The sequence below is a fragment of the Mesoplodon bidens genome (genome assembly GCF_964165515.1).
Source record: "Mesoplodon bidens genome assembly, chromosome: X".
Taxonomy (NCBI): Eukaryota; Metazoa; Chordata; class Mammalia; order Artiodactyla; family Ziphiidae; genus Mesoplodon; species Mesoplodon bidens.
In genome coordinates this window covers 1,314,924-1,385,914 of record NC_138163.1, presented here as the reverse complement: position 1 = coordinate 1,385,914, position 70,991 = coordinate 1,314,924, and the positions used below count along the sequence as shown (strand labels likewise).

Genomic DNA, 70,991 nt, shown 5'->3' with positions numbered 1-70,991 from the left:
CCGTAAAGGGCCAGAGGGAAAATATTTTTAGTTTTGCTGGCTCAATGCTGCTGGGAATGAATGGGTGAGGCTGTGTGCCAATACAACTTTACTTATGGACACTGACATTTGAATTTCACAAAATTTTCACGTGTCATGAGATATTATTCTTCCTTTGATTTTTTTCAACCACTTGAAAATGTTAAACTATTCTTTACCCTCCAGTCATAGAAAAACAGGCAATGGGTCAGGTTTGGCTGAGCCCTGGCTGAAGGTGCTAAAATAGTTCCGGAAGGCTAGAATATAATGTGGCAGTGCTGAGCATGAGGCTGCAGTGAGAAAGTGACTTTGTTTAAATGCCACTCACTCTGTTTATGCCCAGTCCTCAAGGTCAGCAGTCTACAAACCAGGTGGCAGGCCCCAGGTGGGAGGGGGCAAGAGTACATCTTCTATTTTTCTTACATAATTTAAAGTGTCTAGTTTGTGGATATTTCATAGTGTAGTAATACTATATTACAGTAGTAACACATATGTGATTTATAAATAGCTAGGTATGCACATATTTGGGAGGGGGCATCTTGAGTCCTCTGGGGACACCAACAGGGCCTTTGGAGTGCAGTCTCTGCCAGCCATGACTGGACAAAAAGTTGGTTCCTTGATTCACGTGCACAATGCTCTGGGTATACGTGTACAAATCTGCCCTGGTGCAGCCCTCCGGACCGCCCGCACTATGCCTATTCCCCTTCATGCACCTTCATTGCCCTGAGAACCTCTCCATTTCATGACTGTAACTGTAAATCACACTGTGTGGTTATTTGAAGAATGTCTCTTAACCCTCATTAGCCTGCAGGCTGCGTGAGGCAAGGGACTGAAGTGTCCTCAGAGCCTGAGACTGCCTGGCACACAGCAGGAGCTCCATAAAAAAAACAAAACAAAACAAAAAAAAACCCTGCCAATAAATAAAAGAGCAGGCAACATCATCCACTCGTTTTAGACCTCCCACAGTACTGAGCACCAGAATATGCACCCAGGAAGCAGATACTCGTGAAGTTGAACTTGTTAAATCATATATATTCTAAAATGACTCCAGTGCAAATAACCTCAAGAATTAATGTCTACAAAAGAAAATTATGGCGATGCAGCACATGTAAGGAGGAAGAGGACACGCGTTAAATTCCCATCCCTGCCAGAGACCAGTTTTGTCCTTGGCAAGTCACCCAACCTGTTTCCGTTTCTTTATCTGAAAAATGGTCATACTGGGTTCTTGTGAGGTGTCGATGAAATAACCTACAGAGTATTCGACACATTGCCTAGAGCATCACGATCACTTGATGCTTGTGTCTATTATTGTAATTACTGCACAGTTTGGTCCTGGAGTTCAGCCTCCTCCTGGCCCATGTCATCTGCATGTGCCCTTATCCCTTAGTAGCAATGAGTCCATCATCCAATGACTCTTTCACCTGCGTTTCTCCTTAGCACACACGAATATTTCTTTACTTATTCATTCTCAGCCCAGGTCATTCAATTCCAGTGCTAAACCACACACATCCACACCTGGGGTCCTGCATACCTGCTTACCAAGAATGGCTTCTGGTTACCTCGCTACTGAACACATCACTTACAGATTTCTAATTCCAAAGAATTTGAATATGATGAAACACTAAAATTATGCTCTAAAATTATACCCAGAAGCTTGTTGTCTTGGTCAATTCCAAAGCTGCCTGGAGCTTTCAAAAGCCATCTTTCAAGGCCTTAACCTTGCGCGTGCCACTCCATGACCTTGGAATGGCAGCTTCGCTGGAGAACACTGCCCGTGCCGACCCACCAGAGTTTCAAACGTGTTTCGCAGCATCGCCCTGCCCATGAGACTCAAATGCAGATTCCAGGGCCCCACCCCTGCGAGTCTGACTTGGGGAGGTGAGCTGAAACACTGGCTTCTGCATTTTCACATGTTGCTTGAGGATCTGGATGCACGCCGTGCCCGCCGCCCTGCTCCATGGGAGTCCAGGCCGGCGGTCAGTCAGCGTCTAGATGCCAGGAAGGTGCATGGAGCTCACCGAGCCTGCATCCAGGGTCGCACTGCGCAAAGCCTCCAGACTCGCCTTTCTGCCCAAGTGGCCACTGGCAGCCCGGCCCACTCCGCCGGCCACGCCCCCTCCCAGCCACGCCCCCATGCTCCCAGGAACCAGAGGAGCTGCTGGAAGAGCTGCAGAGCCCAGGCACCCGGAGGCAGAGGCGGGACCCAGGCGGAGTGGGAGCAGGGCAGGGCTCTCAGTAGCCCCTCTGACAAAACCGTAGGGCTTCTTCCCACAATAACGCTGCAGGAGCGCCCCCTCTGGGTGGTGATGCTGGGCACACGCAGAAGGACAATCACAGCAGCCAGGAAAAGGACCGAGAGAAGGGTGAGCACCAGTGTGGGGGAGAGACCGGCTCCGGTAATCTCACTTCCTCGCTCCAGCCCAAGAGTGCATCTCATGACCTCCATTCTACAAATGAGGAAACTGAGAAGGGAAGGGAATGGTGTTTCTTGGGGTGAAATGGGTAATCACCAAAACAAGTCAACTGAGCAAGTGAGCCCAGTTCCGTATCAAGGGCAGTCACATGGAGAAGGGTAGGCAAGAGGGCGCCCCATTCTGTCAGCTGAGTGCTGTGTCTGAGACACCTCCTGAGTGCTATATATACACTGTCCCATCCAAGACTCCATGCACGCCTACCAGGGAGATATCCTTATTATGGCTACTTCAGAGTTGTGGAAAATGGGGTTCAAAAGGTGAAGAGTATTGCTGGGGGTCACAAGGCTGATAAGTGGTGGGACTGGGCTTAGAATACAGTCACCCCGAGCCCTGTACTCTTAACCCAATGCCGGGCTACAGTGCTTCTAGAAGTTTCTTCCCTGTCAGAACCACTTGGAGAGCTTTGTTAAAGCTCAGGGCGCTGGGCTCCACTCCCAAAGTATCTGGAGTAGGGTAGGGCCTGAGAATTTGCATTTCTGAAAGTTTCCAGGGGATGCTGATGCTCTAGTTTCCAGGCCTCTACCTCCTCTCAGAGCCCACCGCCAGCACTGGCCCAGCAGTGCCCTCAGTACTGGAGATCCAGTCCTGTCTGCATGCTTTGGGGCACTCCCTTCTGGAATGTCCCCTTCCCGGGTCACCCTAGGAAAATTCTCCAGGTCCACCGATAGGAGGTGGCTTTCTCCAACCCGTTCTCTGCCTGCAACAATCTGCACCCACATTCTGTTGCTATTCCTTGTAACAATGACCTCATAGTTTTGTGCATTACTTACGTCTGTCTTTATCTGTCCCCCATGCTGAGTTCTTAATTTTCCAAGTGAATGGCCTTGTCTTATTTATCTTTTTATGCCCAGCTGCAAGTACAGGCTTGCAGAAACGCTTGTTCACAGTGGCATGTCTTCACAATGCTAGCTTTCAGGTCCCTCCATAGCCCTGGCCTAACCACTGTTTCATTCTGACCTTTTGCCATTCCTTTGACTCTCCGTGCTGTCCAGACTGCTTTCCACAGAGTAACAGCATCACACAGGACAGGTGCAGTGACAGCATCCACAAACATAAAATGTATGATTAATGGTAACAATGACCATAGTCAATGTAATTAATAAATACATTTCCAGGACCCAAGAAGTATGGAGTAACACTGCGGTTCTCAAAGCAGAGTCCAGGGAACGCTGGAGTCCTTGAGACCCTTTCAGCTGGAGTCTACAAGATCAAATCTCTTTTCTTTTCTTTTCTTTTTTTTTTTTTTTTGCGGTACGCGGGCCTCTCACTGTTGTGGCCTCTCCCGTTGCGGAGCACAGGCTCCGGACACGCAGGCTCAGTGGCCATCGCCCACGGGCCCAGCCGCTCCGCAGCATGTGGGATCTTCCCGGACTGGTGCACGAACCCGTGTCCCCTGCATCGGCAGGCGGACTCTCAACCACTGCGCCACCAGGGAGGCCCCAAATCTCTTTTCATAATGATGCTAAGATGCCTTTTGCACTTTTTCCCGAGGGTAAGGTAGAGTTTTCCAGAGTCAACCTAAGTGTGATATTGTGGCTGACTGAAGTCAGAAACAGACATGATTACCCAGCTGTCTCCTATGAAGCCAGACATCAAAGTGTCGCAGAAGTGTAAAACAATGCCACTCTTTCCACTGAATTTCATTTGTTTTATAGATTTTTTTCCATAAAATATGTTATTCATGTTAACATGTAATGGTTTTATTACTGTCATCTTTAAATGAATGAACAATTTTTTTAATTTCTCATTTTCAGTTTTAATACAGTAAATATTGATATGTGTATAACCCACATAAACAAGAGCTCTTTGAGGTCCTCAGTAAATTTTAAGAGTTCAAAGGGGTCCTGAGACCAAAATGTTTAAAGACTTGCTTAATTTGATGCTCCACAATGGAATGAAGAAAAACATTTCTCATGGTATCTTAGGTTATTGGGGTGGGGGTGGTCTTTACTCTTTTAACAATGACTTTATGTGTTTTTCCTCTTGATGATGGGGCAGGTACCACAGAATGCAAATTTAGGAGGGCAAACATGGAAGATTTTTGTAATCCATGCAAAACATCAGATGTTTGTACTAACAGTTTTTGTGCCTTAAAATTCTCTTTATTTGTTTCTATATGGGAAGGGTCTATAAATGGAATGCAGATCAGGAATCATGGATTCAGCTTGAACACTGCCTGCAATAAAGAAATGGGTTGTATTTGTTTGCTAGGGGTGCTGTAACAAAGTACCACAAACTGAGTGGCTTAAACAACAGACACTTAGTATCTCAGTCTGAAGGCCAGAATTCTGAGATCAAGGTATCGGCAGGGCCATGCTACCTCTGAAGGCGCTAGGGAAGGATCTGCGCATCCTAATAACTTCATTATAACTCAGTTATCTCTGTGAAGATCCTGTCTCCAAAATAAGGTCACATTCTGAAGCACTGGGGGTTAAGATTCCAGCATATCCTTTTAGGGGGAACTCAGTTCAACCCGTCACAATGGCCAATGGCACAAGTTAGAGAAATTATACAGAAAAGAGATATGAGTTAAAATCATGGAGCTCAAATCAAAGAAGCCAATTCCATATTTCAGTCCATGATAACAAAAAGCTGAGGTTGTCAGGCCCAAGTCCCTTATTGCATTGTTGCTTTTTGTCACCATGTGCTTCAAGACTTTACTTAGGGACCTGGGTCTTCTGATGTTAAGTTTCTTGCTGGACCTCACAGAGACCTGGAGTGTCTGCTGGGCTGGGGGAGCCAGTTCACGTTAAGTCAGCACTGCTCAGATGATGCAGATGGGAAGAGTGATCTGGACCTGCAAATTTTAGAACCAATTCCAATACCCTTGCACCAAAAGCCTGGGAGAGGAGGCGGGATACGGAGGAAGAGAAAGAAGAAAAATGTGGAGTCTTCCAAAATTCAAAATCTTCTAAACCTTGGGACCTCGAGGCCATTTAAAGATGCAGCTTGCAGTGATGAGAAACGTCGCTAGGAATGAAATGAGTTTGGTCAGGGAATTTAGGGAAGGAGATCTTGTAAAGAAAGACAAACGAGGGCAAAAACACTGCCGAATTGTGGTAGTGAGTTGAGCCAGGAAAATAGCTGGAAGCTGACCAAAGGAAGCCCAGAGGCTGAGGAGTGCTGAGCCCCGCATCCACCACTCCGTGTGGCCTTGGTGACCAGAAAGCCACACCCATGGGAAGGAGCTGCACTTACCTAATCCAGCCTCGTGTACCCTATAGCTACAAATTTCGAAGCTTAAAATAGTGCCCATTTATTATGCACAGTTGCCCTGGGTCGGGAGTCCAGGCACAGCCTAGCTTCCAAGGCTGCACAGAGAGCTTCGGCTGGCTGGGGTCTTCCAAATTGCTTTCTAGCCAATCCTGGCTTGTAATTGCAGGCTTTTCCTTTGCAAGAACTGGAGCTAGCCGCCTCCCTCCTGATGCAGACCACTGTTACGCATTTTTGCACAGAATGCGCCTCCATAGGGGATATCAAGAGAGCTCTCTGCTGATTTTGGAAAACTTCATTACCAGTCCTTGTTTGCCTCTCCAGTCTCTCTCGGTGTGCCAGGCCCTCCAGGCACACGTGCATCCTGGTGCACATGGATCTCCCCTCTGACAGAACTGGTGACAGTTTCTCCGCTAGTCTTCCACCCTTTAGCCCTGGCTGGGCCTTTAAGACCAAGCTCAGAACACGTCTCCTCCATGGAGGCCTTGTGGATCCCCCTCAGACTGAGTTCCATGTCATCGAAGTTGATCTCTCTCTGGCCCACACACACACCCCATGCCAAGCACACTCAGCCCCAGGTGCTCTGTGCTGCCCGAACATAGGACACCACTGCCTACAAAGTCCTAAGGAGGTGCCCAGCACTTAGCGAGTACTCAGTGAGGGCAGCTGCATTCCTGCCACCACTACCTTTATCAGGGTGCCTGGTGGCACAGGTGCTGGCCCTGCCAAACAGAGCAGCAACCCCAAGGTGTGAGTAAACAGGCCAGCAACAAACCCCACTAAATGCCTCCATCTCTTGGAGAGGAATGCACCAAGCATGGGGCCCTTTGTTGATAAACAGTGAAAGAAACAGACCCCCAGGATCTTGACCTCTCCTCTGAACAAGTGTGTCCTATGCAAGTGTGTCTAGCATCACTAGATCTGCCGGGGCTCTGAGTCACCATGGGGACCACCTGCAGGGCAGGCAGGATGATGCCTCCCTCTCTCCCTCTAGGCCATTCTGGCCTTGGCAGCTCCTTTGGCCCCCCAGGCACTCCCCCCTCTTTGGGGGACGCCTAGATACCAGCATCAGCAGGAACTTGCCCACAGTCAGAGCCCAGGGCCCTGAGGTCTGCAGGGCCCGCCCTCCATCCCCAAGTACCAGGCGTCTTTGTCTCTACCCAGGTGTGTCTCGGTTCTTCCCCCACCTGCTCTCAGGCATGCCCCTTCCAGGGCCTCCAAGGGGCCACTTGGGCCACTCTACCTGTTGGCCATCAATCACCCTATGCTCCCGCTAAATCACGGGATTCGCCTGGCATGGTTGGCAGAGAGCTGCCCGAGGGAGGGGGAGGGAGAGACACGCACACCTCCTGCCCCTCTCAGGGACCCTTTCCCACGTAGCCAGCGTGCTTTATCGTTTGTTCCCAGAGCAGCTCCCCTCTGGGAGGAGTCAGGACCCGACCCTGGAACCGGAGCCCCCATCCTGTGCCCGCTCCTTGTCAATCAGACCCCGGGGGTGCAGAGACACAAGTAGATACACACGTGCCCCATCCAGGCAGGAGTCTGCAGGGGGCATGGAGTGGCAGGCCGGACATGCCCCTCCTCCAGTGCCACCTCAACTCCAGGGCAGCCCTTCATCTGCAGCACCTCTCAGTGATTCCAGATCACTGGCAACATGCCTGCAGAATTGCCCAGAACATTTGCACATTGGTTCTCAGAGAGGGGTGGTGAAGGGCTGAACTGATCCAGGCAACAGGGGACTTCTGGGAGTTTGCTCCAGTTGCTTTTTTCATATGTAAACATGCAATGATTACATGGGAAAGCGATCCCAAGTGACCTCACTGTGGTCTTATCATCCTCAGTGACGGGGACAGGGGGAGCTGGATGTGGCCTTTCCCCTGTGCCGTGTAGTACTGGCCATGGGTGGTACTCCCGAGCGCTGCACAGATGTGATGTGAGGATGCACACATGGCGCGTGTGTAGGGAAAAGCGGTGACGGCACTGCAGTTCCACACCCACTTCTGTGTGCACTGCTGTGGGCTGACTCAGGAGCTGTGGTGGTCTCCAGTATAAAGAAATCACCTGCTTTTAAATCGAGATGGAATTCCCTTTCCATACAATTCAGTCTTTTGAAGTGGACAACTTCACAGCGTTGTGTAGCCTCACCTCTATGCAGCCACAGAACACTTTCATCCGTCCAGACAAGACCCCGTCCCCATTAAGTAGTTACCCCACAATTCCCCCTCCGCCAGGCCCTGCCAACCACTACTCTTTCATTCCCTATAGATTTACCTGTTGTGAACATTTCATATGAATGGAATCAAATATGTTGCATTTTCCATCTGGCATCTTTCACTTAGATAATGTTTTCAATGCTCGTCCATACTGTAGCATGTATTGGTCCGTTATTTTTCTTTCTGGCTGAATAATACTGCACTGTATGGATAAAGTACATTTTATTTATCCATTCATCAGTTAGTGAACATTTGGATTGTTTTCACTTTTCAGCTATTATGAATAATGTTGCTGTGAACATTTCTGTGCAAGTCTTTGTGTCAACATATCTTTTCATTTCTCTTGGGTAGGTACCTAGGAGTGGATGCTGGATCCTATGATAACTCTATGCTTCATCTTTTGAAGAACTACCAGACCATTTTCCAAAGTGGCTGCACCATTTTATGTTCCCACATATGTATGAGCAGTGTGTGAGGGTTCCAATTTCCTCACATCCTCGCCAACACATGTTATTGTTCATCTTTTTGATACCAGACATCCTGGTTGGTGTGAAGAGCTACCTCATTGTGGTTTTTTTAAAATATGATATTGCTTATATGCAGAATCCAAAAAAATGGTACAAATGAACTTATCTACAAAACAGAAGCAGACTCACAGATGTAGAAAACAAACATATACTTACCAAAGGGGAAAGGTGGGGAGGGATAAATTGGGAGATTGGGATTGACATATACACACTACTATATATAAAATAGATAACCAACAATGACCTACTGTATAGCACAGGGAGCTCTACTCACACTCTGTAATGACCTATATGGGAAAAGAATCTAAAAAAGAACGGACACATGCACATGTATAACTGACTCACCCTGCCGTACCCCTGAAACTAACACAACATTGTAAGTGAACTATACTCTAATACAAATTTTTTAAAAATCAACTAAAATATTTTTCTATTAGGATTCACTAAAATATTTGACATCTTATAGGGGAAAACTATTTTCTAAGAATTCCATTTTACTAGTCGTGATCATTCATTCATTCATTTCCCAATGGTTCCACACCCACCCTTGGGCAAAACAATGTCACATTAAACAGTAAAACCAAATTTTACCAGCTAACGACTGCCATCTTTTTAGCAGGAACCCCATTGCCTTGCAAATCTCAACCATATATTTTCTAGGACACACTGGGAGCTGTGTTCCACAAGTCCAGGATCCCTGGGAATCATTTCCAGCCCCCACGGCTATTCCAGGCATAGAGGAAGCCTGAGATTCTCCAGCATTGCTACCCTTATCTCTACAAAGCTGGGAATCCTTTTCCACAAGTGCCTTTATCTCCCCTGAGCCAGAGTCTGAGGAGACAAGATTCAGCAGCTGCCACTGAGAACAAGGTGACACAGGGACCATCATCTCTCTCAGGCTCCATCTTTGCCATCCCTGGTATCCTTATGCCTCCTGAGGTTGTGACTAAAGGCTGCTCTAAGACGAGGTGACATGCTCTGCTGGTCTTGGAGAGTCTCCTGGAGTGGCAGGGGGTGGCTACAGCTCACCCTGGAAACATGGACACTGGTGTCAGACATATTGGGGAACATTCAACCTCATAAACACTCCAGGCAGCTGTCATCTTGGCTATTAGCGCCAATACCTGGCCTCACTGTGGTTTTAATTCGTATTTCCCTGAAAACAAACGAAGTTGGGCATCTTTAATCCTTAATCTATTTATATTTAATGTAATTCCTGATAACACAGGATTATGTCTGTCGTTCTTTGCTATATGTCTTATGTCATTTTTGTCCCACTATTCCTCCATTATGGCCTGTTTTGTGTTAAATAGATCATTTCTAGTGTACCATGTTAATGTGTTCTCATTTCTTTTACTATATTTTTGAGTTATTTTCTTAGTGGTTGTGCTGGTGAATACAATTCTGCCTTCCCTCTGGAGCGTCTCCCTCCCCGGCCCCACTGCAACCCCGAGTCACGAGAGGGAGTCACTGGGCTGAGGGCTACAGCAAAGGCAGACAGTGTGGGGAAAAGGGAGAGGGCTGGGTCCAGCTTGTAGAACAAGGGTCCTGGAGGAAGGGGTGAGCACAACACGGCTGGAGAGAAAGAAGAGAAGGAAGAGAAACCTGGGTCCGCATGGGGAAGGAGGGAGGACCCTTCCTAGGAGTGGCAGGGGCTGCCTGGAGGAGGCCCCTGGGCCCAGCTCTCTTCTCTGTGGCCTTAGAGAGAGGCCCCGCCCCCTGCACAGCTCGGAGCTGCACCCCTGGAGCCCCACAGAGGGAGGAGTTGTCCCGGAGCAGCCACGGATGCAGATGAGAGGCTGGGGGGAGCTGCCCTGGGGGCTGTGCCCGACAAGATTGAGGGCCTCCAAGGACAGGGTATGTGCTTGGCTCTGGGTCAAGGAGGCACAGTCCTGGGAACATCAAGTACAGCCGAGGGGGACAGGAGGTCCTTGTTTCAAACCTCACAGGTGCTGCAGGATGAGGGCTGCGGCCCACAGCCTGGCAGGGGCACAGGGTCTGGAGTACACATGTGGGCAGTGGCTCGGCCCTGCTCACCCTGAGGCCCTCCTGCCGATCTGGAGCCTTCCCCAGGCCTCCCCCAGGGACCAGTCCCACCCCGGGAAGGACCCCGCAGGCCCTGAGATGAGGTGGTCAAAGACGTCCCCTCATTCAAGCTCAGCCCTGCAGGGCAACCCCCGCCCTCCTGCACAGCCTCATCTTGCCCTTCCCCACTTGTCCCGGGCTCCCTCCAACTCCAAGACTGTGCCAGGCCCCTTTTCGGCCCCTTCCTTGGCCTCTACCATGGAGCCTGACTCCCGAGACGGGTTGGGTGCCGGTGGGGGTCTGAGTCCTCCCTGCCTGGCGTGCACCCCACACCCGCACCACTGATCCGGCCCCCCCTCTGCTGCCCCACCTCATCTGGGCTCCCCACAGAGCCCAGGCGCTGGTCTCCGCATCTTGTGGCCTGCGGGCAGCTGCAGCATGAGACAGCACGTGGGGGAGGGCACAGGGCCCCCCAAGGTCAGGATCTGGGGTTGGAGCCCACATCCGCAGGCCCCCAGCTGGCGTCTGGCGAGCTGTCCAGAGCAGGGGCTCAGGGAGGTGAGCTGAATGGCCTGTCTCGGTTTCACCTCGGCCCTCTGCCGCTCTCTTCCTTCTCATTTTCCATTTTTGCCAGGACCTGGCCACCCTCACTTGTCCTCTCACTTGGGTGGGGAGCCTTGTGTGAAACAAGCTTGTGTTGCCTGAGAACCAGCCGGGCTGTGCACAGACCGCGGTGCACAAGGAGATACCCAGCGAGGCCCTGAGGATGTGAGGGGTGACATCCCAGGGGATGCCAGAGAGACACCCCAACACCTGCCCCGGAAGAGGCAGAGCGCTGGCAGCAGGGCCGTGCCTGGGGTCAGGGAGGAGCGGAAGGCCACGGGCCCTCACTCCCTTGTCACCGCTGACAATGTGCCTCGAAGCCCTCAGGTACGTATCCAGGACTGGCACTGCTAGCCACGTGTCTCCAGCCAGGGCTGTGACTGCTCTTCCAGGGCCTGGGCTGTGTGGTGTGCCGGCTTAGCCTGGAATCCCTGCGCCTTTGCTGAGGAGCTGGGGCATTGCAGGCAAGTCTCTGAACCCTCCTGTGCCCAGTGTTTGCAACAGGAGCAGAGGGGTCGTAACAGTGCTCACCTGCCCCCCAGAGCTCCTCTAAGGATTTGAGCAGCGAGTGCGGCCCCAGGGGCTCCGCCCAGCGCCTGGTACATAGTGAGTACTCAGAGATGCAAGCTTTGGGGTGTAAGGCCGACTCTTCTCCCAGGCTCCAAACCCTTCAGCACCTTTGTAGTGGTGCGGGGCCATTAGTGCCAGGTTTCTGCTGTCCCTTGTTTCATCAGGTGGGATCATGGCTCGCAGACTGCCTTGTGGGACTGGAGGCAAGGTGCGGTAGTGCCATGGAAAGCATTGCCATGAGCAGCACACACAAGCACAGTGTGGACGGCATGCAGCGTGGGATCACCCTGTGCAGGGCCCAGGTGGCCATGTGCTAGGACACAAGCATCTGGCCTGAGGGAGAAGGTCAGGGCCCAGTCTTCAGCAGCACAGCGTGCCCTGGAACAAGGCCACAGGCCACAGGGGTATTCACTGGTAGTCTGGGCTTGCTGGCAGCCCTGGTGGAGAGAAATCTGCCTCAGCCATACTCTGGCATAGGAGAGCAATCTGTTAAAGGGGCTGATCTTCCATCTTTGTGATGGGGACCATGGCTTGCAACAAGGTGCTGGGGAGATAGAGAGCTAAAGCTTTCTACTGTGAGATAGACAGCCATGAGTTTGAGCCCAGGCGGGTAGCTGGGGAAAAAGCAGGGCAGGCCGAGGTGCTGACAGCCAGCATGCTCACGGGAACCACCCCCGAGTACAGGGACAGCAAGCTCAGGCTCTGGAGGCAGGCCATGCTCCAGGCTCCAGGAGGAGGACGTGGGGTCTGGAGCAGGATGGCGGCCTTGAGAAGGGCTGAACCCCAAATGATGGGGGCTTCAAGTGGGGAAAATCTCAGAGGTCAGAGCCAGCTCCCGGGCACGGGGCCCACCTGGATATGGAAGAATTTGGGGTGCACAGCTCTGGGGGCCTCCAGCAGCCAGGGGATGTGGGTCCATCTCCCAGGCCTGGGGAAGTGGCTTGAGATCACCTGGTCTTTGAACCTTGCCTACTGGCCCTAGGCGAAGGAGCCAGCAAGTGGGGGTGGGGTCAGGGAGAGGGGTGGTCCCACTGAACAGGCAAAGGAAAAAGGGAGCCGATGGAAAAGTGCACATTCCTCTTTCCAAATCCTCTCCCTGCCAGGGAAAGGCTGGGAGGCAGGGGCCTCCGGGGGCTGGGGGCGGGGTCCTCTCTCTTCTGTGCCAGGCCCAGGAGGAGGAGGGCTGATTCCTGGGGTCCCTCTTGGGTCAGCCTGCCTGGGGGGTCCGGCCCTCCTTGGGAAGCCCCTGCCGTGGGAGGGGCGGGAAAGTGGCTGCCCCTCGCCACCCTAGGAGGACTCAAAACCAACAGCCACTCAACACGCACACACACTCTCACACACATTCAGGGACACACACCACTCCCACAAGCACACACTCAGATGCACCTGTGAGGTCTGACACACTCTCTTGCACACTCCCACTCACTCACACACACTCGCACCTGCCCAGGGAACACGTAAACACAGGTACACTCTGAATAAGGGAGAGACAAGGGACCAGCCCCCTCCCATCCCCTCTCTTCTTGTCCTGCCCCCCAGATGCTCAGGGGCTGCTGGAAAGGGGCTGGTTGCCATTGCCCTGCTGACGGGCACGGGCCCCACCTGGGGCCTCTCCTGGATCCTGCAATGCAGCATGATGGGACACATGCAAGTGTCCCCACAACAAGGGACCAACCAAGCCCATTGGGCCGAGGAGGCTGCAGGCATGGCCCTCGGGACCTCCTTCCCAACAGCCCCCTGCAGGGAGGGGCCCAATCCCTCCCTCCCTCCCCTAAAGACTCTGAATTGGTTCAAAGGCAAATGGAAGGAAGCCCCCAATTTGCAGCGGGCTCAGCCATCCCCTGGGGTGAGAAGGCAGGACCCAGGCGGGGGGTGGGAGATGTCGAGGAAGATGGTTCCTGGCTCCTAACCTGATGACAGCCGCCTCCGAAAACTGCCCCACCAGCCGCGGCCCTCCGGGAGGGGTATTCCAAATCAGCACTGCATTCCAGCCTGGCCGATGCCCTCCTCAGGTGGCACCGAGGGCCCCAGGGGTAAAGACCAGCCTCTGGGTAGGAAAGGGTCATCCCCGGGCCCCATCTACAACCTCCCACTCACAGCACAACCCTCCCCCGCCTCCTGCCTGCTCCCAGGACACAGGAGTGATGCAGGGGAATGGGACAGGGAGGGGGTGCCCCTGCCCCTTGGGGGGCCGCCCCACCCGGGACTTCAGGTGGAGGACAGCTCTCCCTGCCTTTCGTGCCCCCATCCAGAGCCTCAGGGCTCTGGAACTCCTGTGGCCCCCTTCCCGCGGCCATCCCGTAGCCCCAGGTCCCCAAACGTCCCTCAGTGCCTAGACCAGGGCAGGCCACTGCGGGCCGGCAGGGGTAGATGGAGCTCAGGCAGGTGGGCAAACACCCCCCACCCCGGAATCCTGCACCGCGTTCCTGGCAGGGGCCTCTGACCTCACGCCCGGACCCTTTTGTGGCTGGCTGGTCCTTGGGAGGGCACACGTGACCTCTCTGAACCATCTGGGTGCCCCGAGCCCCCACAGAGCTGCCAGGGATCCTGGAGCTTCGGGTCCTGCCTGTCGTCCCTCCCCCTCCCCCCGACGCCTAACCCACTGGTTCCCGGGGACACCCCGAGATTCCTGGGGACCCGACCAGCCACGGCCCGTGCCCACAAGGCCCTGCCGCCCGGCTCCGTCCAGCCCAGGAGACCACACGAACCCTCCTGGACCCTGCCGGAACCGTACTTCTGTGCCGACTTGGGATGCCAGGCCACTGCTGCTGCCCCCAACCCCGACCCCACCACAGCAGCCCCTTCCCTCCATTGCCCACAGCAGAGGCCAGACTCAGCTGAAACTTTCAGGGAAATTTATTAAACAGAAACATTCACTGAAACCATTGAACAGAGGGCATAACAACACACAGAGGAACTTCTAACGGCCACCGGAGCCAACGGGTCCCGGCACCCCCACCCCAGGGTCCCCAACAAGGTGCCCCCAATACACCCCACCCGGCGGCCCTGCATCCCCCCACAGTCTCCCTTCTTGAGGGCCCCGCGGGTGGCCTCTCCCCAGGAAGATGGGCGCTGGCAATGCCCGCTCCCCCCAGGGCAGACCCTCTATTTCTGGCCCACATGCCCGGGGCCTGGCCCTGCCCGATGGCGGGCACAGGACAGTCCCACAGCAGGGCGCGCGCCACCGAGCCGAGGACGTGGAGTCCCGAGGAACAACGGGGTGGCCCAGCAGAACACAAGCCCTGGGGGGCCTCCCGCAGACCTCCTGCAGCCGCGGTCCAGGTCTTCCTTCCCAAGGTCCCAGGTGGGCTCCCAGGTCCTGGGATGGGCGCTGGCTGTGACCACGTCCATGCCGTGCTCCCCGCGGGTTCCTGAGACTGGCCTCGGGGTCTCCGTGCCAGGCAGGGGTGGGGGGAACTGCTCAGAGGAGAACACACGCACATTTCCACAACAAGCAGCGCTGGGCTTGAATGTACTCCCAGGAAGCACACGTTGAGCTCACGACACTGGCCCACAGAGACCAGAGCCTTGGCTGGCACATGGCGCACCTCAGGGCTCTGCGGGGGGATGATGGCTAGGGTGTGTGTGTTGGGGGGAGGGGAGCGGGGACGCTCCCTGGGTCCCTCTGGGGCCTACAGGGACACATTTGGGCTTGCCAGTACAGGGAACAGCCTGCCCCAGAGGGGGGACACTGAATAGGGGTCCCCTCTCGGGAGGAAGGCCCAGGAACCTTGAGTGGCCCCTAACGCCTCCCAGGCCAGTGTGGGTGGCAGCCATCTGCAGGTGCCCCTCACCTAGGCCGGGGCTGGCCACTGAGGGCTGCTCCCGGGTGGCAGGCTTTGGGGCTGGCGCTGGCATTGGCAGCTGGTGAGTTGTGGTTCTCCAGGCCAGTCCCAGGTCTCCAGTGGCCACGCACAAACCTAGAGAGAACAAAACACTCCTCCCTCCCTCCAACAAATTCTCTTGGACCCCGCCCCGACCCCCTCGCCCTCCTGCCCCGACCCCTCCTCCTCCTCTGGAACATGCTTCCCTGCACCCCCACTCACACCAAAGCCAGTTGTGGGGTACTGGGCAACCAGCTACTCAGCGCCCTGCCGCCAAGCTGAGCTGACGCTCTCGCCTGGGATCGTCTCCTCAGTGTTTGCTGTCCTTGTCCCTACTGCCCTTTCAGGCTGCAGGGGGAGGAGACTTGCCCCTGCCCTCACTTGCGCAGAGGCTCCAGGGTGCTGCCTTCCTGGGGCTCCCCTCGAGCGGTGTAGATGATCCTGAAGTTGGACCCTGTCTCTGCCCCACAGCCCTTCCTCGCCAGCGCCGGCGCCAGCGCCGGCTCCTTCTGGCAGGGGCGGCCCCGGGGGAGGTGCCTCTAGGCCCCGCGTCGCCTGGGGGCCCATCAGCGTCATTAGCTCAGAGCCAACAGGGTGGGCGTTTGAGGGTGGCCAGAAGACAGGGCTGATGCCAGAGCCCCTGACTATACCTTTTTCAGCCTCTGCTGTGCTGGGGTCTCTCTCTGAGGCTCGGGTACCCCTCGTGCTGCATATGGTGGCTCCCCTCTTGTGTCGCCGGTGCCTCCCTGAGCTGATTTTGGCTGGGTTGGCAGAGTCCCTTCCAGCTGGTGGATGCCGAGGGGACTGGGCCTGGCTGCCCTGCCCCTCTGCCCCAGGCAAGGCCCCCACTGTTTCTGTGGACTGCCCCTTCCCCTCGTTAAAATATTTGTGTTGCCTGCTAGGGGAGGGGGTGCCTGGGTATCTTGAGCCTATGCTCCCTAGGGCTTGGGGTGGCTCATGGCCCCAGCCCCCATCTCGTTTCCCAACTCTTCTGCTGCAGGCTGAGGCTTCTGCTTTGCCGGGGATTGGCCCTCATCCCTAGGACACGCTGTCTGGCTGTGGCCTTCCTCCCCAGTCCCGCAGCAGCATGGCACCTGCGTGCGCTTCAGTGACAGGGTGGCCCCTTCCTGGACGGTCTGCGTGCTGCTCTCATCAAACAGCCTTGCCTGCTCCCTGACCGGAGAGATGGGGACACTGGATTTTGCCAGTACCTGGGCGCCAGAGGCCGTGCGGCCCCTTTCTACTTGCCTCTGCTTCTCCCTGATCAGTGCCGTGGCGGCCTCTAACTCCTCCTCATCTCGAATGAGCTTCATTAACTCCAGGAAAGTGGGCGCATGCCCTCGCTGCTCCATGAGCTTGAGCTTGCCCTGGAGGGAGGTGCTCATGGAGGCCTGAGCCAGGATGTATTTCAGGCGAATCACGTCTGCCCTTCTCACTGACTCGGGGCTGTGCTTCACAGCGTTCTGCAGCACGGGCTCTAACCGTACCAGAAAGGCAGAGACTTTCTCTCCGGACTTCTGGAAGATCTGGAGGAACTTTAACTGTGAGGTTCTATAGTCCTCTTTATTCCCGAAGATCTGCTTCAGGGCGTCCAGGCACTGCGCTACAGTCATGGAGTCGCTGTTGGCCCGGAGCGCCCGCATGATGGACAGGGCGGGGCCGTGTAAGCTTTCCAGCAAACGCCGCTGCTTCTCTACCTCAGACACCTGCCACATCTGCATCAACTCAGTCACCTGCTCTAGCCAGGCTTCAAAGTTCTCTTCGCCTGGGCCTGGGAAAGTGTTTCCCGAAAACACCTTCAGTTTTCGGTACCACATGCTTCCTTTCAGAGGCTGCAGGTCTGGTGGCTTGACTTGAGCCAAGCCTTTTGGCTCTATGTCCTCAAGGTACGTCCCCACGGTTCTGACCACATCTACCATTCTCCGGCCCTCATGTTTCAGGAAGTACTTCAGTCTGTTGATAAATTCATCATCTGACGTACGGGGTTTCACCACCACTTCCCAGGTACCTCCCTTTCCTGGGATCTGACTGGGCGTCGAAGCATAATTGACCGTGTCGGCCAATGCAATGAAAACTGCCTTAGAGTTGTCTTCCCTTCTGAACATTGTGCCCAGCACACTGTAGGCACCCAGGGGCTGTAAGCCCGCCTTCAGGGTCTCTTTTATTTCCTCTTCACTACACTCCACAGGGATGCCCACGATGAGCAGGGCCTTCCTGGGGTCCAGGTCCATCCCTTTGCACCAATCCTCCAACAGATTCACAGCCATTGCTCCCTCTATCTACGGACTGATCTAGTACACGGGGCAGTAATCAGCTCACAGAGTCTGACCAGGACTCAAGGAATTCTGAGTCAATGCCAAGTATGAAGGCAGAATCGTTCTGGGTTTGCACAGCCTATAATGCAAATGGGGTGAGAGCATCATTAACGCCCACCCTCCCACCCCGACTAAAAGCCCATGCACTACGCCCACTTCTGGTCACAGAGATTCAGGCCCTGCTTTTCAGGGCTTCCCCAGTCACTTGGTGGAGAGGTGTCTTTAGGCCAAGCTCCCCGCACCTCGCCCCCTCCCTGCTCACCTCTGCTTGCCGTGGACTCCTCCTCAAAGTCCAAGGACTCTTCTGTGTGTACTGGAGGTGCCTGTGGTGAAAAGGCCAGCATCAGGAGGAGGGGCCTGACAAAGCCCGCCAAACGGGAGAGGACAGCAGGCTGTCCCACTCCCTGGCTCAGGGCTGTTCAGGCCCAGGGCACCTGGTACCCACTTCTCTGGGGCAAAGGTTGGAGGACGGAGATGTGGAGTTCCCTCCTTTCTCAGAAAATGTCTGACAAGTGAGAAAGATGGTTGGAGTTCTGCACAAGGCAATGAAGCTGGTGGCTGTGGAGAACGTGTGACAAGCTGCGGTGTTGCCATGGATACTGAGAACAGCGTGGACCATGGGTTTCCATCGCAGAGGGCTGTTCTGTGGTAAGGTGAAGGGGCAACAGGTGATGTCACTGGCCTCCAACCAGAGAAGTGTCCTGTTGTTGTTGGAGGGGAGGGGAGATGGGGGGTGGGCAGCAAGGATCAAGTGCTGAGAAACAGTAGCCTACCGTTTCAAACTGTGTGGAAGCTAGAATCAGGGAGAGAAAAGGGACCCAAAAAGGGTCTACAGTGCCACACTGCTGAAACAGACAACTCTCGCCCTAGGTGTGACCCTACCCTGCAGACCCTGTAAACCTTGGCAGGCAACCCCACCCCTCCTGCTTTTTGCCAGGGTTACAGAAGCCTCTCTCAACATAGGTCTATGTCACAGCTGTTCACCATGCTGATTAGGGACCCACCGGCAGTGCAGATACGGGGATTCCACCCACACTCAACACTAGGCATGCCCTCCAGCTCTGCCCAGAGGCAGTTCCTGGTGCTGGGGAGGTGGTACTGCTTCGCTGCATCTGTGCAAGGCAAGGCAGAGGTACTTCGCTATGGTTCTACCCCACACGCCCCTGCTCGGGCTGTGCCAATTCTGAGCCTACAGAGGCTCTCTGGTACAGGGATACAAGAAACGGCTCAGGGGGCTGGGGGTGTGTGTGTGTGTGATGAATTGGGCGATTGGGATTGACATGTATACACAGATGTGTATAAAATGGATGACTAATAAGAACCTGCTGTATAAAAAAATAAATAAAAGTCAAAAATTCAAAAAAACAAAACCAAAACTGCTCAACTGGTATTCAGGGCTAGTACAGGAGGAATCCTACAGTATGATTATTGCCCCGCCCTCAAATCCACCCCCTCCCTCAAACTTCGCCCCCACTGACGCACGACGTAGGCCTTAAGCCCCACCCCTGATGCCAAGCCTCCCCTCACGGAAGTTTGATCCCACCAAGACCTACCCCCAACCCAGGCGCCACCCCCACTTAAGCCCAGCCCCTGACGCCAAGCCCCACGCTTACGGAAGTTCGATCCCTGCCCCCACCGAGCCCCACCCCTTCCCATGTCCCAACCCCCCTCACTCAAGTCTGATCCCTAACAAAGCCCTGCCTCCACCCAAGCCAAATCCCTGCCCCCACTCAAGCCATGTCCCACCCCTTCCCAAGCATCATCCCTGTCCCAAGCCCTGACCTCACTCAAGTCCAACTACTGTCCCCAAGCCTCCGGCCCTCATTCCCCTGTTGTCCCCACCCACACCTAAGCCCACCTCCCTAAGCCCCGACGACCCCTTCACACACCCGCTACCTCAAACATTCCTCATTCCAGAGCAGGAATACATCTGGTCAGTGGAAGTTGCTGGAGGCCCGGGGAGGAACGGCTGAAGCCACTCTCCCTCTAGGATAAGGCCCAGAGCCACTAGTCCTGACCGCAATGGCTGTGAGCAGGGTTAGGTGTGGAATAGGTTCCCCTGCAATTCCTAGGCTGGTCGCGGTGCCTGGAAATGGCACGGAATTGATGCGGCGCCATGCCTGATGTAGTGGGATCCCACGTCCAGGGGAAACCTGTAGCCACCAACCCCTGGGACGCCAAGGGAGATGGCAAGGGTCATTGAGCGGAATCCCATGGGGCTTGGATGGCTCTCTGTGCCCCGGGCCCCGACCAGTACCTGCTGGAGATACCTACAGGCCGAAACGCCTGTGCTCCACAACCACCACGCGACCGTCACCACTGCTCGCGCGGTGCACACTGGGTCGGGAGCCCGTGGAAAGGGGCTGTCCGGCTACAAACTCCCCGCCCACCCTCGCCCCGCAGAGCTGCACACGGCCCGCTCGCGCCTGCGCCCTAGTAGCGTAGCGCCCACCATCCCCCCCCTCGAGAGGTGGAGCTCTCGCCCCGCCCTGCACCAGTGTACGCAACTAGGCGGACAGAGTTTGAATTCAACCGGGGCACCTTAAACTGCAGAGCTGGACAGAATCCAGCCTTGGACTGTGAGCAGGGTTAGGTGGGGAATAGGGTCCCCTGCAATTCCTAGGCTGGTCCCTGGAAGGAGACCGCCAGAGCCACCACGTGCCACGCCAGGCCCAGCAGCCATCGTGGCTCTTGTTTAGCATGTCTATTCCCCATTGGACGGGAGCTGTGGCGTGACAGTCACCAGTCGCTCTCCCTATTTGAATATTCCAAGCGGTCAGCGCAGGGCCGGGTGCAAAAGTAAAAGCCCGGTGGGTGTTTGCTAAATGAAATCCTGATCTTTTTTTTTTTTTAATTGGTCTGTTTTCTAGAGGAGGACGGCAGAAATACAGCTGCTTCCGGTAAAAATGCAAGGGCACGAAAATTTTTCGTATTCACCGAGACTGAAAGCTTTCAAAGAATTACATTCTCCCATTATTCCCTTGACTTCACAGCCTAGTACTACCCACCTAGTACCCAAACTGCTTCCCGCCCTTTTCCAAAGAAAATTTCTTCCACAGAAGGAAGACTGGAATATTTTCCCTGGGGCCCGCGGGACCCTAACTTGCTATTCCGGAAAACGGCGTGGGGGGGGCTCAGGTTATCGCACTGGAAATCTGCAAATCTGGTAGATCTTGATAAAAATGCAAGTTCTGATTCAGGAGGACTGGGGTGGGACTGAGATTCCGCGTTTCTCGAAAGCTAGGTGACTCCCATGCTGCAGATCCCTGACTACGCTTAGGGTACCAAGGCTCTGAAGCCTGTAGTCACTTTTCGGACCAGAAGTTGTGGTCATTTGTTGACAGAATAGATTTCTTTTGCTTTATTCGGGACACAGAACAAGAGGCTTTTCGATAACATTTTAATAAAAATATTAAAAGCAGACACAATTTTAAATTAAAGATTACCTTTAAGTGCAGATATTTCCTATGTCAGAGAAGGGGAACACAGACCTGAACATGCCTTACCTAATTAGAACGTACTATTGAGAGGCTGTTAAATCATTCTCCTTCCCATGCCAAGAAAAAGGGGTTACCTGCTGGTGTCAAAAAGTCTCCTGCAGACCTCCTGCAGCCCCGGTCCAGGTCTTCCTTCCCAAGGTCCCACGTGGGCTCCCAGGTCCTGGGGTGGGCGCAGGCTGTGACCTCGTCCATCCCGTCCTCCACGCCGGCTCCTGAGACTGGGCTCGGGGTCTCCGCGCCAGGCAGGTGTGGGGGGAACGGCTCAGAGGAGAACACACGCACATTTCCACAACAACAGGCAGCGCTGGGCCTGAATCTATGCCCAGAAAGCACACGTTGAGCTCACGACACTGGCCCACAGAGACCAGAGCCTTGGCTGGCACGTGGTGCACCTCAGGGCTCTGCGGGGGGACGATGGCTAGGGTGTGTGCGTTGTGGGGAGGGGAGTGGGGGCTGGGGGGTTCCTTGACACCTGGGTCCTTCTGGAGCCTACAGGGACACATTTGGCCTGGCCAGTACAGGGAGCAGCCTGCCCCAGGGGATGATGAATATGGGTCCCCTCTCAGGAGGGAGGCCCACACACCTTGAGTCGCCCCTAACATGGGGCCAGGAGGCTGCCTGGCCTGGCCTCCACCTGCCTCCAAGCCTGGGGGCCCCAGGGCCTGCTGAGCCTACTGGCCCGAGGTGGACCCCGGGGGGCTCATCTCTGCAGCCCCATCCTCATTTCCAGGCTCTTCTGGGCCAGGCTTGAGCCCCTCCTCGGGTGTCTCCTCGGCCTCCTGGCCTCCTGCCTGGGCGAGGCCCTTTGGCTCCCAGCCAGGACGTCCTGGGGCCACCGGGGAAGCACTGCCCATCCGGCCAGACATGGGGATCTGGGGGCATCTGAGGGTCCTGCCTGACCTAGGCCCGCAGGGGCGGGAGCACTTCCATTTTCCTGAGTGACCATGGAGGCCTTGCTGGTCTCCCCAGGGCCAGGGGCTGCCCTGGCGGCACCATGGTCTTCAGGGGCCACCTCGCCAGCCTTGGCATTGCCGGCAACTGCCGCACTGGCCTCTTCACGTGCCAGGTGGTCCTCGGCGCTACCTTCCTTGGAATGGGCGGCCTGGGCGGTGGTATCTTCACTGGCCTGGAAGGCCTTGGTGCCATGTGCAGTGGTGCCTGCGGTGATGGCCTCATGGGCCGGGGCGGCCTGGGCAGCTGCTGCCAGGACTCCAACGTCCACACGGGCCTCTTCTTCCCCTGGGAACTGCTCCCTGCTAGCCGGGTCGGCCTCCCAGGCCTCGGTCTTCTGGGTGAGCCGCAGCATCCCCACAAAGCTGGGAGGCCTCCTCATCAGCTGAATCCTGCTCAGCTTCTTCTGGAGCGTGTCGTTCAGCCGGGCCCCCATCAGCACATGCCGGGCGCTCACCTGGTCCACCATGGCCGGGTGCATGGCCCCCTTCTCCAGGGCCGACTGCAGCAGGCCTTCCAGGCGCATCACGTACGCAGAGAGACTCTCCTGGGGCTGCTGGGCACAGGTCACGAACTTCAGCCGAGCGCTCCCCCAGGGCTCCTTGTTCCCAAACGCCTGCACCAGCGCGGCCAGGCAGTCCTGGGCAGCCAGCTCGGGATCTTCCGCCAGAAGGCCGCACAGGAGGTCCAGCACGGGGCCGCGCAAGCTCTCCACCAGCCTCCTCCTCCTCTCCCTCTCAGACACATGGCGCCACAGGTGCAGCGTGTCGTTGGCCTGCTCCAGCCAGCTCTCAAAGGACTCTTCCCCGGGGCCCGGCTCTTCCATCCCAGAGAAGGGTTCCAGCTCCTGGTAGGCCGTATTGTCTAGCACGGGCTGCAAGGCCTGCCTCCACTGCTGGGTCCAGGGCCCTGCCTCATCCATGGGGCCCACCGCTCTCACAGCTGCTGCCTCAGCTGCAGTCATTGCGTCGCCCGCGGGTCCTGCCATACCCAGAAGTCCTGCCACGCCTGCAACATTTCTGTCACGTGCAGCTCCTTCCTCATCTGACACTCCTGCTCCACCTTCAGTTCCTGCTTGACCCTCAGCTCCTTCCCCACCTGCAGCTCCTGCCTCACCTGAGGCTTCCTCCTCACCTGCACCTCCTGCCTCACCTGCAGCTCCTGCGTCACCTCCGGCTCCTGCCTCACCTGCAGCTCCTGCCTCACCTGCAGCTCCTGAGTCACATCCGGCTCCTGCGTCAACTCCAGCTCCTGCCTCACCTGCAGCTCCTGCCTCACCTGAGGCTCCCTCCTCACCTGCACCTCCTGCCTCACCTGCAGCTCCTGCTTCACCTGCAGCTCCTTCCTCATCTGCAGCTCCTTCCTCACCTCCAGCTTCTGCCTCACCTGAGGCTCCCTCCTCACCTGCACCTCCCGACTCACCTGCAGCTCTTACTTCATGTGCACCTTTTTCCTCACCTGGGGCTCCTGCCTGACCTGCGTCATCAACCACTGCTTGTCTCTGGGGCTGTGCAGGGAAATTGGGTCTATCCTGTGACTCAGCATCAGGGGCCTGGGGCAGGACGGTGACAGTCCAGGCCCCTCCCTTGCCTGGTATTTGTTGGGGACTCAAACCTTGGTTGAAATTGTCAGCAGACTCGACCAGGCCACCCTCGACCCCAGCTCCTTTCTGAAGACCTTGCCCAGCACTCCGTACCTGCCCAGGCAGCCTGCACGGTCTGCCGGAAGTCCTGATCCTCGCAGTCATCTGGGATGCCCAAGGTGAGCAGACAGCGCTGAGCGTTCACACCCACCCACCTGCACCAGTCCCGAAGCATCGCCAGAGCCATCGCCCGGACCTGGGGGCAGGGTGCGCGATCCGACAGAGGAGCGCGGACTGTCGCAGTCTCCGCACTGCGGCCTGTGAATGCAGAGGGGACAGAGGGACACTGGCAACAGACAGCCCACCCCACCGCCCCCGGAAGAAAGCGGCGGCCTGGGGCTCCCCTTTCGCCGGTTCACGCTCCCCACCCGCCACCGCAGCGGCTCAGAGACCCCGCCCCACTGCACCCCTCACCTCCGCAGCGAGGAGACCCCCTTTCGCCTTGGCCGACGCCCCTGATCCGGCCATGGCCGCCGAGCCCCTCCCACCAGGGTCTGCAACCCGGCAGCCAGGAGCCCTCCCCTCCCAGACCCCCCAGCCAGGGGCCCTCCCAGCCTCTCTCTCCCAGTGCGGGACCTGGAGCGCCCCTGCCCCCTACGCCGACCCCAGCAACCTGGAGACCCCCCTCCCGCACCCCCCACCCCGAGTCGGGAGCCCCTCCCCCTCCCACCAGCACCTGCCCCTCTGCAGCTGGAGCCGCCCTCCCCTCCCCTCCCCCCGCCGCCCGCAGGCAAGAGCCCCACACCCTCCCCAGACCCGGCAGACGGGAGTCCCAATCCCTCCTCGCCAGCATGACGCCGGGACCCCTGACGCCCCTCCCGCCCCCACTGCCTGTCGGGGCAGCGATCTGGCCCCTGCCCGGGGCGCCCGCGGCAATTCTGGGGCCCCGCCTGAGCGCAGCCCCTGGTCGCCCGCTCACTTTCTCCGACTCTGTGGGCGCTGCCTGCGGGCTGCCGAGCCGACTCCAGAGGCCACCTCGAAGCCCTGGACGGAGCCTGAGAGTCAGAAGAATGCGCCTCAGGGCTGCGCAGTCCAGGGGTGTCCCAGGCCCTCTGTGCTGAGGCCACCGTGGGCTTCCCAGTGCTCCCAGAAAGCCCAGGTGGACGAGGGAGAAAGGTCTCAGCGTCTCTGTGCAGGGCAAATGGCTGGATGAGGAGAGCATTTGAGGCGTCAGTGTTGCCGCCACGGGACCTGCTTGGTAAGGGCTTGATGTGGCAGGGCTCGGAGCATCCGGGAGCGACAGGCGCGCTCGTTGGCCCTCCAGCAACAAAATGGCCTCCATCGGTAATTGTCCCAAATGTGTCGGGGGTGGGGTGCTGGAAACCCGGAGTTGTGGGGGCAGAGGAACCTACTAACAGGACCCCACCCTGCACTCACATCCTGCCCTCATTAAGCCTGGAATCTCCACAACAGACACAGGCTGGCTGTTCCCAAGCCAGGAGCCTCATACACACCTCTTCACACTGTAAAGCCTGCCCTCAACCACCCGGGCAGCCATGGCATTAGAAAGTGTGTGGGCTTTGGGTCAGGTGAGCATAAAGTCTCTTAACAGCTGAGTGGCCTATACAAGTCACTGAATATCTGTGCCTCACATCTGTGAGTAGGCAATAGAAAAACTTCCCTATTTATGTATTGCTGGATTTGACTTGCTGATAGTTAAATATTTTTGTTACACTGTTCATGAGGGGTATTTTTCCATAATTTCCCTTTTTTCCATAATCTTTTTTATCAAGGTTTAGTACTTAATCTTCTAATCACTTCCTTAGCTGTCTCCACGTTTTATTTTTTATTATTATTCCATTTGAAATATTTTCTAAATTCCTTTATGCTTTCTTCTTTGACCCATGGGTTTTCTAGAAGTATGATGTTGAATTTCCAAATATTTGGAGATATAGTATTGTTATTAATTTGTAGTGGAATGCCATTATGGACTCAGATAATTTACTATATAAAATTTCTCTCTTTCTGTTGAGACTTGTTTCATGGCCCAGCATTTGATCTACCCAGGTGAATGTACAATATGCCCTTGTAAATAATCTATATTTTGCAGTTTTCTGAAGTTTTTTGAAGTAAAGGCGATTGATTATGTCATACAGATCTTCTATATATTTGCCGATTTCTTGCCTAGTTGTTGTATCAATTGCTGAAGCAGCAGTGTTAAAATCTCCAACTAAAATTGTTGAAATATCTATTTCTCCCATTATTCTGTCAAATTTTATTAAATTTTATTTATTTTATTTCAGATATTTTACGTTCTGTTATTGGGTGCAAATACACTTATGAATTCTATGTGTTCCTGAATGTTTTTTTTCTTGAGTGTCACCACATTTTCTTGTTTCATCTAGTAATTAAGCATCATATCCTGGACATTGCCAATAATGTGTTCTAGTGGCTCTGGCTTCTTGCTTTCTGTTACATTTCTCCAAAGAGGTGTTATTGTTGCTGCTGCTGCTGCTTTAGCAGCCAGTTAACTTAGCTAAACTCAGACTCCAAACTCTGTCTCCCCTGTGTTGAGCATCATCTGAAATCTCTGCTCAGTTATTTTCTTGGAGTCTGCCCTGTACATACACATCCCAGTGTCACCAGAGATTTGGGCAGAGTTTATATGCCAAATTTGGGTTCTGTGCCTCTGGTTCTTTCCTGTCCAGGATTTTCCTTCTCACTTTCCCTCCACTGTGGTCACCCTGAACTGTGTCCTCTGGGTCTCTGAAGTTTTAGCCACCCAGCATGACATCCTCTGAAGCCTGCCCTCACATGTAAACAAATATGCAAGCAGGAATATCAAATTCTACAAATTATTTAAGGAAGAAATAACGTCAATACTACACAAACTCTTCCATAGATGTGAGGAGGAAAGAATACTTCCAACTCATTCAATGAGGCCAGCACTAGCTTTATATCAAAGCCATTCAAAGACATCATATAAAAGAAAATTACAGACTGATGTGTTTCATGAACATACATGCAAAAATTCTAGACAAAATTTTAGCAAATGAAGTTCAACAAGATACAAAAATGATAACATTATGACTAAGTAGTCTATAATGAGAATACACGTTTAAACATTTGAAATTTTATCAACATAACTCAGCATATTAACAAAAATAAAAACAATATGACATATCTCTTAGTCTATTCAGGCTGGTATAACAAAATACCACAGACTGTGTGGCTTATAAACAACAGAAATTTACTTCTCACAGTTCTGGAGGCTGGAGGTCCAAGATCAAGGTGCCAACATGGTTGCATCCTGGTGAGGGCTCACTTCCTAGTTAATAGCCAGCAACTTCCTGCTAGGTCATCACATGCTAAAGGAGCACGGCATCTCTGGAGCCTGTTTTATAAGGGCATTGATCCCATTGGGACCTAAATACTTCCCAAAGGCCCCACCTCCTAATACCATCACCTTTGGGAGTTAAGATTTCAACATATGATTTGGGGGGGGGGCAGGGGGGATACATTCTGACTACAGCAATATTCTCAATAGATGCAGAAAAAACATTTGACAGAATCCAACATCCAGTCATGATAAAAAAAAAAAACTCCCAGAAAACTAGGAATAGAAGGGAACTTCCTCAACCTGATAACTGACATCTATAAAAAACCTACAGCTAACATCATCCTTAGTGGTGAAAGACTGAGTGCTTTCCCCCTAAAATCAGAATGAAGACAGGGATGTCCACTCTTACACTTTCTATTCAACATTGTATTGGAGGTTCAAGCCTGGGAAATTAGGCAAGGAAAAGAAGTAAACAGTATCCAGACTGGAAAGGAAGAAGTATATAAGATCAATATACAAAAATCAATTGTATTCCTATATGCTAGCAGTGATCAATCAGGAATTAAAAATTTTAAAAACAATACCACTCACAATAGCATCAAAAATGTGCAGTACTTAGGAGCAAATCTGACAAAAGATATGAAAGAACAGTGCATTGACAAATACCAAATATTGGTGAGAGAAATTAAAGACCAAAATAAATGGAGAGAGACCTAGTTTATGGCTCAAAGAACTCAATATTGGTGAAAAGATGTCAATTCTCTCCAAATTGATCTACAGAATTTAAACCAGTCCCAATCAAAACCCCAAATCCCATTTTTGGGAATGCATAAAAACCTAGACTAGTTAAAACAACACTGAGAACAAAGTTAAAGAACTTACACTATCTGATTCCAAAGATTATTACAAAACACTAATCAAAACTTCATGTTATTGGTATAAAGATAGAAAATACATCAATAGTACCGTATAGACATCCCTGAATCCACAAATTTCTGGAAAACTGATCTTTGATATAGGCAAAAAATTACAGTAGAGATAGTCTTTTCAACAAATGTTGATGAAATAATTGGATATCCACATGCACAAAAATGAACTTTGACCCATATCTCACAAAACACACAAAAATTGACTCAAAATGGATCAGAAACCTAATTAAATATAAAACCTAGAACCATACAACTTTTAAAAGAAAACAAGATCTTTGTGACCTTGGATTAGACAAAGATGTCTTAGATATGACACCAAAAGCACAATCCATAAAAGAGCAGATTGATAAATTTAACTTCATCAAAATTTAGAATTTGTGCTCTTCAAAGGACAAGTTACAGACTGGGATAAAATGTTTGCAAAGCATATACCTGACAAAAGACTTGTATTCTGAATATATAAAGAGCGTTTGCAACTTAATAAGAAGACAAACAACCTGATAATAATACTGTAAAATGGGCAGAAGGTTTAAGTGGACACTTCACCAAAGAAGAGTAACAGATGGCTGACATCAATATCACTAGTCAGGGAAGTTCAGATTAAAATCATAATGAGATTACACTACATACCTATCAGCATGGCTAAAATTAAGACTGGCTATACCAAGTATTGACAAGGATAGGAAACAACTGGAGCTCTCCTACACTGTTGGTGGGAATGTAAAATGGTACAACCATTTTGGAAAACGATTTCGTAGTGTTTTTTGAAAGTTAAACATACTTCTACTATATTATCTAGCCATACCACTCCTTGGTATTTACCCAAGGTAAAAGGAAATGTATGTCCATATAAAGGTTTGTACACAAATGTTCATAGAAGCTTTATTTATAGTTGCCCCAAACTGGAAACTACCCAAATGTCCATCAACCAATGAATGAAGAAACCCATTATGGTACATTAATGCAATGGAACATTATTCAGCAATAGAAAGGAGTGAACTGTTGATACATACAACAATATGGATAAATCTCAAAATAGTTTTGTTAGGTAAAAGGAGCCAGATACAAAAGTACACTTATTATATGATTCCATTTACATAAAACTCTAGAAAATGCAAACTACCCTATAGTGACAGAAAGCAGATCAGTGGTTGCTTGAGGACAAGAGGAAGAAGAAAAGATAAGAGAAAAGGACTACAAAGGGACACAAGGAAACTTTGAGAGTAATGGATATCTTTAATTGCCTTGATTGTGGTGATGGTTTCATGAACATATATATATATATGTATATATATATGTCAAACCTTATCAGATAGTACAGCTTAAACGTGTCCAGGTTATTGTTTGTCAGATATACCTCAAAAGAGCTGTTTTTCAAAAAATTACACCTACAAGTAAATAATAAAAAGACAAACAATGCATAAATGTGGGCAAGCTATTTGAACAGACACATAAAAACATCACACGCAACATGATTAGTCATCAGGGAGATGATAATTAAAATCACAATGAGTTACCACTTCACACCCACTTAAATGGCTAAAAATAAAGGCTTACAACCCCAAATACAGAGGAGGATTGGAAAGAAAAGGAACTTTCATACATATCTGTGGGAACATAAATTGTACAACCACTTCGGAGAATATTCTGGCAGTTTCTTATAAAACAACTCTACTATGATGTGGCAATTCCCTTTCTAGGTAGTTACTCAACTAAATGAAAGCATATGTCTACACAAACTTGTACACGAACGTTCACAGTAGCTTTATTTATAATACTCCAAAATGAAAAGAGACCAGATCATAAACTGGTGAATGAATAAAAACCAACTGGAATATATCCAGATAATGGAATACTATTCAGTTATTAAAGGAAAGAAGCAACACGTTAAACAACATAGATAAATCTCAAAATCATCATACTGAATGAAAGAAACCAGACACAAAATAGTACATACCATATAATTCCATCCATATGAAGTTCTCAAATAGGCGAAAGTAATCTAAGATGGAAAAAATTTAGAACAGCGGTTGCCTCTGTGTGGAATTGTGGTGGGAGCCGACTGGGAATGGGCACAGAGGAGATTTCTGGGGTGTTGATAATGTTCAGTATCCTGACAAGAGCTTGGTGCATGCATTTGTCAAAAGTCACTGCATGGGGCACTTAAGACTTGCGCATTTCACTGTATGTAAATTTTACCTCCAAAAACAACAATAACAACAAAAAACAGTAAATAGGTATTGATCTCTAGGTAATGCTATGCGTGCTGAAGTGTTAAGGGGTGAAGTGTGCTTGTATGTCTGCAACTTATTGATACTTTGAAATGGATCAGTTAAATAAGGATGACCATGCAATCAAGCAAGTGTAGCATAATGCTAATTGTAGGATATTGGTGATTGGTATATGCGTACAAATCTTTCAATTGATCTGTATGTTGCAAAGTTTTCATAATAAAATGTGGAAGGTAAATAAGAAAAAAAGTTGGTAGCATCTAACAGATAAAATTGTTACAGGAATATTTAAGAAGTTGGTTATAATCATTATCATTAATAAAACAATAAATGTATATTAATAAAAAATGAACAAAAAAGTTAGACTGTGTCCTTCAGACTTAATTTCAGTGCCCAGCTAGTGTGGCTCTTTTTCCCTTGGCTTACTGCTCTCCAGCATTTTCCTTTTGATCCTAGAATATGCCCAGTTGGTTCCTATCACAGGGAATTTGCACTTGCTATTCCTTTTACCTGTGGATGCTCTTCCTATCAACAACCTTCACACGGCTGAGTCCTTCTTGTCATTCAAGTCTCATTATCAACCATAGCCTCACTGAAATTCCCCACCCGTCACTCCCAAACACCCCCCTAATTGATATTCTTCACAGTTCTTGTCATTCTTGTGTGTTGTTTGTTGACCCTTATTATTGTATTCCTTACGAAACAGGAATCTTCAAGAAAGCATCGATGGGCTTAGCACACTGCAGGGTGCAGCAGCTTCCTAGATCTTTGTTGACTGGCAGAAATTCCTCTGGAAGTGGCTGTCACTACTTGCAGCACCCCCGATCCAAGAATCCTGTTCTTTTCTCTTCTTAGTATGACCTGCCATTTTGAAATTAACTCAAGTGACTTTCCCCTCCACCTTTACCCGAGCACGCGGGCGCGCGCGTGTGCACACCCCCCCACACAAACACATAACTCACAGGAGCTCTTGGGCGCCAAATGCGCTCCCCCTGAGGGCAGGGATGCAGCCTGGTTTTGCTCACAGCTGTATTCTCAGTACCTGGCCCGGCGAGAGCTCACACCTTCCGTGACTGAGCGAGGCGCTTTGACCCCTCCAGTGGGGACTGGCTTTGCTCTGCGTTGCCCTCCGTTCTCATCCCTCCACCCATATTCCCGTCCTAAAGGCGCCCAAGGGGGAGGGGTCCTCTCCATTCCTTCGTTCCCTCCTTCGTGGGCTTGTTGGTTCATTCACTAGTTCATTCATTCATTCATTAGTACATTCATTCTACTCCTCCAGCCTCCACCCGAGCACCTGTCCCCACCGCGCAGCTCCCCTGGGGTCTGGCCTGACCCACCCACCCCAGGCTAGGCCACGCCCCCTTCCAGCCCCGCCCCCTCTCCGGGCCAATTGAGACCGGCGGGCCGGGCGGGGCCGGAGCCAGGGTGGGGCCTCGCTCTCCCACTACCCACGGCGGCGCCCGCGGCTCCGGAAACGCGCCGTGGAGCTGCTGGGCTCAGCCGGGTGCTGGCGGCTCCGTGGCGCTTCCTGCCACACCGGGCCTGGGCCGCGCCAGCGCCGCTCCGCCAAGGACCGCGCGTTGGCCGCCGCCGGGCCGAGGTGAGCGTGCGGGCCACAAGAGGATGTGCGCGGAGCCCTGGAGGGTGTGCGGGGCCCGGGAGGGTGTGCGGGGCCGGGATGAGCGTGCAGGCCGCCAGAGGATGTGCTGGGAGTCGCGGATGAATGTGCGGGTCCCGGGTGATCGTTTGGGCCTCGGGAGGATGTGCAGGGGACGGCCCAGGAGAGTGTGCAGGACTGGGGTGAGTGTTCCAGAAAGTGTGCGGTGGGGGGGGCAGGGGGCGGCCAAGCTTTGTTGGGGGGCGTCTCTGTTCCCGCGGGAAGCAGCTCGGACCTGGGGCCAGGTGGAGCGGGAGACGGGTCCGGGATGGTGGGTGCGAAGAGGCGGAAGGCCTTCCCGCGGCGGACAGGGGGCGACGGTTAGGGGCGGGAATCGCTGGACGTGCTGAGGCCTACGCTGCTTTTGGGGTGACGCTAAGGGATGGGAACCGGTCGCTATGGGAAGAGGGGACCCCCCACCCCAAGCGCAGAGCAGGCCAAGTGGGAGGGGGCGTTGGGGGGTGTTAAAGGGCTTTTCCCCAGTCTGGGGGAGGGGCTGAACAGCAGTCAGAGACGCGGGGTAGGTGTACTGGGGACAGTACTGGGGACTTCCTGCTGGCGGAGTCTCTCCTTTCCTTTTGGGTGGGGGTCGAGCGTCAGCTTGTTGGGGAGGATGGGGGGGCAGCCTAGAGCCCAAATGCTGTGAGGGAGGGGGAGGGGCAGCCCTTGCTGGGTGAAAACGAGCTCAAGGCCCTGGATCTGAACAGTGCTTATTCTGCCGCCCTTCTGGGGCCACCATCACCCGCTCCAGTGCCCCCCCAAACTCCTTTGCTGCCTCCTCTAGTCTATATTTGGGTGATTATTTACATGTCTTTTTCCATCCCCCCCCTACACAGTCGCCTGCTGCCCAAAGCCCATGGTCCCTTTCAAACACCAACCTCGCCAGAATCCTGGCCCTCTTCCCGGAGGTCCCACCCTGTTCCAACTGACACCCTCCAGCCAACGTTGGCCCAGCTGGGGGCCACCAGCCCCCTTCAGTCTCCTTGGTCAGTGAAATATTTCCTCTTCAACCTCAGACCTGACATTTTTCTTTTACCAAAGGATTTCAGATGGGATTGCTAGAACAGCACCCCCTCTGGGTACTAATGCTGCCTCACCCCATCCCCCATCCTCCCTCCTTCCCTGGGCCTTTGAGTAGAAGCAGCTTGCACAGTGCCTAACACAGTCCAATCCATTCCCCCCAAATGTCTTAGGATCTACATTTAGAATCCTATCGAACAGTGATTTTCAGCCTTCTTTGGGTGAGGAGACCCCTTAGAAAATCACTAGAAACTGTGAATTCTCTTCCCAGAAAGCTGACAGTTAGCACAGAGAGTGGGATCCCATTCAGGAGGCTCATGGGCCAGAGTCCTGTCTGATGAGCCCTGGAGGTGAGGAAGCCTCCAGATTCTAGACGGGCCCAGTGCTAACCAGGCACAGATCAGCATCCCAATTTCCTGAGTGCTGGTTGAAAATGCAGATTTCTCATCCCCACCTACACCAGCTACTCTGTCCCTTGAGTTCTTAGCAAACCCCAGGCCAGGGTTCTAACCCACCCATCCAACCCTGGCCCTAACCTGCCTGGGCTCCTCAACTGCCCAGGGCCCCTTGGGATTTGCACAGCATTCCCCCACCCCCATTTAGAATCGTTCATATCCTGGGCAGTGTGACTTAAATGAAGCTATACTTAAAATTTATTTTGATTTTCAGCAAGAGAGCATGTGTCTTCTTGGGGAAATGGGAACATAAACCTTCCCTCAATTAAGTACAACAAGCACTACAAAATCCCCTTCTGGTCTACCTTCTGGCTTTTTATAGAAGGCAAAGAAAATGGAAACCTAAACAGAGAGAGACAGGTGCCCAGGCAGAGTGAGAGAGGAAAACAGGGAAGACGGAGACAGATGCCTCCCACCCACGCACACAGAAAAAGGCACACACAGACACAAACATCCCAAGAGAAACAGACTTTCCTGGTGAAACACCCTCTCTTTTGGCCCTTTAGGATTCACTTCTAGTAGCAGTGCATTTGCACAGTACAGGGTGGGCCCAAATGGGGCCTTTGCAGCCACATCCTGGCGGGACGGGTTGAGAGCTGCTGAAGGCTAAGCCCAGCTCCAGCCCAGGGGCTCGGCTCAGGATCCCAACCTTGCCTGACTCAGGTGGATTGGGGTCTCAACAGTGTGTTCAGTCTCACAGCCTGTCCTTTGGTTGAGCACTCATGACCCAAAAAGACATGTTCCCGGAAGGAGTACCCAAATCTGCTTCTGTCCCCCCAAATTACTTCAGTCCAACAGGTGGGATCTTACCTGCCTGACTAATCGCTCAGAATTGTTCTGAGACACGATGCCATCCCTGCATCTCTCTTTGGGGCAAGTCTGGATATTTATAGACCATGTCTGCTGGCCTTAAAGCTGGCCATGCTGTTAGAAGACCCCATGGGGATGCAAGATGGTGAGAAGTATTATTTTTGATTCTGGAAGCACTTATATTTTTATATATGCCAGTGTTGTTGAACCATCTTTGCCCAGAGATAGTTCTCTCGATCTAAACAACACAACTCAAGGGAGGACAGATATCCAGTAAGGAGAATTTTGAATCTAGGTAATTAATAGGATGATTTAGGGTTAGGGTTAGGGGTGGGAGAGGGAGCTGAAGGCACCCATCTGAATTAGATGATCGAGAGTGCAGTCTCTCGTGTGACCTATAAAGATTCCCTCCAGGGCATTTTTGCTCTGGCCCAGAACTGAAATGAATACCATGAGCCACCTGTTGTCTTCTGGGGCCTGAGGACATTCTGTTTCAGGTCCTTATCTAGATGCTCCAGGGAGTCCAGGTGTTTCTGGCACCCCTTTGAAGTTTCTGGAAGCTGCCAGATTGATCTAGTTTGGGTGACCTTGCTCCCTCTCCCCTGCCCCCCCTGCCCAGGGAAGGATGGCACCTGCCGAAGAGGTTGCTTGGCTACTTGTGCCATGGAATTAGTCTAACACTGATCTTTTAGGCTCAGAAGTGAACTTTCCTAGTAGCCAGACATCCTAAGGAGGGGTCCCGAGCTCAAAGGTGACCAGAATACACCTAATTATTCACTATTTTTTGTGACAACTGTTGGCTTTTGTCTCCACTGGGTTCAACTGTTAACTTCAAAGTGAAATGATTGTTTTGGTTCTCAGTGTTTCTGATTCAATATGGAAAATTGGATTTAAATAAGTTGGTTAAAATTTACATTGCCATCTAAAGCACATTTCAGGAACATTTGTTCACTCACGTGAACTCCCATGTTTTAGGAAGCATGATTTTTTCAGAAATGTGTCTGTGAAGCAGCTGCAGTGTCTGTGTTACTTGGCTAGGTCCAGAGTGGAATCCGCAGTCAGCCTTGATAGGGCCTTCACTCTCTGGGAGAATATAGTCATTAGACTATATACTTCAGATCCCACTTAAAGAAGGAAGATAATATTTATATTAAAAGGCAAAGATTTGTTTTCCCATAGTCTTTCTACCAACTTCCTTTTCCTGGTTGGGTGAAGAAGTGCACTTACAAGATTTGGGGCATGCTTTTGCATGGTGAGTGAAAGTGCCTCACATTCAAGATCAGGATAACCCTCTGTATCCATCGGGTGCACTACAATGGTTTTCATATTGTGCCTGGAATTGCTTTGACCTTGATCTCCCAAGGTCCACTTTTGGAAGGCAGTAGACACCTGTATGTGTCACTTTTGTCACAGAGTGCAGTTTCTTTTCCAGATTAGTTCCACCATTTTAAAGTGGAGCAGTTGGGCAATCCGGCTTCTGAATTATCAGATTGTTTTCAGGATTGATGATGATTTTATTTTTAACTGCAGTGGAATTAATGTGTATTATCTTTTTTAATGATCTTCCTTTGCGTCTCATAAAGCTTTTACCCGATATACCTTGTTCTTTGTGCAGAGTTTAGCTTCCTTTTGTGAAAGCAGGGCTCACTTTTTCCCTCCCATTTTTATGAGCACCTTCGAAATGTTCTCTGTGTGTCCATGGGTTCTGTCATTGTGGGTAGTGATCTGAAGTGCACTTGGGTTAAGTCCCCTGGGCAAGCCTGGTACAGGAAGGGCCAGTCCTGTTGCTACACAGGAATTAAAGGATAATTAACAATTCACTTGGGGGTTGTGGCTCCAGGACTTCAACAGTTAATCATGCCAATTAAGTGAAAACACTTTGGTGGGAACACTTCAGGAGGACCTGCTCAATTAAATATGGGTGGCTTGGAAAAACTGTGAGTGAGAGAGAATGACATGTGTATCTATTGCGCAGGGAAGGTCTGTGATGGCATGTTCATGGGAGGATTTAAAGCCAGTCCCCTAAACCCATACGCACCATTAGGCTTCAAGGACACTCAATGGCTGCATGGCCTTTGGATAAGGCCTGGTGTTAGATATTACCTGGTGGCATATTACTTCTCTCTTTTCTGGTGTGGTTTGAAATGTCTCAAATCTTGGGAGCTAGACCTTAGGCAAGTTAGTTCACCTCTCAGATCCGTGTCTTCCTTCTCTGTAAAATGGAGGCGGGAATGACTATAGGTGGCGATATGTGAAGGGAGAAGCACAGTGCCAAACGCATAGTAGGTGCTCTGTTAATGGAAGTTTGATGCATTTAACACACCCCTCCGCCCACAGTTTCTCACATGCCCACTGAGTGTTAGGAGCTGCTGCAGATGCTGGGGATTGGGGGGTGACCAAGAAAGAGAAGGGCCCTGTCCTGTCAGAGGTGACATTTCCCCCAGGGAGAATCAGGTAAAAACAAGCAATTTAGGAGGATACATTTTAGATAGTGAAAAGTGTTATAAGTAAACAGTGACGGGGCTGGAGAGTGAAGTCATTTGGAGGAGGTGACACTTGAGTGAGGCCCGAATTCTTCAAAGGAGCCACCTGAGGCAGGTTCAGAGGCCCTCAGGCGTATTGCCTTGGCGTGTTTATGACAGGTTGAAGGCCGAGGGTCTGGAAGGAATGACTGAGACATGGGGTGCAGGATATGGGTGTGGTGGGCTCAGCCAGGGACTTGGAGGGGGTTAAGGCCTTAGGTCTCCGGCCTGAGGGTGGTGAGACGAGGCTTGTAACAGACCATCTTCCTCAGGAGGCGAAGGTGCGATGCTCTCCTCTCCATTCCACTTGACAACAAAACCTCAATGTCAATTGGAAGTGAATTTTTTAGAATGAATTGTATAAGTAATCTATGACCAGTTCATTTTGTATTGGAAGCCAAAGTCAAACCAGACATCAAATGTATAACAGGAAGAATCCAACTGCTCCGAGGGTGCCCTGCCCAGGTGACAGTGGGATACAGAGGGCTTGGCTGCTGGGCACCTGGGGCTTCCCTCACACAGTGGGGAGCACCTGTGCTGGCAGCAACTTAAAGATGGAAATAGAGCTTCCGTGGACACTGGGGCCAAAGAAGGCCTTCTGCTCACACCTGTCATGGTTCTGATAACTTGGGGGGATGATCCCAGGAAGTGACAACCCCATGGACCTGCCTCTAAGCTTTCTAGGAGTGCCCACATATTCCTGCCAGCCCTGCTCTGCTGTGCCTGCCTTGCCTGTGTGGGCACCTCGGGATGTTGCCCAGCTTCAGGGGCAGTTCCCTGTTGTCTCCTTGGCATTAGCCCTGTCCTCTCGCATGCTGAGCATCTTTCTTATCCAAAGTCAACTGAAATCTTTTAAATTTGTTGTTCCTTTCTGATTACCAAAGAAATGCAGTTTGGTTACTAAAAATTCATTACAGAAACAGAAAGCAGAAGACCTTTCTAGACCTGGACTCTACCCCAGGGTGGTGCACATTGCAGTCTCGATGTGCTCATTCACTGTGAGTCACTCTCAGTTTATTCCTTTTTTCTCCTAAAACATAAATATATACCATTCTCTCCCCTTCCCCTACACTCTTTGGATTTTTTAATAAACAGTTACTGTCTGTCTATAATCTTCTTTGAAGGAGGATTCAAATTTTTGTAATCTGCTGTGTGTCATTCTGCATTGGCCACCTGTTGATTTTTTTTCATTTTCATTTATTTTTTAAATTTTTTCTGTTTTTTTTCTTGTCTCTTACCACCGATTGATTTTATACTTAAGCTCTCCAGTTTTCTTCCTGCTCTGAGTTCTAGGATTCTTCAGAAAGGTCTCCCTCATGTTTTTATGATGTTGGGATTCTTGAGACTCTTCCTGTTGGTTATAGTATATTGTTTTCCATCCTTTTACTTTTAACCTATCTCTGTCTTTACATTTAAACTCTTTATATTTAAAGTTTCTTGTTGACAGCATATAGTTGAGTCTCATTTAAAAAAAATACAATCTGATGATCTCTGCCTATTAACTGGTGTGTTTAGTCCATTTATATTTAATTTAACTATCCATATGGTTGTGTTTAAATTTGCCTCTTGGTATTTATTTCCATTTGCCCCATACATTCTTTTTCCTCTGTATTTTTTACCTTTCTTCTTTTGGATTATTTTTTAGAACTGTATTTTATCTCCACTACTGGCATGCATCAGGGTCTTGGAGGGCTTTGTAAAGCACACAGTCGTACATTTTATTTCTACATATGTTATAAACCCTGCACTACCTTATTATTTTTGCTTTAAATGTTCAATTATCTCTTAAAGATTTAAAAATGAGAGAGGTAAAAGTGTTTATATTTCTGCACATATTTACATTCCTGATGTTCTTCATTCCTTTGTGATCCAAGTTCCCATCTGGTATCATTTCCCTTCACCTGAAGATCTTTCTTTAATATATCTTGTAGTACAGGTCTGCTGGTGACAGATTCTTTCAGCTTTTCTCTGTCTAAAAAAGTTTTTATTTTGCCTTTATTTTTGAAGGATACTTTCCCTGAATATAGAAGTCTCAGTTGACATGTTTTTTTTTTCCTTTAGCACTTTAAAAATGTCATTCAGTTGTTTTCTGGCTTGCACATTTTCTGATAAGAAGTTAGCAGCCATTCTTATCTTTGCTCCTCTGTATACAACATCTTTTTTCCCTCTGGCTGCTTTAAGATTTTCTCTTTATCACTAGTTTTCAGCAATATGATTATGATGTGTCTTAGTGTACATGTGTGGGGTTGTTGGGGGGGTTTTTTGTTTTGTTTTTTGTTTGTTTGTTTAGACTTGCTAGGGGGTAATTGGGCTTCTTGGATCTAGGTTTCATCAAATTTAGAAAACAATACACTTTAACCATTATTTCTTCAATTATACTTTCATCTCCCTCCTCCTTTTCCTCATCTTCTCAGATTGCAGTTACATATGTATTAGACCACTTTCTGTTATCCTCAAGTCACTGAGACTCTGTTTTTTAAATATGTTTTTCATTCTGATCTAAATTTGGGATAATTTCTATTGCTATGTCTTCAAATTTTCTAATTTTGTGGGGGGGAGAGGGCTGTGTCTAATCTGCTGTTAATCACATCCAATGAAATTCTCATTTTAAATATTACAGTTTTCACCTCAATAAGTCCCATTTGGTTCTTGTTATATCATCCATTTCTTTCATTATATTCCTGTTTTTCTTTAAATAGTTATACATTGTTAAACTAGCTGTTATCCTTGTCTGTGAGTTCTGTCATGTCAGTGATCATTTCTGAGTGTTTCTATTGACATTATTTTCCTTTCCATGAGTCACATTTTCCTGCTTCTTGGCATTTACTTAATTTTTTATTGGATGTTGAACATTGTAGAGATTATGTTGTTGAGTGTCTGAATTTTGTTGTTTCACTGTGAAAATTGTTGGACTTTGTTTTGGGAGGTAGTTATTTGTGGAATAGTTGCATCCCTTCAAGGCCTAATTTCAAGTTTTTCTAGAGCAGATCCAGGGTAGCTGTGGCTCCAGGGATAGATCAGTCCTACTAGTAAGGTATGGCCCCTCTGATTCTCTACTGACTACCCCACGTGATCACTGAGGACTCCCTGCTCTGGTTGGTTAGACCCTGAACATCTCCCTACCTTTGTGTGTCCTAGGAATTGTTGAACGTACAGCTTCCTGGTCATTCTTTTCCTAGTCTTTGGGAGTTTCACTCTATGCATGCATGGCTTAGTAGTTAAGAAAGACTAAAGGGGAGCCTCGTACAGATTTTTTGGAGCTCTTTTCTGTATAGCTCCCTCCTTTCTGGAACTCTGTTCTGCCTCAGCTTCCCTGAACGCTGGTCTGCCTCAGCTTCCCTGAACGCTGGCCACCAAGCTCTGTTTGGGTCCCCCTTCCCTATACTCTCAATCTGGAAATTGCTTCCAGGAAGAGATCTGGGACCCTGATAAAGCTCACCTCATTTGTTCTCTTCTCTCAAGGATCATGATCCTGTGCTGCCTGCTGTCCAATATCTAAACACTGTTGTTTCACATCTATTTTGTCCAGTTTTCTACTTATTTATGGCACGACATTAAATCTGTTCCTTGTTACTCCATCAAAGTGGAAGTCTCTGTCTAACCCTTTTAATATAACATCTAATTTTACGTAAAAGTATTTCTGGAGTATCTGGGTTCTGTACTCCTTGAGCTAGTGTAAAAATGCTTCCTTTTCATGTAACTGTGAACCGAGTTGACCTGACATCAGAATAGAAACTGTGTTCCTGTTTCTGTGAACTCACTGAAGTGGGAGGCCTGGGATGCATGCACACCTGTGGTGGGATCCGAAAGACAAAAGGCAACTGATACATGTGGTTCAGATCCTTTATTTAGCAACTTAGTCTTTGAAGATCTTTTTTTTTTTTTGGAGGTGTCTTTTTCCAGGTATTTTGTTCAACTTTTCATTTTGTCAAATATATCACAGAAACATTGTTGTCTGCAAGCCGTCACCTGGTGAATTGTTTCGGTGGGGTGGAGTGTGGCCTTTAGAGGGCCTTACTGCTAGTCAGGAAGCCCTGGCTCCTGCTCTGTTATGTGTCTTCCCTCCAGTAGCCCAGTCTGGTTTTTTTGTTGCCCCTACAAAGTTGAGAAGGATCTCTCACTTCCTAGTTATTTCTTCTGATGTTCTTTTGGGGATGCTTCCTTCCTGTGCAGTGTGAGCATTGAACTCTACAAGGCCTACTGCTATGAGGCCTGTGGCCGACCTGTCCCTGAGAGCCAGTCTCCCTGCCACTGGCTGTTGGTCTGAGTTTGTCTTCTGCCTCTGCCTGGGCTAACATTCATTTGTCTTGTCTGGGTTCCCTCTGGCCTGCCTGTATCAATTCTCTGCCAGCCCACTTTCCCCACTGTTTGGGATGCATTTTGTTAGGTATATCCGTGCTCTGGCTTGTCATTCAGCCTCTGTGCGAGAGAAGACTCAAGAAAATTTAAAACAGGGGAAAAGGAAATCACCAGTCTCATCCCACGGGACCCAGAGGCAGGGCTGCTGTCACTCACGGCTCTTTTCACTTTCCTTAGCTCTGCCTGCCCCACAGGGTCTTGCCCTTCCCCAAGATGGATTCCTGGGAAACCAAGTCCTGGCAGGCCCCCTTGGGGTGCTGGAGGCCCAGGTGAGCTGTGCTTCCTTCAGTCTGGCTTGGGAATCTGTCACTGCTCCCTGATTCTGGCCTTGGACTCTGCCTTTTGCCCCAGCATGACACACAGCAGGGCCTGAACCCCAGCTGCTGCCTTCCCTCCCTCTCTCTGCTTCTCTCCCCGGAGTCTGCCAAGGAATGGTTGCCTGCTGGGCTTGTAATTCCCATCGTACTGATGGGGGAGCTGCATTTCAGTCCAGGAAATGATGGAACTGAAGTCCCTTGGGAGGACAGTGGGAGCCAGGGCCACGGCCCAGGTCTCTTGGCACGTGGTCAGATTCTCTTTCTAGCACTTCTTGAGGCTTGTAGTTATATTTCCATGTTAGCAATGCACGCTCACTTCAGACTCTCACCTCTCATCCCTGGGGTTAGTGGCACTGCCCTTGCCTCATTCTAGAGTGGATGGAAGGACAGATTATCCCTGGGAATTCTTTCAGGATCCGGTGACGTTTGATGACGTGGCACAATACCTCCTCAAAGGGAGTGGCTGAGGCTGGATCCTGAGCAGAGGACACCGGCATATTGAAGGAATGTGACCTCTGTGGGTAAGGATGCCCCCAGCCCTTCCACAGGCTTTGCCACCAGCTTCATGGTCCTACAAAGCTGGGAGTAGGATAAGGGGCACCTGGCATAGCGTTACACAAGCTCACCTTCCAGGGGCTTATGCTCCCTGGGAATGGGCTGTGAGGAAATACAGAGGGTCTGCTACACCCTACATCTCAAAGTAGCAGGTGTCCCTCCCAACTCCTAATGGCATGGAAAGAAGCCCCCTCAGTCTTTCACTGGGAAAGAAATTAGAACAAACTAGCCACTATAATTAAATACTTTTTTAACATCTTTATTGGAGTATAATTGCTTTACAATGGTGTGTTAGTTTCTGCTGTCTAACAAAGTGAATCACTTATACATATACATATATCCCCCCATCTCTTCCCTCTTGCGTCTCCCTCCCTCCCACCCTTCCTATGCCACCTAGTTAAATACTTTTTTAACCCACAAATTATATAAATTTCATGGCAACTTTACTGTAGTTTACTGTTGAGAGACATTGACATAGCAAGCTCCTTTGCACCATCAGGGGCTGCACGTGGTGAGGTGGGGAGGCTTCTTCGGGGGAGAGACTGCCAGGGGTCAGCTTTGACAGTTATGGAAGAACCCCAAGTTCAATGTGCAGACCTGGAGGAGGGAGGATGGGGGAAAGGGAGGATCAGCTCCTCAGGAAGACAAACTGGTACTCCACCCAGATGGGCCCAGAGCCTGCTTCATCCACAGCCCCTGGAAGGAGCCGACTGTTGGGAAAGGCATTTTAAATGGATGAATGACTTGACTAAGGGAACAGCCAACCCAGACTTTGGGGATTGAAAGGCTTTCCCCTTCAAAGGCCCTGAACCATTCCTACGCCATCCTGATGTCATCTCTGGATGCTGCCATAGCTTGTTTCCTTTTCCGCAAGCAGGAGTTCCTGTTTTGAATCCTGACTTGGTCTCTCACCTGGTGCAAGTCAGACCCATCCCCTCACGTGGACTGAGCTGAGCATTCAGGTGAGTAAAAAAGAAACCTGAAGAAATGCCAGGGCATCGTTGGGGAGGCCCAGGTGAGCCTTTGGGATGGGAGTGGTGTGCCTGCCCCTCAATCACCTTGACAGGGAGCATCCAGCAATCAGGCCCTTATGCCCCTTCCATCTACCGCGCTTGTTTCCAGCTGGGTGGGGAACCACCATCCTGCCCCGGTGGCCTCCAGGCCCGGTGCTTGGCAGCGGTCTAAGGAGGAAAGTGATTGTTGACGAAGGAGTGTAACCTCCTTCTTTCCGCCTCGGCGGACTGCAGTGTCTTGTGGTTTTCATTTCAGAAAGCATCTGGGTGACCCAACCGCCAAGGATGGGTGAAGTCGCCCAGTCACAGGAGATGGCGTCCACGAGCTCCCCGACGGCCAGTGAGCACAGCCCTGAGGTCAAACAGAACAGGGACTCTGAGGGGAGGGGAGGGAGCCCCCAGAATCTACCTGTAGAACATCATTTTGCATGTAAAGAGTGTGGGGATGCCTTTCGGCTTAAGGTCCTCCTCGTGCAGCACCAGCGAATTCACAGTGAGGAAAAGGGCTGGGAGTGCGGTGATTGCGGGCACGTCTTTCGGGGGGCGTCTGAGTTCAACGAGCACCGGAAGAGTCATGTGGCGGCAGAGCCCCGGCCGGGCCCCAGCCGGGCCCTTGATGAGGCCATGGAGAAGAGAGAGCAAATGGAGAGGGAGGCAAAGCCCTTCGAGTGTGAAGAATGTGGGAAAAGGTTCAAGAAGAACGCAGGCCTCAGTCAGCATCTGCGCGTCCACAGCCGAGAGAAGCCCTTTGACTGCGAGGAATGCGGGCGCTCCTTCAAGGTCAACACCCACCTCTTCCGCCACCAGAAGCTGCACACTTCGGAGAAGCCCTTTGCCTGCAAGACGTGTAGCAGGGATTTCCTGGATCGCCAGGAGTTTCTGAAGCACCAGCGGATGCACACGGGCCACCTGCCCTTCGACTGCGACGACTGCGGCAAGTCCTTCCGAGGGGTCAACGGCCTGGCCGAGCACCAGCGCATCCACAGCGGGGCCAAGCCCTACGGCTGCCCCCACTGTGGCAAGCTCTTCCGGAGGAGCTCAGAGCTCACCAAGCATCGGCGGATCCACACGGGCGAGAAGCCGTACGAGTGCAGCCAGTGCGGGAAGGCCTTCCGACAGAGCTCCAGCCTCCTGGAGCACCAGCGCATCCACACCGGCGAGCGGCCCTACGCGTGTGGCGACTGCGGCAAGGCCTTCCGGGGGCCCTCCGACCTGATCAAACACCGGCGCATCCACAGTGGACTGAAACCCTACGAGTGCGACAAATGCGGGAAGGCCTTCCGCCGGAGCTCCGGCCTGAGTCGCCATCGGAGGACCCACAGCGGAGCAAGACGCTGCGAGTGCAGCGAGTGTGGCCGCGTGTTCAAGAGGCGGTCGGCGCTGCAGAAGCATCAACCGACCCACCGCGAGTAGGGAAGGCCCGCGGCCCCGTGGCCGGCAGCGGATTCCCTCGGGGCCCGGGGCCCTAGAGGGGGAGGGCAGAGTCAAAGGAGATGAACAGTTTTGTAGCGCTTATATATTTTCTCTTCAGAGAGGTTGAAACCAATTTATACTGCCACCAGCAATTTATAAGTGTTTGTGTTTCCCATCTTGCCTATCGAGAGTAGCTTCTACCATTTTGATTGAGTTTTGGCTGGTTCAACTGGAATCGAGTACCTTCAAGGTATTTAAATGCACAGGCCTTGAATTGGAGAACGAGAGAAGAGAAACCCAGATGTGGGGGTGGAGCTCGGGATGCTTGGTCCTCTCCTGCAAGCTCCCCCTTCAAGGAAACTGAGACCCAGAGCTATTCAATGATGGTGTCCGTAGAATGTTACCCCGACTTTCCCCAACAGAAGATCGATAGCCCCAAACTTTTTTGGCCTACTTGAATTTATAAATTTTTAGGGTTGTAAATAGAATAATCAAATGTCTTATAATATTTAATTTATTAATTTAGTTCTACATACATATTGTAAATCACATATTATATAGAATAATATATTAATTTAGAGAAGATTCCTTTTTGCCCTAGCTCCACTCCATGAGATCATTTTATCCTAATTCCTCATATGCATTTCTAACCTCACCATCTTCACCAACCTCAGAGGCCCTTTGGAGTCATCATTTTCAAAGCACACACCCAATGACTTCCATCCATCCGAGCTATGTGCCACATAGCACTGTGACAATCCCTGCACAAGGGTCTCACTAGAAATCGCCTCCCAAGCCATAAGTACAGGTTCATGTAACATTAGAATGATTGTTGTCATTTTTAAATTTATTCTGTAGCTGTACAATGCAACCACTTAAGGTTTTTCTTTTTTTAAATGACCTTTAAAAGGCTTTTTTAAAGCATCGAACACTTGTCATTGTGAGGTCGTACTCTTAAGAAGAAGTACTAAATCTGAGTTAAATTTCTTTTGTGTCCTTTTTTCTTAAACCAATTCAATCTTGTGACTCCCAGTCATATCCAAAGCTAGCATCGAATGGGATTTGTTTCAGGCTAATGGGTCTTGTCCTCAAACAGCACTGTTTTGTTCAAAATCAAGTAGTTGAGAGAGCATCCCTGTAATAACAGGGACGTCGCAAGGACTCAAGTGTAAGGTGACGCCTCCTTTTCGGGAACGATAGCCTCTCATATGGGACCTAGATGGTACTTCTCCAATCCTCCGTTTCCACCTCTGTAAAATGAGGATGATCACAGGACTACCTCCTAAGGTTATCGCAATGACTGCGATGCCGTGCCTGGCACGGAGGTACACACTCAGTGAAGTCATCTGCCATCATCACCATGGTTATTGCTGTTGTTCTATGACTCATTAGTACCCAAACTGAGGATGGACCCAGGCCTCCTGACTCCTAGTCTCATCTTCTTTCTCTCACGTGATGACTTAAAATACTGTTTCCGTTTTCTTGCATGCAGAGTACGTTCATCTCCTTTGACCAGTTACCAAGTTACCTTTGGATATATTGACTTTATACAGCAGCTCTTTCTGTATCGATTGTGATGATCTCTTTTCCAGTTTTTTTGCTTTGCTCTTTGTAGCAGTTTTATTACATTTTCGTTGTGTAAGCTTTTGATTTTTACGTATCCAAACATTCATTGTTGTCAGTTAAGTCTTAACTTCCATTGCTTCAGTAGTTAGAGATGATGACATTTTCTTCTAGAATTTGAATTACAAATGAAAAGTTGAAAACCCTGCCCCACCAGAAGGTGGATGCTCCAGGTGGGCAGGCTGGATGGAAATGGGCCGGAGACACAGGCTCACTCCTCATCCAAGATGCAGACTCTGCATGTCTGTGGGTGGTACTTGACTATCCAACCTGGCCACTCAGGCACTCGAGAGGAATTTCCATCTCGGATTGGCCAGCACACTCTGACTGTTCCTCAGTATAGCCCTAACCTTCAGCAGCAGGGCTGGGCCTCACCTAGATCAATGGGGTGGTCCGAACTTGGTCTTGGCAACAGCTGGCCAACCTTCCAGCTCCTGGGAGCCTTGGCCTTGCTCAGCGTGGATTCAGCGCCTGAGCAGCAGATCCACCCAAGAGACATCTAAAACACAAGAAAACTTACCCGACTGACACTGTCACATGGATGGCATCCTCCTAGCGAGTGATTCTGGAACTAGAAAGAGGTCGGTTTGGTGGCTTCTGCTTTTTGCAACTAGGGGAAATTCACCCATGTGTTCTGACGTCACCTCCTGCAGCCACACCTAAGAGGGGCGACAGAGCAAAGGCTCGGAGACCAACCGTGCCCCACTGATGGCCACACCAGGCCTGGGCTGTGACTTGTAACAGCCTTGCCCAGGAGGGGCAGCACAACAAGGGTTTGGAGGGCAACGATGCCCTTCTGACGACGGCCCATGTGGCATAAAAGTAGAAGTTGGTCATCCTGGGGCTGGCCTGTCACTTTCAGCAGCAAGGGCTGGCCAGGAACCTGGCTCCTCCAGTGGCCTGCAGAGCCCACAGATAGAAGCTGGCCTCACCAGGGCTGTAGTGTGACTTCCCAGCAGCTGTGCCTGGGGTAGAGGCTAGGAAGCAGGGTCCCACAGTGACCCTTGTGACCTTAGCCAGAAGGTACTCTGGAATGGCCCCCAGGCCACGCCAGTGGCTCTCTGTGACGTCTCCATCCTGACCCCTGGGCTGGAGAGAAGCTCACAGCACTTGTTGCATAGTGATTCTTTCTGCTCTGGGGGCCTCAGTTCTTGCAGTAGTTGTGAATCTGTGTGTGAAATCACTACTTCCTTCTCTCATGAGTTTTCTCTTTTCAAGCTGTTATGACGTATTTGCTACAACTGTTATTTGGTAAGGAATGTTGGCGTCCACGGCGGGGCAAGTCTGCCACCTTAACCTGGAAGTACCTTGCCATGTCTTGCCCGGGTTTTATGAAGGATCCAGATGGAGTATTAACTCAGAACTTGGTGTCGCCGTCACCGCTGCACTTGTCCCCAGCCAGGGCACGGCATCTTGGCATCCCGTCATGCCCTTCTTTCCTTTGTTCCATTCTTGGTTCTATGATTTTCTCTCGAACAAACCGTCTGCCAGAGTGAACACGTCTTTTCCGTCACTCTGTTTGCAGGTGAAGTCCGTGCTCTCTCTGTGGCTTTAATGTGTGTCCTGTAGTTGCACCGAGTTCAAGTGTTTGCCTCTGGTCCCTGGGGGGTGGATTTCCTTGGACTCTCTAGGTCTACTGCTACGTCAGATGCAAAACGTGATGAGACTTGCTGTCGTGTGTGCTTGTCTATGCATTTGTGTATCTACCTCATTTCATTTTTCTTTCTAATCACACATATTCCTTTTGCAAGGCAAATGGAGAGCAGGTGGGTTATATAGAATGCTGGCTCTCCTTCGAAATAGGCCCTTTTCTTATATTCTGAAAGAAACCCTCCATTGCTTTTATTAAAGTTTTGAATACTTGCTGAAATTTTCAAAAGAAAGTAACTTTACCACTTTTGCTGCTTAATAAGATTAACTGTGTGGATTAGTTGTGTCATACCCATTACTTGTGTCATTCCAGACTGAGCCCCACCCGGTTACGGTGGGCGTCTGTCTCTCTTGCATGGGGTTGCATTCCACGTGCCTGGGGCTCCAGCCCCATTGTGTGCCATGTGGCCCCCACCCTGTCTAGGCCACATTAATTCAACCAGAACTGAGCACCTGACTCAAAGGCAGCAACCGGTCCACAGTGCTGGAGACACGGACCAGACCTTTCGGGTTCTCCAACTGTGAAGTACAAACAGGGAAACTGAGAGAGAAGTTTCTAGTTGGTGCTGGAAGAAAGAGGGAGCCACCTGGGATTTAGAGGAGTTGCCCCCATGGGCAGCACCAGCTTGAAGATCTATGGGCTCCGGCTGGGCACCCCCAGAGCAGCCTCAACCCCAGCACCACAAGGGAGGCCTGACTGGGTTACCTTCTGGGATCTCTGGCAACTGCCCTCACTGGTCCACTTGTGTCCCTGCCATAGACCCCTTGACCTAAGCCAGCTTGAGTGGGTCTCTGCTTTTTGCAGTCTGTCAAGAGCAGTTGCATTGTCCCATTTGGCTGCTTCCTGAGAAGAATAACACGGCTCGCTTTCCTCATGTCCTACCTGGCCCTCGTTCCTGGCCCAAGGCCCACCTGACTGTCGTAAACACCTGTTTTAAATGTGATACTGTATTCTGTTTGCTAGGGTGGGTGCAAATCTATGCCTCCTAGTCTCAGTGAGTTTGACCAATGCTTTTCTGTCTGGGCACTGTTCCTGTACTGACCCCATGTTTGCCCCAGGAAATGAGTTTAAGTCACCGCCCACCCTGTTCTTTATTTTGGAAGTGTCTCGCTACTTGTAGCAAATCCGTCAGATTGGGGAATTGATAACTTCTGTATGACTAGAATACTTAACGTTGTGTAGTTCTCATTGCATCAGTTGGGTGTTTATTTTCAAAAGTAGAAATGGTCTCTTTAAACAAAAATGGCCTTCAGCATTACTTGCAGATCTGAGAACAGCAATGTCCTGCCCCAGTTTGTATTTTGGTTGTTGGCACTATTTTCTCATTCCTCCCCAGTCTCCTTAACTTGTCTGTTTTATGGCACTTACTATAATCAGCTTTGCACTAGAGCTTCTCCCTCCCCACCCATCCCCCACCCATTAGATTGTGAGCTCTTAGAAGACAGGGGTGACCCTTCATGTCTGATTCCCCTTCCAGATCTAGCACAGTGCCTTGCATCGAGTAGATTTCAATAAATATATGTTCAATGGCATTGGTCTTCCTTGACTTATTTCGTCAAAGCTTGGTTTATCAGTTCTTCCCTTCCTCTTTTCTCCACACTCTGGAGTTACACCCCTGTCTTGCCCCCCCCGCCCCCTCCCCGCCCCTGCAACTGCCTGCTGGATGCCTAGAGGGGAAAGGAGGTGCCTTGAGAGAGAGGGCTGGTTTTCCTGGAAGTTTAAGCTGTCCCTTGGCAGAAGGGGCCTGTCATTCAGCCAGTTGTCTGCCTCCACTCCAGCTGGAGCTCTCCCCTGGGTCTGAATTCCAAGTGGAAGCAGAAGACCGGCTTGACCCTGAGCTTCTCCCCTAGGAATCAGGAATGGGGTGACAGAAGTGGCTTCTGGGACTTGAGAATTAGCCAGCCTCTCTGGGCTGCGTGGGAGTGGGGAGGTCAGTCTTCTTGGTGGCCAGTGGCTGGCCTTCTCTCTAGTGTCCATAGCCTCAGAAAAGGCAGGTGACAAGGACAGGCTGCTGGCTTCCTGACCCTCCCAAATGCAAACAAACAGAGATCGGCCATGGAGTCAGCTGCCCCATCCTGGAAGGCCAAGTGTAAAGTGGGCTCCAGGAAGTGCTTAGGTTGGGCCTTTCTGGGCCACGATGTGCTCCAACAAGAGGAAGCCACATTTTGGAAAGGCGCATGACTCCACCCACCAACCCAGTCTCCCTGGAGGCGCCCAGGCAAGGCCTATGTCATCTTTCCCCCATGGTCCCATCCTCATCACTCTGTCAATTATTCTTCTACCCAAATGCAGCTTCTAAGCAGGTGGTGTGATACCACCCTGCCCCACCCGCAGCCCAGCCATCTCTGCTTGCAAGCCAGTTGTTTGGAAAGAGCCATTCATTTGCTTTGCTGGTTTCATGATGTGCTTGCTACTAAGAGTTTCACCGATTTTTCCTTAAAACATGTGCAAGCTCTGTTCTGGCAAACTTCCCTGTGTAAAAGTCAAGGCCACAGGTCCACTTGAATAGCTAATAATGGGCCCAGGGGAGGGGGGACAGCCTGGGGCTTTTCTCTTGGGGCCTTGTGGACCTCCAGCAGGGGGTGGATGGAGAATGTTCATTTCTGCCCCTCTTCTAGTGCCCCTGCCTTCTGGAGCCCTGGAGCTTCTCTCAACACCACCTTCCTCTGAGGGCCCCCAGAAGTCTTTTGCTTACCTGAGAGTTCACAGTCCCCAGACCCCCCACCTCATGGGCCAGCGTCTGAGCCTCCGTCATTGCTAAGGAGGCTCCCACCCACGGCCCTCTGCCCCAGCCCACTTCTGCCCAGCTCACAGACCACCTGGGAGGGGCCGCTGGCATTGTCTTAGTCCATTCAGGCTGCTATAACAAAAATACCATAAACTAGGTAGCTTTTAAACAACAGACATTTATTGCTCACAGTTCTGGAGAATGGGAAGTCCAAGATCATGGTGCTGGCAGAGCTAGTATCCAGTGAGGACCTGCTTCCTGATTCATAGATGGCTGTCATTTAGCTGTGTCCTCCTGTGGTGGAAAGGGTGGGGGAGCTTTCTGTGGTCTCTTTTATAAGGGCACTAATTCCATTCATGGGGCTCCATCCTCATGACCTAAAAGCCCTCTAAAGGCCTCACCTATTAATCCCATCACATTGAGGGTTAGGATTTCAATGTATGAGTTGGCGGTGGGGGGGGGGCACAGACATGCAGTCCATAGCCAGCATGTAAGTAGAAAGGGGATACTTCTGCTAAAATGCAGAATACTCCCAATAGTCTCCTAGCCCACTAGGCTGAAGCTTCCAGAGCTGCATCGAGGTCCACCCTCACCAGCTCCTCCAAGAGATGCTGAGCATCTGCTGGGTGCCAGCCCCGCTGGCCCAGGTCATCATCGGAACACTGGGCTAAAATGCATTTCATTCAGGGCTTCCTTGGTGGCGCAGTGGTTGAGAGTCCACCTGCTGACGCAGGGGACATGGGTTCGTGCCCTGGTCCGGGAAGATCCCACATGCCACGGAGCAGCTGGGCCCGTGAGCCATGGCCGCTGAGCCTGCGCGTCCGCAGCCTGTGCTCCGCAACGGGAGAGGCCACAACAGTGAGAGGCCCACGTACCGGAAAAAAAAAATGCATTTCATTCAAAAGACTGACTAATGGGCTGCCACTAGCCTCACATTGAAGTGCACCGTTGATGTGAGTCTGAGGTGGTCCAGCAGGACTGGACTAAAACTATCACACTGGTGATGAGAGAAAGAAGAAAGAAGAAGAGAGAAACTCGTGGGCAAGGCTGCCCTGCCCACCATTAATGGAGGTGAGGGGACTTGGGCTTCTCTTGGATTCATGCATTTATGAGTTTGACTTATACTTTGGTGAACTGCTTGACCTTTTTCCCACTGAGCACATATTACTGCTTTAATTAAAATATTTTAAAATATATAATAAAAATATGGCCCCCAAATTTTTTCAGGCAAGACAGCTTAGAAAAAACCCTGTACTCTCTCATCCCTCACCCCTCACCCCTTTTCTGACCTTCATTCAACAAGCATTTATTGAGGACCTTGTTTTCCAAGTCCGAAAGAGAATGACGTAACCCCTGCCCCCGGGGACAGAGCACTAGAGCAAGACAGACCCATAACCAAAATGTTACCACAGACGGGACCTAAGTTCACAAAGCTGGGCTCCTAGGATTTGTGCAGTTTAGTGGATACCGGTTACGCTTGGGTTAAAAATTAAAAAAAAAAAAAAAACAACTACAGAGCCAAACACACGGGCATAATATTAGCAAATGAATCACCCTCCCTCCATCCTCAGGTCCTGTTGATTTTGCTTCACAAAGACCTTCGTGTCTGGGGCCCCCGGCCTCGGAGTCCATGGCGGTGCCCATGATGCTGCTCAGCCTGGTGGAGCAGCTCGGGGAGGCCGACGAGGAGCTGGCGGGCAGCTACGCAGAGCTGGGGGACCGGTGCGCTCGGAGGATTCTGCGGCACGTCCAGGTGGGGGCAGGGCAGCAGGCGGACAGCGGCTGCCAGACAGGGTCTGGGGAGCTGGGGGGCAGGGCGACCCCCTACTCCCCACCCCCGGGGCGCCTCCTCCGCCCGCACCCACCCCCGGAGCCAGGCCCCGATGGCTCCCTTTACAGGCGGGGAGATGGGGCGAGGTGCGGCCCAGAACCCTCGGGAAGGGAACGAGGGCCCCGGGGGAGCCGGGGTGGGTGCCAGAGCCCCGGGCACGTCAGGGAGCAGGAAGCCTGGCCAGACTCAACTTCGTCGCAGGCCTCTGTGTGTTCCAGGACAGCCACTTCAAAGTCTGGTTGGAGATGACAGGTGAGTGGCACGTGCCCGGAGGATGGGAATGGATGCAACCTCAGCCTTGACTCAGAAGCCCCAACCCCCAGACCGGGAGACGCCTGCACTCTGGGAAGCTGAATGGGAGGTGCAGAATCGTTGGGGGTGGGGACTACTGACCCTGAACCTCTAGAAGCCTCACAGCACCAAGCTGGCTCGGAAGATGGCCAAGGCCAAGTCCCAGATCTCGCTAGCAGAGAATGAACTTCTGAGATTCAATAATTCTGAAATTTTCTCCAAATGTAACTGTTATTACAATTTTGTTACATACTTTCATCCTCCGACTTTCAGGACCCATGCTCTCAGTTGCCTGTGACTGGTTCATTGGGCCCTTGTGCTGTGCACTTGCCTCAGCATGACCTCATGTTTTTCGAGGATTTGAGAAGAAAGGTTTCAGTAGTATGTTTTCCACAAGGAAGTTTGTACTGATAAATGGAATAGTTATAAATGGAATATTTCCTGCCATATCAAGAAACAAAGGATGTCACAGTCACCAACGATTGCAGCCCTCCAAAGTGAGCTGGTGAGCCCTGAGGAAACTCAGGGCTAAAAAGAATACCTGCCATCTAGCAGCCATCAGGCTGCAGCCACTCCCCGCGGTGAGCCCTGAGGATGTGAAAACACAGGATACTGGCCCCAGAGAGCTGAGGTGCACATCAAAGGAATGATTTCAGTGAGCCCAGACTCCTGCATCTTCCCAGACATAGAAAAGCGCTAAATTCCTTGCCTTGAGATACCTGGTTTTCTTTATTTAACAATGATATTTTGATGTTCCCAATTACCTGCTCTTCATTGCAAAACTCCTCTTTATCCTGGCCCCTCCCCTCATCCCCTCAGAGAAGTTTCTCAGAGCTCTCTGAAACGCTGTCTGCCGGGCTGCAGCCCTCATTTTGCCCCAAATAAAACTTAACTCGCAGCTCTCACGTTGCGCATTTTTTAAGTCAACAGAACCTAGGATTAACAGTTTGGTCAAATCTCCAAAGCCCGTTGTCTTTAGTCACTGAGAACTGTCGGCATCTATAGCAGTTCTTGTGACAAGATTTCCTTTAAATTTTTTAGCAATTTAAGCATTTTGTAAAGTCTGGTTTGACGTTTGTTTAGTTGAGACCAAACTTGTTTTGTTTTGTTTTGTTTCTAGCCTTCTGTTTATTTTCTTTAACAGCTTTATTGAGATACAACTCACATATGATACAATTCACCCGTTTGAAGTGTACAATATGATGATGTTCAAAACCACCACCAGTTAATTTTAGTACATTTTGTCAGCTCAAAAGGAAACGCTATACCCTTTTACTATCACCCCCCCATCAACCCCCATCCCTCCTGTTTTGAGAGCCTCGTTTTTCTCTAAAACTTGATTCTTTTCTTCATACCTTCAATTCTTTATTATTTCAGGATCAGAGATGATTTATCAAAGACAGAGTTGTATACAACTTTGGAGATTTTCCTTCTGGAACATCTTACAAAATGAGAATTCCCCGTAGGACTTTTTCTGAAAATATTCATGACCTAAATGGAATCAAACAACTGAGTACTAAATTCCATTCTTAAAGTTCTTTTACTCAGTGCAGTGAATGCTGTGCTGGTACCCCGAACCACTGAATAACATTATTATTCTGTACTGTATTATTACTTTAAAATGTATAAATATTCTGTATTTTATATTCTTTTAAATTTATTTTAATTACACAAGCAAAACATGGATATAAGCTCATTTTAAAATATTAAACAAATAGGGATAAAATAGAAGCCATTTTAGCCATTCTTTAGGCCCCTCCTAATCCCCCCCAAAGGATTGTTCCTGACATTTTCTGCACATTTACATGCATATAGATACATATACATGGGAGAGTTTCTCATACTATATGATTATTCTGCAGCTTACTCTCTTCATATAATTAAGCATGCCTGGGATAGAGGTTCTAACTACAGCTCAGTATTCCACAGCACAGATATAGCATGGTTTGTTCCCTGCTTCTGCTCCTTGGTGCACATTCAGGTGTCTTGCAGGGTTTTGGAAACAACGCTGCATGGGCAGCCTTGCCCCATCACACAGGACAGGACGGATGCTGGGTCAGGTAGGGCGGCACTAGACGGCTTCAACAAAGAGTCCACCAATAACGTGGTGGTTTATGGAAGACTGAAGATTATTCCTTGCCCACGGAAGTCTGAGCTGAGCGGTCCAGGTTGATGTGGCAGCTCTGCCCCAGACAGTCACTCAGGGACCCCAGGTCCTTGCATCTTGTTTATTCTCTCTCCTCCAGACCAGTTTATATGCCCCCCCCACAATCCACTGCAGACCAAGACTTTGGTAAAATGCAATAAAGATGTCATGGCGATGATGAATTGCTATAAAAGCTTCATAACACTTCTTCCTGATGTCTGTACTAGCCTCATCATCGACCACTAACAGACAGCTAGTGGCTGAGCAGTGGTCCAGGGACCATGCCCAGGAGCTCGGCTCAAGGACATTGCCTTGACTGCGAGGTCAGCTCCCGCAATGGCACACCCGTGCTCGGGCACCAGTGAAGTGAAGGGGCCACCACACCTACCCCATAAGAGACTGGGAAACAGTCTAGCTGAGCTGTCCAGCATCCAGGAAAGATAGCCTCGGGTGGGGACAATGAACAGTCTCCTCCACAGATACTCAGAAGTGGCATTTACTGGGTTCAAAGGATATGGGCATTTTAAAAAATAGATACTGTCAAACTTCCCTCCAAAAGAGCCTGTATCAAGAGTATATAAGAGTTCCCATTCCCCCCCGCCTTGCCAACACTGATGGGACAATGGCATCTCCTTGTTATCATTGGCATTTTCCTGGTTACTAATAGAGTCAGGCTGAACATCTTTTCAAATATTTATGGGCCATTCACATTGACGCCTCAGCGAACTGCTTGTTCATATTCTTCGTCTTTTTTCCTTTTGACTTGTAGTCTTCTTATCTGCTTGACGTTAGCCCTTCACCTGTTATACATGTTGCATATGCTTTCTTCCACAGTTATTTATTTTTAACTTAGTTTATAGTACATTTATTGTGATGCAGAAGTTGTATTTTTTATCCTCATGCTGTCAAACGTTATCGAGTTTTCCTTTTGTGGTGTCTGCATATTTGCTAAACAACATCTTTATCTAAGGACTAGAAAGATATACTCTAGTTTTCTTTTTATAAATTTGTTTTTATAGTTTTACTTTTTATAGTTCTGGTTTTTATGTTTATATTTTTTTACTCATTCAGGAATCTCTGACACATCATAGACAATCACTGTTTGTCAACTGAATGGAAGAATGGATTCAATGCATGGATGGATGGATGGATACTAAACTGCCAAGTTTTCTGGGGTGTGTTTCTGGAATTCCTGTTGTTCCATCAATTAGTATGCTGATTCTTGCATCAGTACTATACTGTTTCAATTACTATAGCATCATAGTATGTTTTGATATCTAATAAGTTCTTTCTTTTAAATTTATAGGCCAATCTTGTGCATTTCTCTTCAGAATGAATTTAAGAATCAGCTCATCAGTTTCTATTAAAATCCTCTTGGGATTTTTATTGGGGTTGCATTGAAGTTATAGATTAATTTCAAGGGAACTAACATCTTTAAAACTTGAGTCTTCTGTCCAAGAACGTGGTATATCTCACTGTTTATTCAGGCCTGCTTTTATGTCCTATTATGAGTTTTTATATTTTCCTTCACATCTGTCTTACACATTTTAATACATTTTAGTCCAAAGAATTTTATAGTTTGTATTGCTCTTGGGATCAGGAGTTTTTAAAATATTACATTTGTTAATTGCTAATTGCTGGGAAGATAGAGCTTGTGGAAAGCTCTCATATGAGCTCTAATGATTTGCCAGGCAAACTTTCCTACTGCTGCCAAACTGATAAGTGGAAAAAGGTAGCTCACTGTAGTTTTAATTTTGATTTCTCTTATTTAGAAGTCATTTGTATTTCTTTCATGTGAGCTGTATTCATAGCTTTTGCCCATTTTTCTATTGAGTTGTTGGCATTTTTCTTACTATTTTGTAGGTACTATTTACATAATGGGAAAGCTAGTCCCCTCGTCTCTGAAAGGAGTTGCAAATAATTTTCCCTACTTAGCACTTTCCTTGGACTTTGCTAACGGTAATTTTTTTTTTTTTTTTTTTTTTTGTGGTACGCGGCCCTGTCACTGTTGTGGCCTCTCCCGTTGCAGAGCACAGGCTCCGGATGCGCAGGCTCAGCGGCCATGGCTCACGGGCCCAGCCGCTCCGCGGCATGTGGGATCTTCCCGGACCGGGGCACGAACCCGTGTCCCCTGCATCGGCAGGCAGACTCTCAACCACTGCGCCACTAGGGAAGCCCAGTAATTTTTGTATTAAAGAAAAATTTTTTGTTGTTTTTATGTATTTAATTAGGATCCCTTTTCTTTTTTGGCTTCTGAGGTCTAAGTTGTACTTTAAAAGTTGTTCCCTCCTCCAACATTATATTTTAAATGTACCATTGTTTCTTCTAGTAGTTTTATCATTTTGCTTTTTTAATCTTTAAATCTGATCCATCTGAAATTTAGTTTGCTGTATGTTGTGAGGTAGGGATTCAACTTTATATTTTTCCGAGATGGCCACTTAGGTGTCCCAACACCATTTATTGAGTGACTCATTTTCCCCTGAACTGAAATAACAGTTTTATCATATACTAAATTCTTATTTCTATTCGGGTGTATTTTAGACTTTCCTTTTTTTTCTATTCTGTCATTCTATTCATACACCAGTACCATACTTTTTAAATTACTGTACCTTTATTATGTTTTAATATCTGATAGGACTAGTACCCCTCTCATTAGTCTTCCTTTAAGAATATTGATGGCTATTTTCACTCCTTTAGTTTTCCATAGTAATATATGAGAATCACCTTGAAAAGTTCCAACAAATTATATCGTATTTTTGAGATCATTTTTAATTTATAGATTGATGTAGGGAGATTTTGCATCTTTTTGAAGTTAAACTTTCCTGCCTGAGAACATGGTAGACCTTTGCATTCAGTCAGGACTTTTTTTTATGTCCCAGAGGAACATTTTAAAGTTTCTTTTCATAGGTCTTGCATATTTCTTGTTAAGTTCATTTCTAGATATTTTATCTTTTTTGTTAAATGGAGTTTTTTCTTTCATTATGTCTTCTAGTTTGTCATTTGTCTAAATGGTTCTGTACCCAGCCAACTTAGTGCATTCTTCTTAACTCTTTGTAACATTTTAAAGTAGATTCTCTTGGATTTTCCAGATATAGAGACATATCATCTGCAAATAGTCATCATTTCAAATCTGTTTTGTAAAGTTTTAACCTTTCAAATTGTGAAGTACAACATAGATGCAGAGAAGGGTGTAAATCATATATGTTTTACATGCATTTCCTGAACTTTAAATAAAGTGAACATGCTTTTAGGGACTTCCCTGGCGGTCCAGAGGTTACAACTCTGCGCTTCCACTGCAGGGGGCATGGGTTTGATCCCTGGTTGGGGAACTAAGATCTCACGTGCTGTGTGGCGCAGACAAAAAAAAGTGAATATACTTTTATAACCATCCCCAGATCAAAAATTTAGAGTCCGGGCCATGGGCTCATGGGCTTCCCTGGTGGCGTAGTGGTTGGGGGCCTGCCTGCCAATGCAGGGGACGCGGGTTCGTGCCCCGGTCCGGGAGGATCCCACATGCCACGGAGCGGCTATGCCCGTGAGCCATGGCCGCTGAGCCTGCGCGTCTGGAGCCTGTGCTTCGCAACGGGAGAGGCCATGGCAGTGAGGGGCCCACGTACCGCAAAAAAAAAAAAAAAAAAAAAAAACAACTTAGAGTCCTACCCTCTGGCCCCAGCATGTCTGCTTGAAATCATCTCCCTCTCCCTCCCTAACTTCTATGGTAACCATTTCCCTGCTTTTCATCAGAGTTTTGCCACCTGAACATACATCCAACCATAATTAATGTGCTTTAAGTTTTCCTCTTTTAAAACTTTATATAAATAGAATTGTAATTTATTTATTCTTCTGTGTCTTGCTTATTTCACTCAGCACTGTCTTTAAAATTCACCCATGCTGTAGTATATAGAGAGTTTATTCTCATATTTTGGTAGAGTATTCCTCTGTATAACTTTTTATTTATTTATTTTTGGCTGTGTTGGGTCTTTGTTGCTGTGCGTGGGCTTTCTCTAGTTGTGGTGAGCAGGGGCTACTCTTCGTTGTGGTGCACGGGCTTCTCATTGCAATGGCTTCTCTTGTTGCAGAACATGGGCTCTAGGCACACGGGCTTCAGTAGTTGTGGCATGCAGGCTCAGTAGTTGTGGCTCACAGGTTCTAGAGTGCAAGCTAATGGCACACGGGCTTAGTTTCTCCACGGCATGTGGGATCTTCCCAGACTAGGATCGAACCCATGTGCCCTGCATTGGCAGGCGGATTCTTAACCACTGCTCCACCAGGGAATCCCTCCTCTGTATAACTTTACCATAGCTTTTATATCCATTCTATCCTCGCTGGATATTGGATTTGTTTTCAGCACCCAAATGCTATGATGAACCATTGTCTCAGTTTCCTGTGACTGTCTTAACAGTACCACAAACTTGGTGGTTTACTACAACAGAAATTTACTGTGTCACCGTTCTGGAAGCCAGAGGTCCAAGATCAAGGTGTCAGCAGGGCCATGCTCCCTTTGAAGGTTCTAGGGGAGAATCACTCAATCTCTGCCCTTGATCAATGACCTCTTCTGTCTATCTAAATCTCCCTCTGCCTTGCTCTTACAAGGACACTTGCCATTGCATTTAGGGCCCACCCAGCTAACCCAGGATGATCCTATCTCAAGATCCTTAACTTCGTCACACCTGCAAAGACCCTTTTTCCAAATAAGGTCACAGGGTCTGGGAGTTAGGATGTGCACGTATCTCTTGGGGGCTACTGTTGAACCCATTACAACCATTTACACTTGTTTCCTGGTGCCAACGTACATAAGTTGCCAAGTATACTTGGCAATGAAATGTTGGCTCACAGAAGTATGCCTTCAATCTTCTTACAAAATGCCAGCCTGTTTTCCAACACACATTCCCATCAGCAGTGTATGAAATTAATTTTCCATTGCTCCACAGGTTTGCCAACTCTTAGAATCGTCAGACTTTTTGGTTCCCACCAATCTGGTGGGTGTGTAATGATAACTCACAGTTCTGTAATGACAAATGAAGTTGAGTACCTTTCATATGCTTGTGATTCATTCGGTTTTCTTATAATGTGAAAAAAAAATGTCTGTTCAAAACTTTGGCCCATTTTTATACTGTGTTATTTGTCTTTTTCTTGTTATTTTGTTCCTTCTATCTTCTAGTTATGAGAATGTTGTCAGTGATGTGTGTTTCCCTTCTCTTCTCCAAATCTCCCATCAGAATCTCTTATGTGGCCCACCCTAACTGAAACCTATAGGAAAGGGAATTCTGGGAAATGTAGTTCAGGGTACTCAAGACGACAAGTTACAAAACCACTCCAATCCCTTTATTTAACTCTCCTCAAATTACTTAGTTTTCATGCACCATCTGTTTCCTGTCAGGCCACTGACCAATTCAGATGGGTAGTATTTTTTAATCATTCGATGAAACATTACCTAATTTCCATCATGTTGTTGTCTTTGAACCCTGGGTTATTTAAATGTGTATTTCTTCATTTCTAAACATGTGGGGATTTTCCTAGTAATCTTTTTGTTATGAGTGTCAATATGCCCAGAAACACAACTGTAGATGAACAAGTTGGGCCTATTACTCTCTGTAGTGAGTGAGATGCACGTCATGAGGAGCTGTGGGGTGTCTCAGAATGAATGTACTAGAAAGAACCTATCATAATATTTGGGCTTTAGTTGGGTGATTTGGGGGAGAGTCCAAGGAATTGAGGGTTTGCTTTAGATGCAATCAGAAAGCAAGGACAATTCTGTGACTGAAAATGTCAGTAAATCTTCTTTATGGAGAGATCAACTACAGTGAGTCTAAAGCTGTGATTGGGAAAGTCAGGTAAGAGGGAAATGTTTGGTATCTGCCGGTTGCACATTGACCCTGGTTTTATCTGTGCTTAGAAAAAAATCATGAAATGGCCTTGCTTCATCTGACTTTATCATGGTCTCAGAGTAACCTTGTCTAAGCTTGGTATTCCATGAGAGGGTTTACATCCAGTAAAAGAACAGCATGGCCTGGCTCTCATAGCCAGGCCAGCCTACAACTGTCAGGGGCTGCTGTTTTGTTCTTTTTTTCCTTTCTCATGGGTTTCTAGCTTAATTACACTGTGGTCAGAGATCATGTTATGAATAATTTTGATCCTCTGAAACATGTTAAGACTTGCTTTACTTCCAGTATGTGGTCAGTTTTTGTAAAGTTCCCTTGTGTGTGCAAAACAATGTGCAGTCTGTGGTTGGGTGCAGTGTTCTGTACATGTTCACTAGATAAAGCTGCCAATTACTGAGAGAAGTGCGTTAAAGTCACCCAGCTCCACATATGAATTATTCTTGCTAAAAAAAAGAAAAACTTGAACCCAAATCTGGTCAGCCCTCTAGATCCAACTAACAATTTACAGAAAATAATAAGCTCAGAGGAACTTGTTCAACTACCCCCACAGGGATGCAATCATCAACATACAGACTGTGGGAACTCTACAGTACAAACAACACAGTTTTCTCAACAAATCAATTGCAAAAAAAAAAAAAAAAAACCCAAAAGAGCTAGAGGAAGAACCTGCCGTTTAAAAGACACTTGAAAACAGGGCTTTCCTGGTGGCGCAGTGGTTAAGAATCCGCCTGCCAATGCAGAGGACACGGGTTCAAGCCCTGGTCCGGGAGGATCCCACATGCCGCAGAGCAACTAAGCCCATGCACCGCAACTACTGAGCCTGCACTCTAGAACCCACGAGCTACAACTACTGAGCCCGCATGCCACAACTACTGAAGCCCATGCACCTAGAGCCTGTGCTCTTCAACAAGAGAAGCCACCGCAATGAGAAGCTCACGCACCACAACAAAGAGTAGCCCCCACTCACCACAACTAGAGAAAGCCTGCGTGTAGCAATGAAACCCAACACAGCCATAAATAAATAAATAAATAAATAACTTTATTTAAAAAAAACTGAACACGCAGAAAATCTGAAAACTATTTTAAAAAAAGACACTTGAAAACATATCATTCCACTTGACCTCATTTGGTTCCTAATTCAAACAAAAAAACTACATATAAAGAAAAAATGTGAAAATGGAGAATCTGAACACAGACTGGATATTTGACAATGGTACAGAATTGTCATTAATTTTTAGTGTGATAACGATATTATAGTTATGTTAATAGAATCCATCTTTTAAAGGTACATGCTTAAAAGTTATGCAAGTGACAACCCATCACCTTTGCTACATCAAAATATTTTAGAATCTTGATGCTGTTATAAATTAAATATTTTCCATTTTTATTTGGAAATCATTTCAAACTGACAGAAAAGTATCCAGAATAGAATAAAAACAACCCATATACACTTTAACCAGATTCACCTACTCTTAACATTTTGACCCATTTACTTTATCATTCTCATCCTCTTTCTATCTTTGCTACTAAAAACAAGAGTTCTGTCCATTTGTTTATCCATCTATTTATCTCTTTATTATGGGTGTGAATTCACAGGTTTCCATCTTTCAATGTCTTATAATTCATTACTCTCCTTACTTATTTGAGCACTGCCTTACTTTCTGCCCCAGTTCTGAGATTGGCTATTTCTCTGAGGAGCCCTGGTTTCTTTTAGTAAAGAACGATATTAGGGACCAAGATCTGGGTGTTGAGTGTATTAGTTGCTACTGGGCTTTTTTCACTGGAAGGAGCTAAGAAACATATTCATGTACTTATTACTATACACACATACATATTTACACACACGCATACATATACATGTGCACATATGCATGCATATACATCTATACATTCATTCCACATTCATCCCCCGGGCTTCTTATTTGTCTTCCTCTGTTCCTTATCTGTACCTCTCTTATTCCAGTGAGAACCCTTACTCCCAACTATGACACATTCAGTCACACATTTGCCCCAGCCTGTAATATAGCAAGCTTGCTTCACGCTTCCACTACCATAAACAAACCTACTAAGAGCTTGGGCCTCTTGGCAGTCCCCCTTGGCCCAGCAACCTTGCCCAATACTGAGGGTAAATAGTCAAATAATCTTAAAAATAATTTTTTAAAATAGTGTTGATGAGTTGGTGTTTTATTTCCTACTCAATGTGGTTATAATATTCAGTTGACATCCAATCAGGTTCGTTTGTTTTCTGTTTTAGGGTTTTTCCCCCCTTCCTATCCTTATTGATTTTATTTTCTGAATATGAAGAACATTAGCATGATCATAAAAGTCAAAACTAATCAAAAAGACATACTCAGAGAAATAAAGCTCCCTCCCATACCCTTTCTGCTCCATTTCCCCCACCTCTTGTAGATAACCAACTTCTTTGTTTTCTGGGTTATCCTTCCTGTCTTTGTTTTTATAACGATGAGCAGGTGTGTGTATATTTCCTTATTTTCACTTCCTTATTGTACAAAAGGCACCATACTATATATTATCCTTGCACTTTGCTTTTTCCACTTAACAATAACTCCTGTAAATCACTTTACATCAGTGCACAGAGCTCTTCCTCGTTCTTTTTTTACAGCTGCATAATACTCTCTTGTGTGTATATATCCTAGTCTCTTCAATCACTCTCCTATGTTTAGACATTTAGGTAGTTTCCAATATTCCAATATTTTTCAATTGCTAGTAAAGCTGCAATAAGTAACATTGTACATATGTATTTTCATATTGCTAAAGGTATATCTTGAGAGTAGATTCCTAGAAGTGGGATTGCTGCATTGAAGGATAAATTATATACATGTATATATAATTACTGCTTGTTGCTGCTCCCTCCCTCATATGTGCTATCTCCTTTGCTTGCTTTATCTTACCTCTTATCACATACCATCATCTGATACTTGTATGGTTATTTTCTGCCTCCTCTCTCAAGAGTGTAAGCTCCAAGAGGGCAGTGACTTCATTTTGGTCACTAACTGGAATATAACAGAATTAATGAATCACTGTGCAGCATTTGATCATATATTTAAAACGTATTTACATGTCTTATTAACATGTCTATTCTCTTCCTGATGGATGTTAGGATTGTTTCCAATTTTGCCCTATTATTTTAAAAAATGCCTCAACGAAAATCCATGTATATGTCCTCATGTATACATAGACAAGATTTTCTCAAGGGTATATAGCACCAGGAGTAAATTGCTGAGTCATACAGTGTTCATTCTCATTTCACTTGTTATTGTCAAATTGTTCTCCAGAATGGATCTACCAATTTACACCCCCATCAGAAACGTAAGAGAATATAATTTTCCCTATGCCCTTGCCAGCATTTGAAATTTCTTTGGTCAACTTGATTAATAAAAATGGTACCTTGTTGATATCTTAATTTATATCCCCATGACATCTAATCATATCTAATATCTTTTATAGATGTGTTGCCCATTTTTATTTCTTCTTCAGTGAATCTTCTGCTTTTATCTTTGCCCATTTTTCTGTTGGATGATTTGTCATTTTCTTCCTGATCTGTAGGAATTTTTTATAAGGTCTTGAAATTAATTCCTGGTCTGTTTTATACATTGGAAATATATTATTCCAGTCCATCATTTGATTATAAACCCTGTTAATGGTGACTTTTATCAACACAGTTTTTAATTTTGATGTGGTAAAATGTATATTTGCCTTTGTGCTTTTGTGTCTTACTTAAGAAAGTTTCAGAAAATTTCCTAGTACAAATCATTTGTCTCATATTTTATTTTAATGGTATTTGAATTTTGTTTTCCACATTTATATCTTTAACTCCTCTGGTGATGATTTTTGAGAATAATGTAAGGTAGGAATCTATTTTCTTTTTGTCCATGTGGAGCACTGAATTTTCCAATCACCATTTATTGAAGACACTCTTGTTTCCCACTGGTTCGTGATGTCATATACCAGATGTCATATACTAGATATGTAAAGGTCTCATCCTTTTTCTGTTCCATTCATCTGTCTATTCCTGAGCCAATACCAGGCTTCTTTAATTACCAGAGCTGAAAATGTCTTGATATCAGATAAAGCAAGTACTCTTCTTTGTGCTTCTTTTTAAAAATATTCTGCACATTCTTTATTCATCCATGTTAATTTTAGGATCTGTTCGTCAGGTTTTTACAAACCTATTGGATTTATATTTGATTCAGAGATTAATTTGTAGAAGAATTGTCATGTTAGCAATGCAACACCTTCTCCTTCATGAGTGTGGTATATCTCCCCATTCACTTAGGTAGCCTTTTCTACCCTTCACTTAAGTTTGATCATTATCTCCATAAGGGTGTTGCACATTTGTTGTTAGGTTTACTCCTAGATACCTTCTCATTGTTATAGCTTTGTGAATTGTATCTCCTGTGTCTCTATCTCATCTTCTATTTGGTGATGGATAGTATATAGGAATACTAATGTTTTCTATGTGCTGACCTTCTATCTGGCTACCTTGCTACACTTTTTATGAATTTTAGTAAGTTGTTCATTGATTCTCTTTTTTTTTGTAATATAGAATCCATAATCCAGCAGTCCTCAAATACTGGTAATTTAGTCTCCTTTTTTCTAATCTCCATCCTGCTCATTTCTTTCTCTTATTGCATTGGTTAGTACTTCAGATGCAAAGGTGAACAGTGGTGGTAGTAACAAGCAGTGGGAATTTATTCTCCATTAAGTATGGTGGCTGCTGCAGGTTTTGTGGTAGCTAACCTTTATCAGGTTAAGAAAGTTGTCTTATATTCTTAGTTAGACAAGAACTTTCATCAGGTACAGGTGTTGATTTATGTATGTCTAATCCCTTTTCTGGATCTATGGAGATGGTAATATGATTTTTCTCCTTTAATCTGTTATGCAGATTATTGTTTGCCTTTTTTTTTCTTGATCACTCTTGTCTGAAGTTTGCACATTTTATTAGTCTTTCCAAAAATCAGCTTTTGGTGGTGGTCATCATTTCTGCTTTGTTTGTTATTTCATTATTTGTTTGTGGTTTCATTAGTTTTCACATTTATCTTTATTATTTATTTCACTCATCTTTCTTTGGCTTTGTTCTGTTGCTCTTTTTCTAGCTTCTTAAGCTGAACAGTTGCTAATGCACTTTCATGATCTCTTCTTTTAAAATAAATGCCTATAAAGCTATGCATTTTCCTCCACAAACTACCATAGCTGAATGCCACAGATTTTGATATATATCAAAATTTTGATTTCAAGTTGTTCAGAATTTTCCATTACCTCTTTAATGGATTATTTGCAAGTGTGTTTTAAATATTTGTAAATCTATGGGAGAGGTTTTTTTTTTAGTGATTTCTATTTTTGTTGCACTGTAGTCAGAGAACATTTTTGAGGAGACTGTGGCCTAATGTGTGGTTGAGTTTTATAAATATTCTCTGTGTGCCTGAAAAGCCTTCTCTGTTGGGCACAAGCTTTTGTGTGAATGTATGTGTGCACATTCACATGTGTCTAATATATACTTATTTTTATGTTAGACTGTTCTTATCTTTTGTAGATTTGGCCATTTCCTCCAATGACTGATTTTATAACTTTTAGAGATAGATAGATAGATGATAGGTAGGTAGATAGATTGATAGACTACATTGTTAGAAAAGGAAGGATAGCATAGCAGTTAAAAATCATAAAATCTGTATTGGACTACGGATGTCAAATCCTGGCTCCTCTCTATGAGTGACTTAATGTTTGTGCCTCAGTTTCTTCATCTGTAAAATGGGGATCACAATAGTACCTTCCTCATCGGATTTTTGTGAGTACTAAGTGATTTAATAGTATAAGGTACTTAGAATTGTAAGTATTTTGCTATTATTAGTTACAGATAGGTTAATTCATTTTTTTAATGTCCAAAGTAGATTGTTTTGTTTATCAATATAAATGCTTCTTCTACCTCTTATTTGCCTTAAATTCTATTTTGTAAGATAATTAACATTATAATAGTTCTTCTCCTTTGGTTAGTATTGAGTTGGTTCGTCTTTTTCTTTTCCTTTATTCTCAGTCTTTCTTAACCACTTTGTTAGATGTATCTCTGTTTTATCTCTCCAATCTGAGACTCTATTTTAATTAATTATTTAACCTACTTATCCTTATTGTGATTCTTGAAATATTTGGGGTTTACATCTTATTTCATATGCTGTTTTTATTTTTCCTTTCTTGTGGTCTACTGGATTGTTTACTTAACTTTTTCCCTTTACTAGTGTGGAATTTATACATTTTGTGTCTATTCTTTTAGTGATTATCCTTAATTTTAATATACATGCCTTAATTTATATCTTTTTTTAAGAAAGATTAAGGTCAGTCATCATCTCTAGCCTCTTTCCAATCAAGATGAGAACTTTCATGCATTTTAATATCCCTCCCTGCCCCTACTTCATCCTTTGTGTTGTGTAAATTTTCACCACCCCTCCCCAATACTAATTTACATTTTTCAACATCTTTTGCCAATTTATCTGCTCACTATTGCTTCTCTATACAACTCTTTACAGGATAAGTTTTATTCTTACAAGAGTACACCCTTTAGTTGTTGTATAAGTAATGACTATGTTTGGATGCTTGTAATAAGGAGTCCCAAGTCAGCGGTCCAAGATTAGCCCCGCTGCTCAAGGACTTTTCAAGGACCCAGGTTCTTTTTGTCTTCTTTTTGTGTCATTCCTGAGCATGTGGCTCACGTCTTCATGGTAGGAAGATGGCCTCTGAACCTCCTGAATGGTGTGAAAATTCCTGGCATAAGGAAGGGAGACAGTTGGAGAGCCAATATGCATGTCTGTCTCTTTCCAGCCGAAGGTTGCTGAGTAAGCAACTAACAGTAGCTGCCACAGTAGTTCTTTTAGATTTGTCTGTGGGTAGAACAATCCCTTAAGCTTGGTACATCTGGCCTTTCCTTTTGAGTGAGACTACACGGGGATGTAGAATGCTAGGTAGACAGCTTTCTTCCATCAGGACTTGGAATTCCTTTATTGTTGTATGATGCATACTTACTATCAATCTGTCTTTTCTCTTGAATGAATTTGAAGATTTTATCTTTGTCTTTGATGTTCTACACTTTCACCACAATGTGGTTGAGGATGTGTTTTGTCTTTTTTTTTTTTAACCTTGTTTGGCTCTTGGTGAGCTCTTGAAATTTGAGAACTTGTATCTTGATTCAAATCTGGAAAATTTTCAACCATTAGCTCCTAGAATATTTGATCTCTCATACTGTTCTTTCTTTCTTTCTTTCTTTCTTTTGTGGTACGCGGGCCTCTCACTGATGTGACCTCTCCTGTTGTGGAGCACAGGCTCCGGATGCGCAGGCTTAGCAGCCATGGCTCATGGACCCAGCCGCTCCGCGGCATGTGGGATCTTCCCAGACCGGGGCACGAACCCGTGTCCCCTGCATCAGCAGGCAGACTCTCAACCACTGCGCCACCAGGGAAGCCCTTAATCTGTCTTTTATTAAAAAGGAGTCTCCAGAGGGAACCAACCCTGCCCACACCTGACCTCAGACTTCTGTCTCCAGAACTGGGAGAGAATGCATTTCCATTGCTTTAAGCCCCCCCAGTTCATGGCCCTTTGTAATGGCAGCCCCATGAAAGCCATACCCCTGTGAGTGCACCAAGCAGTAGTGCCCGGGGCAGAATGCAATGGAGCTCCAGAGTCCAGTAGGGATGGGAGTTGAATCGGGCTTGATCCTAAGGAAAAGGAAGGCTTTGAACAAAGGAGAAGCGTGAGAGAATGGCGAGTTCAGCAGGGTGGGGTGTGTCCATCCGAGAGGCGGTGTTCACTCTGGTGAGTTTTGTGTGCAGAAGCGTGGGGGGATGTTGAGGAGATGGGGCCAGTTCTGCTGCTGGCCTTGGCCTCTCGGCTGGGGGCAGCAAGGGGCCACTGAGCGGCTTTAAGCAGGTGAGGGCAAGATGTGAGTGGCATTTGCCAAGGACCCCTCTACTGCTGGGTGGAGGAGAGTTTGGAGGAGACCGACCTGGAGGCCGGGAGAACCACAGGGGGCAGTCCCCATGGTCCAGAGGACAGAGGGCACCTGAGAGCTCAGCCTGGAGCCTGCTAGGCCGAGAGAATGTGAGGCTGACAGGAAGGACAGAGCCCTTTCAAGACCAAAGAGGGGCCTCGGATTCACACACAGTAGACTTTGCTTCATGCTCAATAACCCAAAGGAAGCGGGAAATGCTACCACAGCAGGAAACCAGGCAGTATGGGAGTGCCCCCGCCCCCAACCTGTTTGAACCATCAGGTGGTTCCCAATGGATCGATCAATCCATCAACTTGTCCCTTTTTTTTTAATCTTTATTGGAGTATAATTGCTTTACAGTGGTGTGTTAGTTTCTGCTTTATAACAAAGTGAATCAGCTATACATATACATATCTCCATATCTCTCTCCCTCCCTCCCACCCTCCCTATCCCACCCCTCTAGGTGGTCACAAAGCACCGAGCTGATCTCCCTGTGCTATGCGGCTGCTTCCCACTAGCTATCTATTTTGTGTTTGGTAGTGTACATATGTCCATGCCACTCTCTCACTTTGTCCCAGCTTACCCTTCCCCCTCCCCATGTCCTCAAGTCCATTCTCTAGTAGGTCTGTGTATTTATTCCCATCTTGCCCCTAGGTTCTTCATGACCATTTTCTTTTTTTAGATTCCATATATATGTGTTAGCATACGGTATTTGTTTTTCTCTTTCTGACTCACTTCACTCTGTATGACACACTCTAGGTCCATCCACCTCACTACAAATAACTCAATTTTGTTTCTTTTTATGGCTGAGTAATATTCCATTGTATATATGTGCCACATCTTCTTTATCCATTCATCCGATGATGGACACTTAGGTTGTTTCCATCTCCTGGCTATTGTAAATAGAGCTGCAATGAACATTTTGGTACATGACTCTTTTTGAATTATGGTTTTCTCAGGATATATGCCCAGTAGTGGGATTGCTGGGTCGTATGGTAGTTCTATTTGTAGTTTTTTAAGGAACCTCCATACTGTTCTCCATAGTGGCTGTACCAATTCACACTCCCACCAGCAGTGCAAGACTCTTCCCTTTTCTCCACACTCTCTCCAGCATTTATTGTTTGTAGATTTTTTGATGATGGCCATTCTGACCGGTGTGAGATGATATCTCATTGTAGTTTTGATTTGCATTTCTCTAATGATTAATGATGTTGAGCATTCTTTCATGCGTTTGTTGGCAATCTGTATATATTCTTTGGAGAAATGTCTCTTTAGGTCTTCTGCCCATTTTTGGATTGGGTTGTTTGTTTTTGTGATATTGAGCTGCATGAGCTGCTTGTAAACCTTGGAGATTAATCCTTTGTCAGTTGCTTCATTTTTTCAAATATTTTCTCCCATTCTGAGGGTTGTCTTTTGGTCTTGTTTATGGTTTCCTTTGCTGTGCAAAAGCTTTTGAGTTTCATTAGGTCCCATTTCTTTATTTTTGTTTTTATTTCCATTTCTCTAGAGGTGGGTCAAAAAGGATCTTGCTGTGATTTATGTCATAGAGTGTTCTGCCTATGTTTTCCTCTAAGAGCTTGATAGTGTCTGGCCTTACATTTAGGTCTTTAATCCATTTTGAGTTTAATTTGTGTATGGTGTTAGGGAGTGTTCTAATTTCATTCTTTTACATGTAGCTGTCCAGTTTTCCCAGAACCACTTATTGAAGGGGCTGTCCTTTCTCCACTGTACATTCATGCCTCCTTTATTATGGTCACCAACTTGTCCCTTTCAGGTGACTGCAGTGGCCTTTCCCTCCACGGGCTGTGATTCTGAGCTCATTGGACCCCAGCTGGGCCAGGACCTTTACAGTCCTTCCCAGTTCCTCAGTAAGCATAATGGAATTCTAGGTACGAGGGACTCAGCCGTTACAGGGATTGAATCTTCTAGGCCGGCTTCCCAGTTCTTACATTCCATTCGGATTGTGCTGTAAGTCCCAGCAGAAAGCAGAATTTTCCAGAGGGGGCAGACTCTTCCCTGGCTGTGCTCCCAAGGCTTCTGTACCTCCTGTACTGCTGAGAGCCCCTGTAGCCAAGGGCAGTGGACTTGTGGTGGCCCCCAAAAGATGTCTACATTCTAATCCCTGGAACCTGTGAATGTGACTTTATATGGCAAAAGGCACCTTGCAGTTGTGCTCGAGTTCAGGACCTTGAGACCGGGAGGCAACTCTGGATGATCTGGGAGTGCCCGAACTGCGATCATGTGAATCCTTATAAGAGGGTGATCTGAGCCACAGAAGCGAGAAGGCAATGTGATGGCAGCAGAGAGTTAGAAGATGCTGCACCGCTGGCTTCAAAGATGGACGAAGGGGCCTCCAACCAAAGATTGCAGGTGCCTCTAGAAGCTGGAAAAGGCCAGAAAATGGATTTTC

At 48.3% G+C, this 70,991-nt stretch overlaps 3 protein-coding genes across 9 annotated transcripts; 1 reads left to right on the top strand and 2 right to left on the bottom strand.

The window, feature by feature from the left end:
- Positions 1-15,844: 15,844 nt before the first annotated feature.
- LOC308608857 (paraneoplastic antigen-like protein 5) lies at positions 15,845-20,121 on the bottom strand (the record flags this gene model as incomplete). The annotated part of the gene is made up of 4 exons (XM_081222182.1): positions 20,053-20,121; positions 18,045-18,105; positions 16,562-17,861; positions 15,845-15,976 (listed from the first exon to the last, which is right to left on the bottom strand). Exons 3-4 carry the CDS (start codon positions 17,732-17,734, stop codon positions 15,845-15,847), a joined length of 1,305 nt encoding a protein of 434 aa, XP_081078308.1. The 5' UTR covers positions 17,735-17,861; positions 18,045-18,105; positions 20,053-20,121.
- On the bottom strand, positions 17,818-24,062 carry LOC308608856 (paraneoplastic antigen Ma6F-like; the record flags this gene model as incomplete). The annotated part of the gene is given in 10 exon segments (XM_081222181.1): positions 17,818-17,861; positions 18,045-18,105; positions 18,556-18,575; positions 21,357-21,500; positions 21,629-21,771; positions 21,958-22,154; positions 22,226-23,448; positions 23,710-23,880; positions 23,883-23,939; positions 23,942-24,062. Coding segments are annotated over 10 exon segments (2,181 nt in total).
- Positions 24,063-31,802: 7,740 nt separating this feature from the next.
- On the top strand, positions 31,803-49,235 carry ZNF275 (zinc finger protein 275). Of its 7 annotated transcripts, XM_081222881.1 has the most exons (7): positions 31,803-31,915; positions 32,809-32,958; positions 37,697-37,777; positions 41,316-41,407; positions 41,869-41,976; positions 42,888-42,972; positions 43,280-49,235. In XM_081222881.1, the coding sequence occupies exon 7, from the start codon at positions 43,309-43,311 to the stop codon at positions 44,434-44,436; it is 1,128 nt and encodes a 375-aa protein (XP_081079007.1). In that variant the 5' UTR covers positions 31,803-31,915; positions 32,809-32,958; positions 37,697-37,777; positions 41,316-41,407; positions 41,869-41,976; positions 42,888-42,972; positions 43,280-43,308; the 3' UTR covers positions 44,437-49,235. The 7 variants fall into 7 exon arrangements, with proteins under 7 accessions (XP_081079007.1, XP_081079005.1, XP_081079008.1 ...); XM_081222879.1 differs by lacking the exon at positions 37,697-37,777; XM_081222880.1 differs by lacking the exons at positions 31,803-31,915; positions 37,697-37,777 and adding an exon at positions 31,930-32,115.
- The last annotated feature ends 21,756 nt before the right edge of the window (positions 49,236-70,991 follow it).

What these genes read in the sequence shown, in the direction of transcription:
- ZNF275 (XM_081222885.1), top strand. Translation starts at nt 43,309, where the DNA reads ATGGGTGAAGTCGCCCAGTCACAGGAGATGGCGTCCACGAGCTCCCCG.